The sequence below is a fragment of the Pezoporus flaviventris genome, unplaced genomic scaffold, assembly GCF_033815535.1.
Source record: "Pezoporus flaviventris isolate CSIRO_AGI_PZ_B2104156 unplaced genomic scaffold, CSIRO_AGI_Pfla_v1 ptg000015l, whole genome shotgun sequence".
Classification (NCBI taxonomy): Eukaryota; Metazoa; Chordata; class Aves; order Psittaciformes; family Psittacidae; genus Pezoporus; species Pezoporus flaviventris.
In genome coordinates, this window is record NW_026892563.1 from 39,037,350 (window position 1) to 39,094,446 (window position 57,097).

A 57,097-nucleotide genomic window follows, 5' to 3' on the forward strand; every position below is an offset into this window, starting at 1 on the left:
TTTATAGCTTCAGTGTTACTCATTTGTTTTGGTTCTGTAGGAACCAAAAGGACATGGAGCTGTTGGAGAAGTCCAGAGGACACCACAAAAATGATCAGGAACTGGAGCACCTCCCATGTGAAGACAGGCTGAGAAAGTTGGGGCTGTTCAGTTTGGAGAACAGAAGCTGTGTGGAGACCTCAGAGCAGCTTCCAGTGTCCAAATGGGGTTACAATGATGCTGGAGGGGGACTCTTCATCACAGACTGCAGCAATAGGACAAGGGATGATGCATTCAAGCTAAACGGAGGAGATTTAGGTTAGATATACAGAAGGGGCTCTTTACAGTGAGGGTGGTGAGGCGCTGGCACAGGTTGCCCAGAGAAGTGGTGCTCCATCCCTGGCAGTGTTCAAGGCCAGGCTGGACAGAGCCTTGGGCCACATGGTCTAGTGTGAGGTGTCCCTGCCTATGGCAGGAGGGTTGGAACTGGATGATCTTAAGGTCCTTTCCAACCCGAACCATTCTGTGATTCTATGATGCACCTGAAGCTGCGTGAGCACAAAGACTGGATCTGGGGACATGCCATGTCAGGGGTGGAAGATGAAGAGAGCTGCTCTTGGTATTCGGGGCAAAGCAGGGTAGATTCAAAGAGGAGATTTCAGGGTTTTCTGTGGGTACTGACTTTAGCTAGTTTGCTGATTAAAGACGAGTGAGGCCCGCAGAGGTGGGCATCTCCACACAAGGCCCAGCCTGCAGATCTCTTGGTGAAAACGCTGCCTTGGGCACACTTTGGATGCCCGAGGGGAGCACGGGTCGGTGAGATCTCGGAGGTTATACAGGGTCGGAAGGGACAAACTGCTGCCAAGGGCAGTGTCAAGGGCAATGAGGCAGGTCCCGTAAGGAGACATGCGAGACATACCACGACCAACACACAGCCCCACTCCCGCTCGCCCCTGCAACGACCAAGCCTGCGCTAACCACCCTCCGCGGCGCTTAGCCGCCACCCGACCGCTCAGCCTTCCGCTGCCGGCATTGCGCATGCGCACTCGCATCCCAGCCCGCGGCGCGCCCGCTGAGTAGCGCATGCGCGGAGCCTTCCGGGCTCCTGCACTGTTTTCTTCCCCCCCACCCACCCCCAACACCCTTCCCGCCTTTGCCATGGCGACACCGAGTGGCCTGATCCGGGCCCTGCACCGCGGGACCCTCGGCCAGGTAACCGGCCTAGGGCACCGGGCACGTCCCGTGGGATCCCTTCCCGGACTCCCCGGCTTCGGCTGAGCCCTGCGCTCCAGCCCCGCCCGGCCCTACCAGCAACCCGGCCCCCGTGCAGCGGGCTGGCTCCGCGCATGCGCGGTGAGGAGGTCGGGGCAGTGGCGGCGCGGGGTCGGACAAGGCGGAGGGGGCTGCTCTTCTCTCCGCTTTCACACTGGCCTTCATTTGGCCCCGTCCTTTCTGCATTCCAGACGGTTGTCTCTGGCGCTGCTCAGCCGTATGGGCTGCTGCTCTGCAGGGCACACGGAGCTTGGGTCGTGGGAATGAAGGAGGGAGGGAGGGAGAGAGGCCTGAGCCAGTGAGTGAGGTGTGGGGGCTCGCTGTGCCCGTGCCCTCGCGGTAGTTAGGCGCTGAGGTACCGCGGGACGTTATTTGAGGTTCAGAGTTGGTCCGTACTTTTTTTCTTAGAGCATCATTTTCCGGCTTTAAATGTACCTACAGCCCGCAACCACCCGTCTTCTCCAGCAGCATGGGTGTCTGAACATTAGAGCGTGTGTGTCAACCCTACACCTTGCTACTTGCACAGCTTTGATGGGGTGTAGTAGTAGTTAAACTTGATTAATGCGTATGGGATTTGCATTGTAAGGAGCAGGAGCTTGCCTGTCTTCCCCTGTTCCACGACAAATTTGAAGTAGAGGAGCAAATGTTTGCATTGGTCATATTTGGCATGATATTTATGTATGGGGAGATACCCTGAGTTTGCCGGTTTGGGTAGGAATATGTTCAGTGAGTGTGTGTTTATAGGCAGCCTTCTTCATAGAAACTTTTCTACCTGTGAATGATCTGCCTTACCAGTCTGAGTTTTTATGTAGCTTGTAGTCTTGCTTTTAAAACTAGTCAAAGAATTATTAAGCTGATGACAATAATACAATATGTTGAGTCATTTTAGTGAATGTTTGTTTCTCTTAGCTGGACAATTCTTTGTTATTAACGTTGTGCTTACATTCATGTATCATCCAGATCCTGAATGGTATACTATGTTTCTGTAATGGAATGCTGTCTAGAATGAGGGTCAGGATAGATGTGTGTGGTGTTGCCTGTAAGGGAAAACAGAATAAGGAGAACAAAAGTGGCTTTTGGTTTCTTGCTGTAATCCCTGCTAAGTGTAACCTTGCAGCAACTGAGTTCTGTTAACCAGGGGGCTGTTACTCTGAGAATTTCAAGCTAAAGCACAGCACTCATACACAAAAGGTTGTTGTGTATAGTGGTGAGTAAACTACAAGTTCCAGAAATGCTTGAGTTATTTTAGAGCTAGGATTTTTAAGGTTAAACATAAAAAATTAAGGCATATTTCAGTTACTTCTCAAGACAGCTAACAGCATGCAAATGACCTTGATCCTGCTCTTTCTATTGAGGAGGTGGAGTGAGAGGAAAAGAGGAAGAACCTGTTATCCCATATGAAACTTTCCTAACCAGTCTTTTACTTAGTAACTGTATGCTTCCTGCTAGATGTTACTATGAGGCAGAGGTAAGGTTTCCACTTATATTTTTTTGCTTCAGAGTTCAGTTGTAAGACCGCTTTGAATTTTAACTATATAGAAGGCCTAAACAGTCTTACTATGGCAAACTGAGTCAGGTTTTGGGTGTTCCCATTCTTTTAGGTGTTTTGATTTCATTTAACCTAAATCTTACTAGGTTCTTAACACTTAGCATTTGAACAGTTACATTGTCCTATATTTTGTTTGCCACATCAAACAAAATGTAGCTGTTGCAAAGATGCCTCAAACAAGTCTTCAGTTTTAGACAAGAACTACAAAATGCCTTGAAAAATATTGAAAGGGCTTGTGTATGCTTATCTTTCCAGTTACTCATGGTGGCTCTTTGAGATCCATTCAGTATCCTAGCAGGTGGCCTCCCCTGCCTTCATTCTTTTAGCAAAGGATTCCAGTTTATCTTACATAATAGAAAAATCTGCTCTGAGTGAACTTGATTCTGTTACAACTTAATGTTTGCTCTGGTATGAACTTCTTTGTCACCTCTGAGTCGCCCATCAGATCAAGATCACTTCTCAGGTGCTTTGTCAGTCAACCTGTTTATTGTTCCCTGATGTCCTTTAGATGTGATAGGTCTGAGAATGGGCTTGCTTCCTGCTATTCTTCAAATGTTTTCATTTAAAACCCAAGAAGCACGAAGTTAGTGTTGGTGATGTGACTTCATACTGCCTGCCCCCAGATAACGGCAGTGATCTGAGTTGCTTCTCTGTAAATTTGCAAGTCCAGTATGCTGTGGGCTTTTGTCGCTTTTCTCTCTCACTTTAAGTGCCGCCTTATGTCTGGAAAGAACTGCACTGGAATTGAAGTGGTACTTCAGTGCTTCTTCAAAAGAATTGAAAAAAAAAAAAAAAGGCTTCCTGATTTATGCTGTTTCTGTTGCCAGACTGGACTTCAGAGTATTTTTACTATTATGGCAGACAGTTTGGAACAGATCATGTATTTGCTGTGTGCTAATGAGGAATATTTAGATTTCAAGCTGGAAATACATTTGTCTTCAAGCTTCAGCAGTATATAGCTACTGGCACCCTTATAGTTCTAATGTTTAAGGTTTTGCTAATGCAGACATAGCTATTTTAAGGAGTAATTTCTGTGGTTTCAGCTTTGTTTCATTGTAGTGCACAGTTCATCCTTATGCTGGCTTTATCATGCTGTGGAAAAGTTCCTCTATACTTTTTGTTGTATGTATTTCTAGTACACAACTAGAATACGTAGGCGTAATATATGTGGTTAAGAAAGAAGTGACATTTTGTTGGAGAGATTAATTATATTATGGGCATCTTGACTTTTAAGAGCTTATTTTAAACTCTTTGATTTACTCTTCTTAAGTGGTCTCTAAACTAGGGTTATATGAAGTCATTTTGTCGAGTCTTTTTCTTTGATAAGACACTCTTAAAATCCCAACTAACAGGTACTCCAGGAAATTACTGATAACATGCTGAGAAATCCAACTATGGCATAACCTGTCAGTAGGAAAATTTAATCCAAGGTGATTCAGTTGGTGCGTAACCTGATAAAATAGGAATTAGGTTTAGTCCTGTCAACAAAGCTCTAGAATTTGCTGCTCAGTTAAATCTTACTAAATCAGGCCTCACGTTGTGTCAGCCAGTGAATTACATCAGTATCTTCAACTGATAATCTCTCTGGAGTCTTACTGTTGCAAAGCCAAATAATTTAAGATCAGAAGTGGCCAGTAGTCAAATCCTAGCCTATGTAGGCTTTCTTTTCTCCAGTTCAGACTTTGATTACTAGCTATCACATCTGCTGATGTTAACAGCAAAATCGTAAGTTAATGAAGTAAAGATAGGGACTGTTTGTGCTTAGGTGGTTACAGAAGAAAAACTTACCTGTCAGCAGTAGTACCAATGCCAGTGACTAAACTGTGGAGTATTTCTGTACTGTTGTGAACTCAAGCTTTGGACAGGGTATCCCTTTTTCTCCTCTCTACCCCATAACGGACTTCTGATTTGTTCAGAGAGAAGCCTAGTCAGCATTGCACATACCCCTTCAGACTCTCTGATCTGTGTAGTTCCTGCTACACAGCATGCTTGAGACATAGCAGAAGGTAGTTTACTACCTTCACTGTTACCCTTGTGAAGTAGAAGAATGATGAATTCTTGGTTTTGATTATAGAGTCTCATGCATCACTAGATGGCTTTCCAGGCTTCCTTCAAGGAAAAGTCAGGAGGTTTTGGCACCATTTTTTTTTCCTAGTAGCAAAGTAGTTATCAGTATTACAGTTATCGTAAGAATATTCTAATACCTATATTGCTTTTCTTCCTGCAAACATCTTTTAAAATAAAACCATTTTGCTGGCTTTTCTCCTACCCTGATCTCTGCTCTTTGATAGGTAAGGCCCTCCCTGACCTTCACACATGGCTCTATTGTTGTTGCTAACCTATATGTTTTGCTGCCCTACAAGCTTCATCCTTTATCACCTTTCACAGGAGTGATGCATCTGGATGTGGACTCTCTTGCAGCTTCATGTAATGCAGAACTGCATCTTCCAGCCATGAGACTTGGTGTTTTTTAAACACAAAATACTTTCCTCTTTGGTGCTAGAATTTGGTGGGTTTTTTTCTGGCATTCAAAGTTGGATTTGGTTTAATGAAACTCAGGACAGTAACTCTAGAAGGCACCATTCAGGTCATCCAAAGAGAAGACTGGTTTGAGTCCCACAGTCCCAAGGATGCTGCTTCTACCTGTTGGTCAGTGTGGCACAGAAAACAGCTCTGGTGAATGTTTAGTCACGACCACTTTGAGCACAAGATTTTCAAATCCAAGGAATCTTAGCCAACATTGTAATCTGACAGTAATCTGATGGTAATCTTATCAGTTTGTTTAGGAATGTTCCTGTTTCATTACCTGAGTTATTACCTGGAAAACTGCCTCAGAACAGATCCCTGTATGTAGTTTCTCTAGCTTGCTTTATGGTTTGTGACCCAAGATAGTGCTAGCATCAAGATGTGTTTACTACTTCTTCCTCTCCTGTGACAGCCTAATGGATCTCAAGGCCAAATTTAGACTAATCTGGCATCTTTTGCTCTTAACAACTCCATGTTTGCTGGTTTTTTTCTCTAGTTATCTTCTAGGGAATTGCAGAAGATGATTTTTGTTCAGAGAATTGATGCTAAGCAGACTACCACCCTTCTGCTTCTCTTTTCCTGTGTTTTTGGAGACAGGAATGGCATTTGCCCTTTTTTGGTTTTCTGATCCTTTTCTGGGCCTCTGTGAACCTCCCTGATCCTGGTCAGTATTGTCAGCACTTGAAGAAGAGATCTTCAGATGAAATTTGGTTCATTTTTTGTATAAATCTTGTTCTTTCTGTATTCAAGCACCTAGTCACTCCCATTGTTATTGTGCTGCTTATATTAATGACTGGGCATGTTTCATACATTTTAATGAAGCTGACTGTGAGAAAGGCAAAAGGGTTGTTTTAGAGTAGACTATTAAAGTGGTTTTTTTTGCCCAGAATGCAAATTTAGTCTTGATAATTTTGAGCTATAGTTACTGTATGAGTTCTGGAGAAAGGAAAAAACCTGAAATTACCAGGCCCTAATCCTTATCTACAATTTCAAAGATTGTAGGTAAAACTCCAGTGGGAGGGAGAGCTCAGTTTTTATCATCATTCAGATGTGTTATGAATGAAATGCAAACAATTTAAAAGTGTTCCCATCTTGTACTTGTTGGTGTCACTTTCGTTACCCAGTAATGAAATGCATCTCCAGAAGCCTGTAACAAGCTTGCACACATATACTGGTTACTGCAGCAGGTCCAGGCTATTGTCTACTGAGATTGACGAATGAGCAGACAGGTTTTGCAGTGCCTACCTTGGGTTTGGGTTTGTGACTGTCCCCATTGTAGCATATCTTTTTTATTTTTTTTTTTTCTAGTCAACATAAAGTTTGGAAGTAGTAAAGTGCTTTTGACTGAGGGAAAAAAAGCTGGAAATGCAAATAATCTGTTAGATGACTGTTTCCTGGTGCACAGTATGAGGTGGGTCACCATGCTGTAAACCACGGGACCTTTAGGAAGATCTGAGTGACTTGAGAAGTGCTTTCCAAATACAAGTGGCCTCTGTTGTGGATTCATGTGTAAAAATTGGTGGCTTTTTTAGATTTTTATTTCCTGTTTTCCTGAATTATAACTTTTTTTGCTACTGTTGTGGTTGGGCACAAATATTAAAAGTTATTTAGTTATCCAACTTCTCTCAGAACCAGCTGCAGTTAGAAAAAGTTCCAGCCTTTGGATTAAAGCTCTTGTGTCTCATATCCAGGTTGGAATGCAAGTCTATGATTCTCTGATTCTTTCCTAACCAGTCATTTGTTATTATTTTAATCACTAATTGTTTTATGTTTAATCCTCTAGGGAAACTAGATCTGATCTTTCAGTAAAGCATTCAAAAGTTCTCTAGGCCAGAATGAACCTGTTAGTTGTGTATAATTTTCAGAGCTAAAGGGAAGTTAGTATGCACTTTGAATACGTTTCTTGGGTCTTCACTGGGTTTGATAGAAATCAGCTTTCCACGCAGATTTATTAGACCTTCAACTGGTAGAGAAACTGCTCATCTGCCTTGCTTAATGCCTTGTCTCTGGTGGATTCTGGACACTGCTGTAGCTGCACAGGAGAGAGCACCCACTGTAGACAGAAATGAAGGATCTTCGAGGTGTGAAGGGGTCCTATTCATTTCCTTAATGGACTTCTAACAATAAAGTCTGCCAAACGTAGATTGTTTTAGCAGGAAACAGCCCTTTCTTCTGGCATCTTGGCAGGGCTTGGGTAGAGTCCCACCATTCTTTCCGCCTCTGGCCCTTGCTTTCAGTCTCTTGGCTGAGCCTGTTTTTTCTCTTGAGAGACTTCTGTTTTTATTAAGTTGTTTTTGTACAGTGAGTTTAGTGAAAGATGCAACTCTGGCAGTTCTGAATGTTGAAGGTCTGTGTAAATCTCTCCAGTATATATGTTGGGCAAACGTATTGTGAATTACACAGTCTGTAGTGGATCACCTCTGTCTCTGCACTGCAGACTGAGGGTCTTGTTTCACGCTGTTTCATTGGCAGCTAGAATTTCCATTTACCAATACAGCAAGTGCTATTCTAGACATTAACAGTTCCTTTTTCCATGACACAAGTTGTGGTTTTCATGGGACTCTAGGTTAGATGAACACTTTGTGGAGTTGACTCAAATTACAGGAGGATCAGAAGCTGAAGTGAAGAAACCCCCTTACCCCAGTTAACCCCCCAGTTAAGTCATAGATTAGAGAACAGATCTTTTTTGAGCTCTACTGAGATTGTAAGCAGTGAATTGAAATTGTTTTCCTTTTGGTTATTTGAGCCGTGTCTATAACAACGGCATTCTTGGAGTCCCCAGCTCAAACAACTCACAGAGAAGATTTGATGCTTTCTGTTGTACCAGGGAAATCTGTGTATCCACTGGGCAGGTTAAACACATTTTTGCTCATGGAGATAGCCACCTTGAAAGCAGGCTGAAGTTCTCACCACCAGGGAAAGGGAATAGATACATGTTTGTACCTATGTAGACATACAAATGAACAATGAAGTATATATTCTTTCCATTTCCTTCATTCTTCTGCTGAAATGGGATGACTGCTACCAGAAATGAAATGTCTGCTTTTACTGTTAACTTGGAGTTCTTTGAATTACACTTCTTGGAGCTGGCAGAAGTCATGGTAAGGTGAAGATTACCCCATTGCTTTGGTAATATCTGCATGGTATCTGACTGAAGGATGAGTGTTGCATGGAGGGAGCACTACTAGGGGTTTTCTCAGTTTTCATGGTGTTGCACATAGGTCAAGCACTGCGTACGCTTCTGGTGTCCTCTATGTAAGAAGGACGTGGAGCTGTTGGAGCAAGTCCAGAGGAGGCCACAAGGATGATCAGCGGACTGGAGCACTTTCCATACGGAGACAGGCTGAGAAAGCTGGGGCCGTTCAGCCTGCAGAAGAGAAGCTGTGTGGAGACCTCAGAGCAGCCTTCCAGTATCTGAAGGGGGCTACAAGGATGCTGGAGATGGATTCTTCATCAGGGACTGTAGTGACAGGAGAAGGGATGATGGGTTTAACCTTAAACAGTGGAAGTTCAGATTAGATACAAGGAAGAAGTTCTTTACTGTGAGGGTGGTGAGGTGCTGGTGCAGGTTGCCCAAAGAAGTGGTGAATGCTCCATCCCTGGTGGTGCTCAAGGCCAGGCTGGACAGAGCCTTGGGCGACATGGTCTAGTGTGAGGCATTTCTGCCCATGGCAGTGATGTTGGAACTGGATGATCTTAAGGTCCTTTCCAACCCAAAGCACTCTATGAATCTATGTTATGAACTATTAACAGGATGCTGATGTTCATAAACAGGCAAATAAACCCCTACTATACTTCATTTGTATTTAGATGGCACTTTCAGAACTGTATAGACTAGGAACTTTTAAGTTAACTTTTTTATAAATAAGGGGTTTGCAGCCTTAATGTGCACATTACAACATGGATTACGTGCTGCTTGTTGATATTCGAAGTGGGGTAAGCCTGTCTAGTTCACCTGCTTAGGTGGGTGTCACTATTTATGATCTCAGGGTTGGGTAATGCTGAGTTTCCATTTTTGAGGCTCAGAGCTCCTGTATAACTTCTAATTCCCAGAAGTATTCAGAAGTGGAAGTGATAGGAAATTGTATATGTACTTCCACTCTGACAGGTAGAGTATCACAGAATCATAGAATAGTTAGGGTTGGAAAGGACCTTAAGATCATCTAGTTCCAGCCCCCCTGCCATGGGCAGGGACACCTCACACTAAACCATCTCACCCAAGGCTTTGTCCAAGCTGGCCTTGAACACTGCCAGGGATGGAGCATTCACATATCCTTGGGCAGCTCATTCCAGTGCCTCACCACCCTTACAGTAAAGAGCTTCCTCCTAATAGCTAATCTAAACTTCCCCTGTTTAAGTTTTAACCCATTATCCCTTGTCCTATCACTACAGTCCCTAACAAATAGTCCCTCCCCAGCATCCCTATTGCCCTCCTTCAGATACTGGAAGGCTGCTATGAGGTCTCCACGCAGCCTTCTGTTCTCCAGGCTGAGCAGCCCCAACTTTCTCAGCCTGTTTTCATATGGGAGGTGCTCCAGTCCCCTAGTCATCCTTGTGGCCCTTCTCTGGACTTGTTCCAACAGTTCCATGTCTTTTTTATGTTGAGGACACCAGAACTGCACACAGTACTCCAGGGGAGGTCTCACAAGAGCAGAGTAGAGGGGCAGGATCACCTCCTTTGACCTGCTGGTCACACTCCTTTTGATGCAGCCCAGGATACGGTTGCCTTTCTGGGCTGCAAGTGCACACTTCTGGCTCATGTTAACTTTCTCATCAACGAACACCCCCAAGTCCTTCTCCACAGGGCTGCTCTGAATCTCTTCTTTGCCCAATCTGTAGCTGTGCCTGGGATTGCTCCAACCCAGGTGTACGACCTTGCACTTGTCATGGTTGAACTTCATGAGGTTGGCATCAGCCCACCTCACAAGCATGTCAGGGTCCCTCTGGATGGCATTCCTTCCCTCCAGCATATCAGCTGAACCACACAGCTTGGCGTCATCAGCAAACTTGCTGAGGGCGCACTCAATCCCACTGTCCATGTCACCAGCAAAGATGCTGAACAAGACCGGTCCCAACACCGATCCCTGAGAGACACCACTCGTTACTGGTCTCCAGCCGGACATTGAGCCATTGACCCCAACTCTTTGTGTGTGGCCATCCAGCCAGTTCTTTATCCACCGAGTGGTCCATCCATCACATTGATGTCTCTCCAATTTAGAGACAAGAATGTCTTGTGGGACAGTGTCAAACGCTTTGCACAAGTCCAGGTCAATGATGTCAGCTGCCCTACCCCTGTCCATCAGTTCCGTAGCCCCACCATAGAAGGCCACCAAATCGGTCAGGCAGGACTACCCCTCAGTGAAGCCATGCTGGCTGTCACCAAGCACCTTGTTGTTTTTCACGTGCCTTAGCATGCCTTCCAGGAGAATCTGCTCCAAGATTTTGCCAGGCACAGAGGTGAGACTGATTGGTCTGTAATTCCCTGGGTCATCCGTTTTCCCCTTCTTGAAAATGAGGGTTATATTTCCCTTTTTCCAGTCGTCGGGAACTTCACCTGACTGCCCTGATTTTTCAAATAGATGGCCAGTGGCTTAGCAACTTCATTCACCAGCTCCTTCAGGACTCACGGATGGATTTCATCAGGTCCCATGGACTTGTGCATATTCAGGTTCTCAAGGTGGTCTCGAACCAGATCCTTTCCTACAGTGGGCCTAGGGTATTCATTCTCACAGTCCCTGCAGCTACCTTCCAAGACTTGGGTGGTTTGGTCAGAGTCTTTGCCAGTGAAGACCGAGGCAAAGAAGTCATTCAGAACCTCAACCTTCTCCAAATCCAGGGAAGTAGCTTCCCTGATAGCTTCTGAAGAGGGCCCACATTGTCCCTAATGTGTCTTTCATTTGCAGTGTAACTATAGAATCCTTTCCTGTTATCTTTCACATTCCTAGCCAAGGTGAATTCTAACTGGGCCTTACCTTTCCTAACCTGGTCCCTAGCTTCCTGGACAACATCCCTGTATTCTTCCCAGGCTGCCTGTCCTCACTTCCACCTTTTATAAGCCTCTTTTTTCCTTTGAAGTTTTCCTCAGCAGCTCCTTATCCATCCATGGAGGTCTCCTGACCCTCCTGCTGCACTTCCTTCTAGTTGGGATGCAACAGTCCTGAGCTTGTAGCAGGTGATCCTTCAATACCAACCAACAGTCTTGGGCCCCCCTGCCCTCTAGGGCTATATCCCATGGAACCTTACTAAGCAGGTTCCTGGAGAAGCCAAAGTCTGCTCTCTTGAGGTCCAGGGCAGTGAGCTTGCTGCACGCTTTTCTCACTGTCCTGAGGGTCTCTAATTTGACAATCTCATGATTGCTACAACCGAGGCTGCCCTGGTGCATCGCATTTCCAACGAGCTCTTCCCTGTTGGTGCGCACGAGGTCAAGCATGGCACCTCTCCTTGTCGGCTCCTCTATTACTTGCAGAAGGAAGTTGTCTTCTACACAGTCGAGGAACCTCCTGGATTGCTTGTGCCGGGCCATACTGTCCTTTTGACAGATACCAGGGTGGTTGAAGTCCCCCATGAGGACAAGGGCCTGTGAGCGTGAGGCTGTTCCTATCTGTCTATAGAACACTTCATCCACAGAGTCCTCTTGATCAGGTGGTCTGTAACAAGATCCCCCCAATAATGTCCCCCATAGCTGTTTTCCCTTTAATCCTGACCCGCAAACTCTCTGTTAACTGATCACCTGTCCCCAGACAGAGTTCCATACTCTCCAGCCTATCCCTAACATAAATAGCAACTCCCCCTCCCCGCCTGCTGGGCCTGTCTTTTCTAAAAGAGCCTGTAACCTTCCACTCCAGTCATAGGAGCCATCCCACCATGTTTCTGTGTTACACGTTGTATCATATCCCTGTAGATGTGCACACATCTCTAATTCCTCTTGTTTGTTCCCCATACTACAGGTGTTTGTATAGAGGCATCTGAGCCGAGCTCGAAATGAAGCCAGCTCATTGGCTGGAGAGACTGAAATATCTCTACATTGCTCAGAGCATTTATTATAGGTGCTGGCAACTGACTGGGAGTGTTGGGATGGAATGATGCCCCCCTCCCTCAACACATCTAGTTTAAAGCTTTCTTGACCAGCCTGGCAAGCCTCCTGCCAAAACCCCACAGACCAGCTCCACCAGCCTCTAGTAGACCTGGCCTTCCAGATCTAGTCCCATGTTCTAAATACCCAACCCTCTGACTATGACGCCACTGTTCTAACCATTTATTAACCTGGCAGATCTGCCTAGCCTTTTTTAAGGTCTTCCCCTTTATCCTGGAGAATTGACAAAAAGACTCTCTGAGCTCCAGAGCCCCTAACCACGTCTCCCAGGGCTCTGTAGTCCTTCTTAATGTTTTCCAGACTACTGCTATCTATATCACTAGCACCCCCATGGACCACTAGAAGTGGGTAGTAGTCAGTGGGACTTACTAGACCAGGCAGCCTCTCTGCAACATCCCTGATCTGAGCCCCTGGTAGGCAACCCACCTCCCTTGAGACTGGGTCAGGCCAACAGATGGGTGCCTCTGTGCCTTACAGTCCCCTACTACTATGACCCCCCACTTTTTCCTGGCAGCACCAGTAGTGAGTGATCTTCTTTACAAGTGCATCAGCCAGTTGTTCATGTATAGGTGGCTTTGAATCCCACCACTGTCGTTTCTGGTCACATAGACTCGGTGACAATCAAATACTGTACCTTGGTCTTCATAGTGTCCTCATCACAATCTGGATGCTGAAATGTTAATCTCAGTTGGAAGGTCATTGGCCAGCATTCAAAAGCATTGTTGCCAATTTCTTCACAGCGCCCTAGGCTCACTATCTTCTTTCCTTCACCAGGTGCATGGCTCTGACTGGAATCCACCACATTAGCTGTGCTTTGGAAAAGACAGAGCAACATTTCTATGTCAATAAAAGACTCCAAGCTTCCTGATGCCAAAGATTCACGTGGCAACTACTGTCACTTTCTTTCACACTTGAAGATGCTCTAAGAATCCTGTCCTTTAGCAGTGAGATTGCTAAATGGCATGTTTTAAGCTTATCCAACAGCAAGAGCAGGTCTTAGGAATTCTGCCTTAATCCTAGGTCTCATAGGCATTCACTTCCCTGCTCACCAGCATTGCTTTTTTACATTAACAGCCACAAAGAAATATGGGGAGGTACAAATTTTTGATGACAGAACCACTTTCTGCTATCATTCCTAGAGAGATACAGCCGCATTCTTACAGCCACATCAAAGTTTCTTTCAAAGGTGGTCTTTGACTTCTACTTGAATTGAGTTATCCATTTGCAAATATTTTTCTTGAAATCGCATACTTGCCAAGATGTGGGAAGACTTTACCTAATAGGAATCCATAGGGTGCTTTCCGTTTGCATGGAAGAACAAAACCATGTCAAGCATTTCAAAGTCTCTTTGTTGCTTATATAAGGGGAAGGAAGGGTCCAGCACCCTGAATTCCTGATTGAATCTCATTTTGCATCTCTGCTGGCAACAGATTAGCATGTGCAGTTTCTGTCAGCAGGAATGAGTGCACATTCTGCTCTTCATACATTTCCACTAAGGTTTTGGGGGTTGTGTTTTGGGTTGTTTGTTTTGGTTTGTTTTTTTTTGTTTCATTTTGTTCTGGTTTGTTGTTTTGGGGTTTTTCTTTTCTGTAAGATGTCCACATTTAAGATCATTGCAGAATGGAAGTAATGTTAGAACTTTGCATGTTCATCAAGCATTAAGCCAGGTCAGAACAGCCAAAGGTTCAGTCACTCCCTTCAGAGGGACATTGTTACAGCTGGCCATGCAACACTGATTGTAAGTCTCAAGTAGAATACTCACCAGTACTCAGAGGATTACACATCTCTGGGATACCTGCAGCTTCTTTTACACTGACATACTCCAAAGGGTGCATCCAAACTGGGAGTTAGTCATTTGCCTGGTTTGCTGTGGGCCAGTCTGAGTAATACAGGTAAGTTAGCAAGAGAGATCTCATCTTTATAAGAGAGCAGCAAGCCTCACACACCAACTAGGGAGGTTTCATTTGCCGTTTCTGGACTCAAGGTGTATAAGAAGCAGTTGCTGTGACTTGGCTGGCATGTGCTGTGCCCATTCTAATATTGCAGGTAATATGCTATAAACTTCTACATGATTTAGGTCTCAAACATGATAAGCATTAACTGTACTGCTATAAATCCTCCCCTGTACTGCTTTTTGCTTTACATTCCTTAGACATTAGTGACCGAGGGACAGGCTTGTTTAAGCAGAGGTTTATTGTACTAGTGCCTGAAGATGCACATTAGATATCAGTCCTACAAGAACTTCCTCTTATATAAGCAAAGAATCTGCTCTGTATATAGAAAACTTCATCAGTTACAAATTCAGTCTGCTTGTTCAATGGCAATACAGACACTATACTGATCCTGGTTTTAACTAAACCTCAGATTAAATTCCTTAGGGAGAGAATATAGCTAGTATTGACTTTTGGGGGTCAGTGCTTTTATCTAAACTAGGGCATCCAGATGAGCTTCTGTGCTCCTGGACACAGGAACATGCCTTGGCCTCATTCTCTTTGAGGGCAGGACGTGAGCAGAAATGAATACGTCTGTGCCCTTCATCTATTCTTCAGCTGTTGTTTGTCCTTTGTGTGGAAATAGCACAATCTGGTGATTTCAGAACCAACCTACACTGATAAAACCAGTTTAAATGTAGTCTGTGAGGACTGTCTGCCTTGAGAAAACATTTGTAATATTCTCTAGAAGTCCCTGATACAAGTATGATTCTTAGGTCTAAAAATATTTAAATTGCTTGAGTGTGCTGTCAGCAAGTTTGCAGATGACACCAAGCTGAGTGGTGCAGTTCACACTGCTGAGGGACAGGATTCCATCCAGAGGGACTTGTATAGGCTTGAGAGGGGGGCTCATGAGAACCTTATGAGGTTCAACTGGGCCAAGTGCAGGGTCCTGCACATGGGTCAGGGCAACCCCTGGTATCAATGCAGGCTAGGGGATGAAGGGATTGAGAGCAGCCCTGAGGAGAAGGGCTTGGGCGTACTGGTGAATGAAGAGCTGGACATGAGCTTGCACTGTACACTTCCAGCCCAGTATATCCTGGGCTGCATCCAGAGGAACATGGCCAGCAGGTCAAGGGAGGTGATTCTGCCCCTCTACTCTGGTGACAGCCCACTTGTAGCACTGTGTCCAGCTCAGGGGTCCTTTGTCCAGGAAAGACATGGACCTGTTGGAGAGGGTCCAGAGGAAGCCACAAAAGTGACCAGAGGCTGGAGTAACTCTCCTGTGAGAGTCCTGTGAGAACTTGTCAGATCTTAAAAGGGTGAGAAGTAAGAAAGATGGGGAGAGACTTTTTAGTAGGGCCTGTTGTGACAGGATATGGGGTGATGGTTTTAAACTAAATGAGGGGAGATTCAGGCTGGATGTGAGGAAAAAAAATATTTACAATGAGGTTGTTAAAACACTGGCACAGGTTGCCCAAAGAGGTGGTGGATGCACCATCCCTGCAGACATTCAAGGCCAGGCTGGATGTGGTTCTGGGTAAGCTGATCTAGTTGAAGATGTCCCTGCTCATTGTAGGGGGGTTGGACTAGATGACCTTCAAAGGTCTCTTTTATCCCAAACTATTATATGATTCTATGATAGAATTCTCTTCAACATAGACAAAGAGGACCAGCTGTAGCATTGTCCTTGTGAATGTGTGCACCAGTAGGGAACTTATTGCCACATCCTCAGACCTGTCAACAGCCATCAGGTGGTTTATGACTTGACTTTTCACCTGAGATGAATTCCAGGCAGTGACCACAGGGTGAAGGTTTTTGAACAACTATGTTCATTTTGGCCCCATGTGAAATGAAGCCAACTTTCTCCTTGCTACAGGAAATTGCCAAATAAAATAATGGAGAGGAAGTCAACTATTCTTTGAGTTTCTAGGACAATATTCTGAAGAAATGTAGAAATTCCAAACAAACAAAAAAAAAGCTTTAAAGCACATCCTTCTCACTGTAAGTTGATAGTCTTTGTATCCCATAGGGCAATCCTGATAGCAGGCAGACTCCTCATTTGAATAAAGCCATGAAAAAATACAGTAAACTCCCTTTCAGCTAGAGGTCAGAGGTCAGAGAAGGAGCAAGAGCAAGGAGATGTTCTTAAGAGATCTGGGTACTACTGGGATCAAAACCATAAAACTTCTCTGATTTCTCTGGAAGTGTTTAGTTATGGGGGCATTCTTTAGCTTTTGTTTTGCTTTAGGATTGTGATGGTTTTGCTACTTAAAATGGTTTCTTCTACTAATCTAAAATCACATCAACATTTCATATCTGAAATTACTTATCATTTAGAAACACAGTATTCTTTTCTGTACATTTTGACAGTGACACCTGTACCTTGTGGCAAAATGCTAATTCTTCACATGTTTTTGTTCTACTGAAGCAGTGTATATTTCTAAATGTGGGTATGTCCCAGTTTACCAGTATTAAATGTTAACCTGTATTTTACATCTCTCAACAACATGGAATGTCAGTGTTCAGCTGTTAAAAGGCCTCAACTATGAAATTCAGTTAAATGCAGGTAGAAAAGCTTGAATCTTGGCATTAGATGTAGCCTATCTAAATAAAATTCTGACTTCTCTTCCATCCTCTTTGGTCATCTCACTTTGAGCATATGATCACAGGCTCATGGACTAGAAGAGACCCAGGTGGAGGTGACCTGGTGCTTTCCCTGGCCCTAAGTAAAAATGAAATGCCCCTACATCTTTATCACATCTCGTGTGTGTGTGTATATATATATATATATATATGCATATATATGTATTTAACAAAAGCCTCTCTAAGCACTCTTCTGAAATGTTTCTCTTACTGTTGGAAACTTTTCTTTACCTCTGATCTGAATCTTTCTTACTGCAGCTTAAACTCGTTGTTTCTTACTCTGTTAACCATGATCCCCAAAGCCCTATGTGGAAGACTATGTATTTAAGGCGTGTTAAAAACCTTGTTTCTCCCCAGTGTGCTGTCCACTGGACTAAACCTCAGTTCTTTCAAGCTTTCCCCTGGAGTTGTATCTCTGAGGCCTCTCATTGAACTTGACTGTACTTCTATGGCCTCTTTCTAGCACTGTTTTGAATTGCAGCCCCTAAAATCTGTCCTAGTTGAGGCCATCCTCATCCTTGAGGCCATCCTCATACTAAGATGAGCAAACTGGTTTGTGTCTTCTGGATTTTAATGCTATTCTTATATTCCTTTTCTTTTTTGCTGTAATTTATAAATGTGGTGGGTTTGCAGCAACATCGTCTTGATTTGTGCCCACCTTCTAAAATGTTACAAAGCCCAGATCCTCTTGTGCAGTTGTTGCCTGGACAGCTCTATTCTTTACTGTGTTTGTGCACTTGAGTTGTCCTTTCTGTATAGATCCATGTAATTTTTGCCTGGCAAATAGCATCCTGTTTTCTCAGACCATTTCTTTGCTTTGTCAAGATCATTTTGAGGCCTTATCATACTTCCATCTTTGTGGAATCAGCTGCAGATTTAATGAATGCTCTTTATTTCATTATCCAGTTTACTAATGCAGATATTAAAATATCAAATAATACTGGACCCAGGACAGAACCCTGCAAATTGTATATTTTGCCACAGTCACTGTAAGCCATCAGTAAGTTCTGGTTTGGTTTGGGGTTTTTCTCTCCGGTTGCACCTCCAGCATATAATACCATGTTCTAAGTGCTATTTCTCTATCTTGGTGGAAATAGATAATATTGGAACTTAATGAAAATCAGGATAGAACCTTTAGTACTACTTCTCCTTGTGCTATAGAAGGGCATCACAGTGATCTGGTATCACTAGTTCTTGAGAAATACATCTGGCTGCTGTTAAGAGCTCTAATTCCTTCAAAGCTCAGTGTATTTTCCCAGGAGTTAGAGTTGAGCTAACTGGTACAGAATAACTCCACATAGGTGAGTTCCCTCAGGAGTGTCTGTGCTCCATCCCTTGCCCTGCTGCTGCTGTGCCAGGACTGCGGCTGGATCAGCGGTCGTTGGACCTGGAGAGAGCTGTTTCCAGAAGGCACTTGTGCCCTCAGGTTTGAAATGTTTGCTTGCTGCTTCCTCTTTGCTTGTGCCGCCTTCTCCACGCAATGCCTACAGTACTGTAACTATCAAATACTCTCTTTCAAGCACTGTGTGCATCATCTAATGGACTTGGAGGCAGCACGTACTGAACTGGCCTGACCTTCATGCCTTGCCTGGCTGTGCAGGATGTTCCTGCTGATAGTTCAGTACGCTTAGCTCCTGCTGCAACCTCCTGTCAGTGAGGCACTGATTTAGTTTATCTCTTCACACCTTACTTGTGTGGTAGCTGCGAGAACATAGTGTTATTAAATCCTTTGCCCTTTCACTGGGTGAAATGGGCTGCTAAGGCCTGCACTCAGTGGCAGTGCTTAGGTAGTTTGATTGGAGAAGCTTTATTGCCTTAGCTTAAGAAATACCAGTGAATGGTTTGAGAATAATTAATGCAAGGTTAAGGCTAATAGGCTGCTGCCTGTCTTGGACCACCTGAGACCATTAATTGCAGCTCTATGTATGTCTTTGAAACTCAGGAGGTGCGGAAGTAATGCATGTGTCAGCATGCACTGGACCTGCTCTATAACTGAGCCTCTGTGGAATGACTGAGCTCTGAACAAGAGCCATCACATGCTGGCCTTCCAGTTGATACGAAGAAGTGTAGGGAGCCCAGCACAAAGAGAGAGAGCCTGACAGGTTGTGTCCTTGATAAGAAAGATATTGTGGTGTAGAATAAGATTGGTGACAGCTGCTGGGCTGCACACAGACCCGGTGCTTGATTCCTTCACCATCCCTACACAGACCTGGCCCGCTTGTCAAATGTTATCATCACTTCTTGTCCTGGGACCTCTGCAGAGTGATTGAGCCAGCTCTTATGTTCTGTAGACTGCTGACTGCTTCAGAGTCCTTTAGCCGGGGTTTGTATAACCCATTTCACACGGCGGGGAGGGAAGGGTCTGCACTTGCCTTGGGTCCAGAGGTACCTTGTCTTGCGTGGCGGTGTGAACTGCTGCTGCTGATCGTTGTGTCTGTCAGTACAGCTGTCACTGCCACACTGAATGGTGCGTGGAGCTCATAAAGGCAAATGAGAGAATCCATTTGTGGGACGCAGCATACCACATTAAAGGTTCGATTTGCTTAGTCATCTTTAACAAGGCAGCATGAGAGGGCAGCCTAACCCGAATACAGTTATAGAGTGTTCTTTTGCTAGCCCTAGAGGGCAGAGTTAAATTTATAAGGTGGGGTTAGTATGCACTGTAAATGTTCCTCCTTTAAATGTGTTTCTCATTTTAAATATAAATATTAAAATCCTACATTGGTTTAAATATAAACGCATTTGACATTCAAGAAAGGGGCACCAGGCACCGCTGTTTGAATCTTAATTTAGTTCAGTTTCTGGGCAATGAGTTAATCCTTTCTCAGAAGTTGTGTGAAAAACCTGCTGTGGTCTAAATATGTTTCTTTCTAATTTAATTTAAGATCTTTAATCCCTAATTTTAAGAATTAAGCCTGATGAAATAGCACTTGTACAAGCTGAATTTGATGTATTGAATTACCAGATAAAGGTAAACATGTTTTAAAGGTTTCTACAGCAAGTTTGTCAACAAGAAATTACTTAAAAAGCAGTAACTGAAGCAAAGTCTGTAGTACGTAGACTGCTTCTGAGTTTCCCTTTTATTTGTTTTTTTCTATCTCTAATAACATTAACACTTAAATTGCCCAAATTAGGCTTAAAAATTTATGCTTTAGCTAGTAAAATCAGACTCCTCTGTTCTCTCTTCACTTTGCTGTTTAATAACTGTCTTAAGACAGGTTTTGCTAAGCCAGTGTTAGCAGACGAGCGTATCATTTTGGCAACAAGAGCTTTGAAGTTGCAAAGTATTAATGAGGGAAATAAAAAGCCTTGTAGACAGATGGCAAAGATGCAGTAGTTGGGGACTTTTGTCAGCCAAAGACGTTCTTTTGTCTCTGAGGTTGAGGCACAGGTGTAGGGTTTAGTTGGGTTTTCCCTTTTTGATTCCTGTTGGGAGGATCTTCACATTTCAAATGTCAGCTTTTCTCATTTGTGCTTTACTCATCTCTGTGTTTGCTTAGTGCTGCTCTTTCTTCCCTTTCACTTTGCCATTCGCTTTTCCTCTGGCAAATCTGACCTCGCTTCAGTTTGGAACAACTGGGACGAAATGAACCGCCACGGATAAAAGTCTGACAAGAGCAACAGAGTCTGTGAATGATCCTTTGCTGTTTCCTGAGTCGTTCCAGTGTCATTAATCAGCACTGGTGCTGTGGAGGCTGGGTGGTGTGGTATGTCGCCAGCACAGCAGCTTCTCCGTCCCTTTCCCCCACCCCCTGCGTGCCTACACAGTGGGGAAAACTAGAGAGGGAAGCCATCAATCTTCCTTGTCCTGGATGTCAGCAGTGATTCTCCCGTCGACTTCCTGCTCTCTCCATCGTGCCCACCACCTGTGTTTAGAATTAGCTCTGATGCTGCTGGATCTCACTTGGCTTTTCACCTGTTCTGCCCCAACTAAATAGCTGTTAATGTAAAGCAGAGAGGCTAAATGTTATAACATGTGAAGAGTAACCACCACTGGGGGGGGGGGGGGGGGGGGGTGCAGGCAGGGGTGTCCTGGTGCAGCTGCTCTTGTAACACTGTCATAATGTTCACTAACAGTGTGCAGTTTGATATCTCCTGCTTGTGTTTCAGCCCAAAGGTGAGCTTCTGAGCAAGTCTCTTTGTTTTAATTCAAAGATGAAGAAGTTTATTAGATATGTTATAGCTAGAGGCATAACCCTGTCTCCCAACAGTTTGCTTGCTGGGATAGATTTATGAACAAAGTCCAAAGAAATTAATTAGTCTGAAGTTCTGTCCTTCCCTTCAGTTATTCACAGGGTACAATTGGCAAAAGACTCTTTGGGATTTGATTTTTCTATCTGTATGTCTCGCTAGTTGTTGTCTTGAAAACAGAAGACTCCATCTCGTCCATCACTTGAATAGTTTGGGAAGCTGAGAGGTAGTGCCTCTGTACTTCTAGGGCAGGATTAATGTCATCACCCTGTGGTCTGTTGTGTTAAATAGTAGGTCTAACCTGGACTCTGACCAGCCAAATTTTGATGTATACTTTTATGTAATTGTGTAAATGTTTTCCTATACCAAACTAAAAGGAGAAAGCAATCCTGAGAATTGTCACATTCAGCTTTGTCGTACCTCCTTGAACGGGCGCTAGCTTTTTCTGGGTTTAAAACCCACAAAGTGATAAAAGTGTAGGCAGAAGGTTTCTTTATAGCTGTGGGTTGCCTGCTGTCATTAAGTGTAGGATGGCAATATTTCTGCAGAGTTACAAAGAAGAGAGGCTTTGAAAACAGATCCTGTGAATGCTTTCACTTGATTTTTTTTAACTCCTTTGTGAAGTGGAAAAACTATTATGACTGATCTTACTACAAATTTGAGAAGCAGTTTTCTGTTGAAATTCAAGGCAAATATGTGTATTCAACAGGTAAATCCTTGTAGTCAGTCCTCACAGAATTCATAAAGCTAAACATGAAAGGTATAGTCAGGATACTAAGAATTGACAAGTGACATGAAATGATATGCATGGATCTTTTCCTTAACTCTAGCACGTTTGATGTGCTCTCCAGTTCCGACACATTTGTCTCATGAGCAGGGAATGCATGTGGCTTTGACTGCTGAATTGAAGACTTAACAGTTACAGGTCTCCTTACTACAAGCATGACATACTGAGAAGAGTTCTGCTTTGGTCCAAGAGAGCAGCATTGGATTTTGGAAGCTCTGGGTTTTTTCTAGTATACTGTTTTGCATTGAAAATGAATGTGCCCATACTTCAGCTTATCTTTAGTCATCCTACTCTGGGACAAGAATGTAATGCTTATTCCTCATCATTTGAGAGCATTTGGGTATTGACAGTTTTTCATTATAAAGAGCAGAAGTTTATCTCATCATGAAAAAGGAGTTTAGGGAAGAGAACACCTGAATCTTAATGGGGTTTGGGCCAAGCTTCATTTAAAAATGCTGAGGTGAAATGCACTGTGGTGTCTGGAATTGCCTTGCAGAAGTCTCATTGAGAGGAAAATAATAGATGTCAAAACATCTGTCAGATACTATGCTCTTACCAGGAGTGAAGATTAACATGCAGCACTACTGGTGTAGGTGCGCACACCACACAGAGTTAAACACACAAACAACAGGCTCACACTGTGCTTACTACAGATGTCTGAATGAGTGAGTGCCTGTGGGCTGGAGCTGCATGTCTTGTGGCTTTCACTCTGCTCCACTGGGAAGCCTTCACTCCTTTTGTTTTTATCCTTTTCCAACTCTAGTATTTGAGAGCACACAGCTCCCATCCCCTGACCGAAGAGCTCCACTGAAGTGCATTCCAGCCCCATGATTTCATGGTACCAGCAAAACTCCCCTGCCATGCTGCTATGCCACCCGCTGCTTCTCACGGAGTGAACAAACAGGGAACATAAACTCTCTCCAAAGGAGCAATGTTCTCTGTATATTTTTAGTGCTAGAAGTCCAAAATTCATTTAAGGGTTGTTGTTTTTTTTTTGTGGGGGCTCTTTTTAATATAGACTTCTGCTAACACAATGGAATATTTCATACCACCCCATTTGCTGTCACATCTCGTGCTTTATGTTGTTAAATGGAATCAAAGGAGTTAAAGATGAAAGACTTGTAGTCAACTGGTCGGTCCCCCAGATGGGAGCCAGTGAGGGTTTGTTCTTTGTAACTTATTTGCTATGCTTTATCCAGGTCCAGCCTAGCTCAGTTTTCGTTATTGGATTTGCTTGTTTCTGCAAATTCCAGACTTCAGGTTAAGTAATTGCTGAGTTTAGACTCAGTATAATACTGCTACTGTTTGCTGCTCATGTTTGACTTGTTACTTATTACCCATATACTGAACAAATCTTTTCGAAGTAATTATTTACCAGTTGAACATACAAGCACGTTAAAGATGCCATGGTTGCTTTCAGAGGTATTCTCCTTACTGGATAGACAGGGAACTTTGTTCTCTCTTTATATGAAACTGTCCATTTTACGTTGTGCTTGGGTGTTTTCTTTCCAACATGTAGTGTGGCACCAGATGCTTACGTAGTACTACAATGAACCTATCTTTAATCTGTTTAATCTGCTTATTGTTACCCTTCATATCTTTGGAGTTAGTACAGAATTTGAATGTACAGTTTATGTTGAAATTCTGATGTCTTGTGTTTTCTTGGTGAAAAACATTCTCAAACTGCCTATTTAAATGTCCTTATTGTATCTGTACCAATATTTGAGTATATTATACTCAAATTAGGGAACATAATTTTGCCAGTACATCCAGTTTGTTCATAGTGACATAATCTCCAAACTGGGCAGTGATCTGAGCAGGGGAAAAGGCAGAGAAGGAACATGGCATAGGAAGTATATGAAGCAGGGAGTGTGGCTGCAAGGGAATGGAGTCTTTGTGACTTGAGGACTGACAAGGTTTGTGGAGTCCACAGGCTCAGGGTGCCAGCTCTTTTTGGGTCAGGGTGTTGGCACATGAGCTGATCTGTGCTGACTGCACAGAGGGTTATAACGCGCATTTATCCCAGGGGGTAGAGCTGCTTCTGCACTGAAGTACCATTAGCTTCAGTGTCCCAGGGAAAAGAAGCAATAACATCAGAAGATATTTCAGGTGATGCTGTCCTTGTCTAGGTTTGTCTAGGTAGTTGAAAGATGTACAAGTTTCTTCACTATACTTTTAACATAGTCATCTCAACACACTTTATTTAATGCACATCCATAGTGGATTACTAGAAGATTAGGAAGTTTCTAAGCTGTTCTAACAGTGCAGGTAGGAAACATTTTGCATAAAGTCACTGGAGTAATGGTAGCAATAGCTTCCTTACCATATGGCATTCTCTGTGCCTCCTTACTGTCTTGATATTCCATGCAAGAGTTCTTCTGGGAAGCAGGGGGTGAAAAGCGCAAGTGCAGGAAGGAAAGAATACATGAACACAGGAGGGATGAAACTGATAAGAAAATGGAGATTAATGATGTAAGAATTTACAGCCTGTGTGGCAGAGTGTGATTAGACATCTAAATGGGTGCTACATAGTAGGCAGCACTGGGGAGAATTAGAATTGTGTGAAGGAATATCACGATTTGAACTGAGTGCTAGAAGACGGATGAGATGAGGAAATGTGCTCTGACAACTAACCAGCTGTTCTGGGATCCCTGTAGGGCAGAACACCATCGTAGTCATCATCTGTTTATAGCCTTGGTTTCTTCTTGGGTTCTTATTCTCTTGGTGAAGAGCAGGAACATAGGAAGCAAAAGACAAATGTTATGCCTGTAAAGTTGCGTTGCCTAGCAAGTGATTGCATTGCCTAACAAGTGATCATGCCCTTAGTAACATACGTACAGCTCTGAAGCTCCATGCATCCAAAGTTCTCTGAGTTTCTAGAAGATTTATGGACGTTGAGACCCTTCTCAGTGCCAACAAGAAGCTGGTTGCAGCCCTTGGGCCAGGTAGTAGCCTAGCGGGAGGTGAGTGGGTTCCGCAAGTGGTTACAAATGCTCTGCTGTAGTTTCCTACGAAAACAGGTGATCAAATGGCAAAAAAAAAGGAGTAGCATAATTCCATGTTTGTGTAATGCAGAAAAAAGGCACGGATGTTTAAGGACTGGAGCACAACCACTTGAAGTTAGAATTGCTGTTGGAGGAAATCGTGTGCTTTTCATTGCAGTGACTAGTTTGCAGCTCCCGTGCTGGAGGTTCTAGAAGAGATCTTAGAAAATGACTCAAGAATATACTAGAAGTCAAGAAGATACTTAGGATGAGGTGAGGGGGGTTACCGCCTGCACTGAAAAGTGTAGGTATTTATGTGAGCAGGAAAAGTCAGCATCGCTGCTAGCCCAGACCTGCTCTTACCTGTCAGCACAAACACTTCAACATTGGATAAGAAAATTGGCTTAGCTGAAAACCAGGCTTACTTTGAAAGCAATGAGAATTATCCAGCACATTTTGAAGGAAATGGCTGAACTGTAGATCATGTTTAAAAATACAAAGTCTTATCTACTTGGAAATTCTTATTTGTTTTTTTCTGGAGTCTGAGTCAAAATTAAGTCAATTTGAAGTTTGGGGGTTTTATTTTTTTTTTTAATAGTTAAAGATAATGCTACTTGGCCTTGACTCCTGCTGCCATTTTTTGTGGGTTTTTAGTAGTATGTAGGAGGTTCACAGCAATGAAAACAGACTACATTAATCGCTCTACTTTGATATCAGTGTGGCTTATAAAATATAGCAGGAAAATGATCATGTAACCAGAGGCATAATGAAGTTGATGTTCCTGCTGTACAAGAGACTGAGGGTTTGTATTGAGCAGCTTTGTGACTAGAGCTCCGTGCTGAGGTTGGTGGGACCCTCATTTGTAAGTCTTACATGTTCTTACAGCTTGGCATGTAGCAAGCATTTTCACATGGAACATTGCTGAGTTACTTCTGGATATAGTGGAATTCTTTGGGAAGGTCGGGGAGGTAATCGATCATGTGCTGACAGCTTGGGGCTCTGAGAAAATGGTCAAATGGAAGGCTGGGATGCAGGAAAACAAACTTTCCAAGATGGTAACTGTTACTTAGCCAAGCTGTACATTTTTCAAGTTTTTAAATCTTTATTCCCAACCTTAGCTTCTTCGTGACGTTTTTTGCTGCTTCTCTGTGAAATCTCATCAGATGTTGACATATTACTGGTACTGGTGCATCTACAGTATTCCAGGTGTGACCTTGAGCTATAGCAGTATTTCTTTGTAAAGCCCTTTCAGAAACTGTACTGCTGCCAAGATGGGTAGTTTCAGAATTTTGATAATCTCTTCATTATTCTTTGACCTCTGGGACAAGGACTCGGTTTCTTTCAGGAACTGCTCAAAATGGTCTTTGCAGTTAGACAAATAAGACTTGAGTGTTGGTGGGAGTTAAGCTGGCAGCCTACTGGGATACTGCATATGTTTACCACAAAAATGTTTCCATTTCTCTAGGCTGTGATCCCGAGTTTCTGTATCAGAGTGGATAATGTTCTAAAGAGAAACATACAGCTTCGGTTCCAAATCATAGAATCATAGAAGGATGAAAGATGAGGATCAAAAAGATCAAAAAAGGATGAAAGAATCTATGACTTGTCTTCTGAGATCTAGTTTTCACTGACCTTATTTACAGCTATGTCAGTTTGTATATGCAGTCTGACTGCTTAAAATCAACACTGGTTGTCAGTCTCTCTGAGTATTAGGAGTATTAGGATTGACACTGCAGTTACTTTTAGTTAATCCTGAGGTAATTTATAAATGAATACACTGATAGGAGTAGAGACAGGTGTAAGTGAGGCTTTATTAATGACTATCAAATGTAAAAGAGTCTGTCCCTAAAATTCACTTGTTAATTTTATGAATTGTTTGCTAACAGAATATGATCGTGGATCGGATTTTCTCTGGTATCCAGCCAACTGGGACACCTCATCTGGGTAACTACCTTGGAGCCATTCAGAACTGGGTGAATCTGCAGGAAGAGTGCAGCTCAGTGCTGTATAGCATTATGGACATGCACTCTCTCACCATGCCCAAGGAACCAGCTGTCCTGCGCCAGAACATACTGGACACCACTGCTGCCATCCTTGCCTGTGGTATTGACCCGAAGAAGTGTTTCCTGTTCCGACAGTCACTGGTTAGTGCTCCTGTTATATTAGGTTTGTTTCTCAATAAGAGGCTTTCCACACATGTTAATGACTGAGTATAGCATTGATCACCTTTGTGTCAGTGTAGAAAATGATAGCAATGTTGCATTGCGAACTTAGGCCTTGCTGCTGTTTCGAAGTGGCTGAAACCATGTTTGAGAAGTCAATTTAGGGATAAGTATGCTTGAAATTTCCCAGGCAGAGCTAGGAGTTAATGCAGGTTATGAGTAAAACACTGAAAAAGCCTGTTAGGAGACTGTTAATTTAGCTCTGTAAGACCCACTTTAGTCACAAAAAGTTAAATCATAAATGCATAAATGTAGTCTGTGCAACCATAAAGCCAGTAAAGGCAAGTAAAACACATTTCTGTGATTTCATACCAGCACTTAGCAATTAGTCTGCCAGCTGCACAGTTATCTCCAGCAGGTAGCTGGCATGGTAAGTTTTGTGTAGGTTCCATCACCAGGGAGTTAATGTCTTCTCTGGGATTTTTTTTTTCCCTTTGTTGTAACCTGCTTTACATATGTACCTTTTTCCACCTGATCTGGTAATTCATATGTGAGACATTTGCTTCTGCTCTTGACCACCCCAAGGGGTACTGGGCTTACTTTCCTACTTGGCATATGTCAGCTTAGTCTATCACATGCTGCATTTTCCTGGAACACAATTTAGTTTCTTGCTTCATTAACTTTCTGTTATTGACTCTAAACTGGCAAACTTACATGATTTCTGACAGACGCAGATGTGTCATAGCTTCTGCTCTTCTGAAGACATCTTTAACGGATGTCTGACTTGCAACATCTGCGAAGTTGATATGCATGGAGCCTGAATTGTATCAGTGCAAGATGAAATTGTGATATTAAATTCCTCCTTTGAACATGGTTCTTTACAGGCAGAGTTTCCTGTGGTTGTCAAACTGCAAATGACAATCATAGCTCCATATCCCTGGTGGATATTGAAATGATGAAGACAGATACACTTCCCGCTTCATTTTTCCTCTGTATTAAAAAAAATAAATAGATTAGCTCAGAATTCTAATGGAGAAATGTTTAAATTCATTTATGCTTTGTTCAAGTCTGTTTATTCTTTTTAGGAAGTTACCAGCTTGGGTTTTATTTTGTCTCTACTCTGACTTAAATTCATTCATATTGAGGCTACATATACTGGAAAGCCAATGATGCAGTAAAAAACAACCTGGAGTTTTGTTTTTAATTCCTTTCAAGCAGTTGAATGATTCAGCTAGTTACAACACGGACTAGATACACAGGCAGGACTCTTCAGCCTAGGAGATGAAGAAGGTTGTGGTTAGAGAAGAATAAAGTAAAGGTTTATAAAACAGAAAGTAAAATGGAGAAAATAGATAGAGAATGTGTGGTTTATCCATTGAAGAACATGAATCAAAATCAAGTGTCAAAATAAATTAGTACCTGGTAGATTCAACATGAACTGAATTTAATGAAATCCACAATTAGGCTACAAGACTCCTTGGCAGAAGATACAGTGCATGCTGAAACGTGTATGAATTCAGGAAAGGACTTGCTGTATTCATCTGAAATATCTGCTGGGGACTGTTCTATACATGAGGTACCACTTCTGCAGGTAGTGCTGCAACAACAATTGGGATGCTGTTTTGTACTTAGGCTCTTTTCTGATGATTGCTCTTGGAGATGAATATTTGGGCTGTTCCAGTGTTGCTTTTCTTACATTCTTACATGTCCAAAAGCTAAACTACAGCTGTTCCAGGTCTTGCTAAAGCCAGCACAGAGACTTCCCTTGAAGCCAGCAGATTATCACTGAGGCTCTTACATTACAGTTATTAGAATCTGAGACTAGTTTAGGTTGAAAGGGACCTTAAAGCTCATCCAGCTCCAACCACCTGCCACAGACCAGGTTGCTCCAAGCCCCATCCAACCTGGCCTTGAGCACTGCCAAGGATGGGGCAGCCACAGCTTCTTTGGGCAACGTGAGCCAGTGCCTCACCACCCTTGCAGGGAAGAACTTCTTCCTTCTGTCCAGTCTCAGTCTTCCCTCTGGCAGGTTAAAGCCATTCCCCCCTGTCCTGTCCCTACAGGACCTTGTAAAGCCTCCCTCAGCAGCTCTTTTGTAGACACCTTTAAGGTATTGAAAGGCCTCAATAAGGTCTCCCCAGAGCCTTCCTTTTTGCAGGCTGAGCAACCACAGAAAGTATGCTGTATCTTTCAGAATATAGTAATGCAGAGACTGAGTCTTTGAGTCCCTAAAGAGAAAGTATCAGACTCGGAAATGATGGGAGGACAGAACTGTAACTGATGCTTCTACAGAGCCAGTGCAGTCAACAGCCAGTGAAACTTTAGCTAGCTAGGCTTGAAAAATGTTCAGCTTTAGCAAACAAGAGTTTCCAACACCAAAAATTAATCTGATTTCTGTTATAGTGGTTAGGCTGGCCTCTGTTAAAGAGACTAACAGAGAAAAAAAAGTAAAGTTGGCTATTATTGTTCCTAATAGCCAACCTAAACTTCCCCTGGCACAGCTTGAGGCTGTTTCTTCTTGTTCTGTTTCTTGTTACTTGGGAGAAAAGACTGATCCCACCTCACTACAACCTCCTGTCAGGTAGTTGTAGAGCATCATAAGATCCCCCTTGAGCCTTCTCTTCTCCAGACTAAACCCCACCAGGTCCCTCAGTCGTTCCTCATCAGATTTGTGGCTCCAGATGCTTCACCAGCTCCATTGCCCTTCTCTGGACCTGAAAGTCCTTTTTCTAGTATCAAAGAAGGTCTTTTACAATTGTTTGTGAATTCAGACTGTTTCTGAAGTGGTTCAGGCTGAAGTGGTGTGTTGCCTACCCCAGTCAAGTGTACTGGTCAAGTATACCCAGAGATGCACTATGGTCTGTTACAACGGCATTGGCAGGACCAGATGTTTCTCTGGAAGCAATTAAAAGGAATATCTGTGTGTAGTGCTTGATGTGAGGAAAGGAGACAGGAACCCTGCTAATGTGATTATTGTTTTAGTATGATAATGAAATAGTATAGTATGGAATGTCATAATATCAAGATGATTGTTCCTAAAAACAAGGGTGTGAAATGGATTGCAGCTATTGCTAATCAGGAAAGTTTATGGCTTGATTTTTGGCTTGGTAACTGCTCCGTTTTCCAAAGAAGGAGCTGACCTCCCCTTTCCAGCCACTGCAGCACTCTCCAAGGGTGGTCTGAAACCCCACTATTTTGTTTACAAACATCTGGCTGAGGTGTAAAGCAAAGTGACAAAACCCATTTGTATCCTGAAATAGGCTGTATTTCCAGAGGTCCACTGGAAAACAGTGAAAATCCAGCTGCAAATAAAGAACTGCTTTAGGTACTTGCTTACAGGCAAAGTAAATGTCTCTCTTCAATACCAGATCAAACTCATAAATGAGAGATTTCTCAGTAGATTAACTCTACAATTATTAGTGTATTTTGAGTTCTATCTTGAGAATTAGGAGAACTGTAGCTCACAGAAGTGCTACTGCAGTTTCTTCTGATTAGTTTCTTCCAACTAATGGCTGGTAGTACCCTGATTCTGGAACAGTAACAGCAGAATTCATTACCTGCGCTGCAAAAGGATGCTGGTAATGGTAAGTCCCATGAAGGAAATTGCTCAGTCAGTCATTGTAGATGCTTCTGTGGCCTCTTAACTTTCTCTGGATTAACCTGGGCAAGAATGGTCTACAGTTACTGAAGAGGGGGATGTGTTGGTTTGTTTGGCTTACTCTTTCTGTACTTTCTTTCTGTTGGCACTTCTGTTGCTTCTCTGGAATGTTTGTAATATGTGAAAAAGAATATTGATCTCTTTTTTTCCCAAAAGGCTTGTGCATTTGGTAAGGGTTTCACTGCCAGTAGGCTGTTATTTACAACAGGGTTTGTGCAGATTGGATCTGTAATCCAGAGCTCCAGACTTTTCCCACATTTTACCATCATTTCCAATACAATCAAGAGATGAAAGGCTGTTTCTGATGTATCAGGTGTACAGCTAAATTACCCTTAAAGTGCTAGTTTTATGAAAATTAGTTCTGTATGCTTCAGAATCTACCATTTATAAACTACAGGGTTTTATAATATATATAAACAGGAAGTTAATAGCTGGCTGCATATTTCATGTCCATACATAGCAGTCCACCAAATGCCTCCCACACTTACGTTAACATGTACAGACTTGAACTCCAGCTTAGGGGAGTATTTGCTACAAAGAACAAGTGATGATACCTTCAAAATATTTAGAAGCAAGAAGGATGATGCTGAATATTTAGGGGAGTGTTTGGACCTGCATTGTCTGCGAAGGGTTACAAACAAGCACATTTTATTAGAGTATCTAGGAAAACCCAGTTGTGGAACACGTTGGACACTGGAGTGGCCTCCAGTGAGAGCAGCTCTTCTGTTACAGCTTGTTCAATCCTATCTTCTGAAGTAGGAAGACAGGTCAACTTGTGAGACAAGTCATAGAAGAGGGACAATTTCTAAAACAATACAAATAAATGCAGATTTCAAGATGATGCCTTTTTCTTTGGAGCACAGCTGCAAGATGTGCAAACCCCAATTTGATCTTAGAGAAAATAACATCAAGATACACTTTAACTGCCTGCCTTTGCTTATCAGGCATAAAAGAGAAGCAACAGAATAATGACATATCCAATATATCCTGAAAATCCTAGAAGAAAGAGCAAATATATTCTTTAAGTTGTACCATAACTGATAAAAGCTGTACCAGTTGTCTTTCATAAAACTTAGACTATTTTATGAAAACCAAAAAGGACTACAGGGCAGAAATAAGGAAGACAGTAAGCAATCTGCGCACGTGGGAAGCTTATACGGTATAACCCATTTTCTCTGATTCCTGGTGGGTACAATACACATTTCAGTTCTTACCCATAACCATCTCGTATCTCATCTGCTTCACAGTCAAAACAACGGCAGAAACTGCAGTTGCTTTTATGTGATCTCAGGCGGTTCTTCCTGTCCACCTACCTGTTGTAGTAGACATATGCAGAATGTCCGAAGAGAAACTAAAATTCCCTCGAAGTTGATTTAGCAGCAGTGCCTGTTCTGCTCTACTCACACTTCTGTGAGGAGCACTGTGAGTTTCTGGACAACATAACATTCTGTTTCTGGGTAGAAAATTGCAGTTTTCAGCCTTCTGGAGGGGGTGATTTATTTCCCGAATATAATCAGCTGCAGTATCCTTGCAGCGTGCAAGCAAATTGAAGAAGTAACTCTGGGAGGTGGGAATTTGCCAATTTGTCTTAGCCTTGAAAAGCCAAACTACGATAATTTCTATGTTCACACTCTTTCCCTGCTATTATTTTCCAGAAGTATCCAGCTGCTTTGTTTTGTGGGCAGAGTTGGAATACATTCATGCTACTTCTTGTCCAATTTTCAGAGGGGCTGAAAAGCTTCCATTGCATCATAGCTTATAAATTCATTAAAGTCCGTAATTTAGCATAGTCCATTGAAAACTTCCTGTCAGAAGAGGAAGTATGTAACTGTTTAATTTAGAAAATGATTCTGCTTCTCTCATCCCTCTGTTTTCTCCCCCACAGGACTGGGCTAGAGGTAATTGGAGCTTAGTGGGAAGAAAAGTCATGGTTCTTTTTTTCCCTTCCTTCTTCATTAATTTACCTAGTTTATCTCATGCTGTTATGTAGCTGTTGGGTGTTCCTCTCCCCAACAGTCTTCTGGCCACACCAAACTACTTCCTCAAACAGTATTGTCAGACTAGGAGCTTGTTTCTGCAAATAATTTAATTTCAGAATGAATAAAGGGAGGGAAAAGGGTTCCTTGGCCAAAATACTGTGTTCCATCTGGGTTTATAACCAAGTCACCTGATTCCAGTAGGGATATTCTTGGTCAGGGTCTTATTCTATAAGTTTTAACTAAATATACATGAAGATAAGTTGTGAACATGTTCAAAGGTAACAGTGAAAGGTGTAAATACTGATAGACAGCCACCCCCCCAATTCAGCACATTGCTTAATGTGTTCTGTAAAATCAGATGTTGCCTTTGTAACCATGAACTTATTCCACCTACACCTGAGTTATTTCTTTGAACAGGAATTTGGGATACCACGTCAAATTTTCTGTCATGAAAGTGTCTTACTGGGTGTTCAGTTGCTGTGTGCATTTGATTCAAGAGCAGTCTATTTTGTTTTGTTTATGGCCTTCTTATTCTCTCTAGCTGTATGATACAGAGATGCATTACCAAGTGTCCTGGACATACTGCTTGCAGCCTTAGCCATTAATAAAATCCTACTTCTTATTCAAGAAAAATAAATGTGAGCAGCACCTTCTTCTACAAGGCCTTTTGGGAGCACTAACTGGTACTTCTGGAAGAGACAAAAATCCTAACGAATAACGTTTCATTTTCTTTCTTTCTTTAGGACACTTTCCTTCCTCTGGTCAGATTTCTTTTCATACACAACTATCCAAATTACTTCTTCAGACCTGTTTGTCCTCTACACTGTCAAAATCAAGTCTTTGACATTTATTGCCCATTTAAAATGTAGCCCTTCATGAGGTTACACTGCTGAGGGGAAGCTGGCTCCACGTAACAGATACGCAGCAAATTTGCAGTCTTTTACAGAGAAGGGCTGTAGGTTGCAACTTAGGGAAGTCCATCTTGAAAATGGAACACTGCATCTCTTCTTGCAGGTTGATTGCCACTTCAGCTGCTGACACGCAACTATGTATATAAACCTCAGAAAGCTAAGTTCCAATGTTGCTGGTTTGCCAGCTTTCAGATCTGCTCAAAGTATCCATGTTCTTGAACCGCATTGCTTGCTGTCCTCCTGAGCTGTATGTCTCAGCATGGAAAGTCAGCTAGAACTAGTTGCGCTAAAAGTAGCTGTTGCTTATCCATGTATATCATCAGCTTTGGCTGTGGCCAGGGAGTAGCAGCAGTAACTTGGTATGGAATAGCTAAGATCAAGGACAAAATAATGGATCTGCAAGGAGAAGCCCTGAGGTTGTACTTCAGCATATAACATCTCAGAGGTGATCGAAGTGTAACTTGTGATCTGAGTTTAATAATGTCAAATGGCCACAGGAGTGAACAACTGAGAAGCTCTTTGTCTGTAAAAAGGGAGGGCAGGGCATTCATCCAGCTGAAGAAGCAGAAATGGTTGTGCCTTCTAGACAACTGCTCATTGTCACTTGGAAGTGGCCACCTCTGCTAAATAAGTGTGCTTTAAAAACAAAAGGAATCTGACTGGGCAGCCTTGGTTTTGTTGGGCCACAAGAAATGGATGTAAGTAGTTTGTTCTGGAAGTAACTCTTTGATTAGTGTTTAGTAAGCCAGGTTGTGGGGGACGCTTAATGCAATGGAAATCAAGGAGGAAATGTGGTACTGGGAATAGCAGAGAGATGACCATCTCTACCCTTTGAGGAATATTGATGGGTTTTACAGACTTGGAACAAATTAGGAAAGAAAACTGTTAGAGTGGGCAAGAGCACAGGAGAAGAAAAAGTTAATGATTTGATGTATTCACTCAGCAAAGGGTATGATTTGGGGTTACTATATGGATCTGGTTAAACTTGTTTGTGAAAACTGTTAATGGGAAGTAGTTGGCTTTGTATGGGAAACAATAAACACAGGACTTACAAGACTGTTAGTCCTCCAGAGATTTTCAGCCAAACTACAAGAAATATTTCTTGAGAAAATAATGTTTTTATTGAAAATAAGCTATTATATTCTTTCAGAACACAGAAGTAGCTGGAATTGACACAAAGCATTTAATGGATTAGATAGCTGGTTTTCAGAATTAGAAGTGATTGTGGCAATCTTGGAGGTTGGTTGGACATACAGTTCAGGAACTGTCACTAGCTGTGAGTTCTCTTTGTTGGACATAGAATTAAGGTTTTCTAAGTTTTGTAGGATTTTTATCCTGGGGGATTTGGGGGAGAGGACACTGCTGAGAAACTGCTGCTTCCATTGGAAAAGAGCTAAGCTGCTTATTAGCTGTCCTCTTTCAGAAAGCTGGGGCATTCCTGAAGTACATCATAGCTCCAGAGGGTACTACTCTTGTCAGATGCAAACTAAATTCTTTACTGGTTCAAGTATACACTGAATAAACTGAATGGATTGGAACTCTGTATATTTTATTTCCTAGATAACATGGTTAGATTCTGAGTGAAATCCTTTAAAAATGAAAAGGCAGAAGACCTCCTACTTTTTTAAATGAAAACTGCGTAGAGACTTTGACAAAGGTCTTCCTTGTGGTGGCACAATAAATGCAACCTAACGGAATAGGAAGCAACTGCAAATCAGTTGACGGATTGATACAAAGATGAGTTGTCTTTTCTGTTTCATTTCTATTTCCTAGAGGGATTGCCTCTCTCTGTAGTACTGTGGGAAAATAAAAGTCCTTGTGGGATTGAATCAAAGAGAAAATGTGCTAGTGGGATTGTTATTGACCCACACATCAAGACAATAATAGTAATCAAGTGATGTTAAGTGAGATGGTGCCTTAACGCTAAATAAAACTACATCAAGCATTTGATTCTTCTGGTTAAAAAAGGCATCTTTTGGGAAAGAGGCCTTTTCCAATTAAATATATTTCCTATTGGAATCCAAAAGATTCAAAGATTAATATTTAGTTCAATAAAATGCATGAGGAAGGGCAGGCTAAGACGTAGATGAATTAAGCACAGTAGTTTGTGTCCTTTTTGAGGATATTCTTACAAATGGAGGAAAAAAAAGTCTAAATAAAAGTGGTCACACTGATTTCAAATAATTTCAGTCCTGAAAGAATTCTCTAGTATTCTTGAATGGAATCTTCTTTTGAAAGTCTTCAAAATCAGGTTTTGAATAGGAAAGTCGTAGAATCATAGAATAGTTTGGGTTGGAAAGGACCTAAGGATCAGCTAGTTCCAAACCCCCGCCATCAGCAGGGACACCTCGCACTAGACCATGTCGCCCAAGGCTCTTCCAACCTGGCCTTGAGCACTGCCAGAAGAGGAGCATTTACCACTCCTCTGGGCAGCCTGTTCCATTGCCTCACCACCCTCACAGTAAAGAGGGTGAGGTTCCTTATATCTAACCTAAATCTTCCCTGTTTCACTTTGAATCCATTGCCACTTGTCCTACCACTGTGGTTCCTGATGAAGATTCCCTGTCTGGCATCCTTGTAGGCCCCCTTCAGATGCTGAAAAGTCTGTTCTGAGGACAGAACGCAATGGTTCATTACACCAGTTCATAGTAACATGTAGCACACATACATGCCACAAAGGAAGTGTAGAATAGGCCTTTCTTTTCCTGGTATCGTATACATCTTCACTTCTTCCAGTTTATTTGTATCTGAAGATATGCAATCAAAGTGATGGAGTACTGTAGCTTAATGAGTAACCACATTTGAGCTGATGCATGGTGACCAACCAGATGCAGCAATTACCTGTCCCTCTTGCCAAGTAAAACACAGTAGCTTAAACCGTGATTAAGTCTGATAAATGATTTGTAGTTTCAGCCTAGTACCTCCTGATTCACATGCTAACATAGTCAGTTACTGCAATTTGGGAGATGAATGTTAACTCGTTAGGCTCCAGTTCTGATTTTTTTCCTCAACTGAAACATCTGCTCTTCTGTGTATTTTCTCCCCCTTTTTTCTTCCTGATATTCAGCAGTCTAGCAAAGGACTGTGTGTGTTTGAGACTTAAAAGTGAATGTAACTTGCTAGAACTGCAGATTCAAGTCTACAAATGCTGTTCAGATAATTTGGTGGTTTGGTAACTGATGTAATGTGAAAGCCCCTGATGCAATGAAACACACATGCAGTCCGGGCTGTGGAAGCAATGTCTGACGTAGCTGGATGAGTGAGTGCGTAGCTTTTTAAGGGAGTCCTTGTCAACACAAGTGCAACAGAGCACCATCTCCTCTGTCCGTGACTGATAGAAAGGAATGAGGAGCCACTTTGAACCAGATGGTGATGTCTTCTAAATGAAATGGGGTCTTGAGCTTAGTATTTTCTATAGAGTTCAGTTTACTGTTTGAGTCTTGCAGAAGGTACATTTGGTGCATCTTGTTGCACTTTGTCTTGTGACAGAGAAAATCAGCATGAGAAAATTAAAAGCAAAAAAGACTGCAGGAAAGGCAGAAAGAAGGGAAAGAGAATCAACCTGGAATATTTCTTATCTTTAACCACTGAGCTGCTGCCTTGAAGTCAGATACCCCTATACGACATTGACAACAGAAATAGTCTGATGTCTGTTAGCTAGGAAATTACTACACTTAAAATCTGACAACAAAGGAATTGCCATTAACAGTGCTACTAATTCTTACTTGTTTTTAAACACTTTCTACTGCTTTCCATCTGGGTTGCTATATATTGTTGCAAGCATGAAGTTTTGAACATCTTGGAGATGTTTTTTTAAGATGCTCTTAAATACCCAAACCTGCCAATACTGAGAAGAATGAATCAAACATGTAAGCAAAGAGCAGAGCATGAGTCATCATATGTATAGCTAACTAACAATAGAAAAAATGACACAGATGAAATGAAAGAACTGCATATGCGTCAGCAATGCTTGCCTCTTTTACTAGTCCTAAAATGAGTATTTGAAATGCCAAAGCTGAAGAGTGTCTATCAAGAAGCTAATGGGTATATGGACATCCAGTCCTTCTCTTTCACCTGCAGATCAGTATTAGTTTTGATAGGATTGCAGAACTGAGGGGCAAATGGACAAATTAAGCCACAGTTCAGGCTGTAGTATAGTTTGGCTTCAGCTATTCCTCTTTTGCAGACAGGTCAGGGTCATTCAGACCTATTGGTGCACCCAAAGCCCTGACAAGCTTCACCCAGACCCTCCACTCAGGCACCTTCTACCCAGTGCCCCCAGTGCTCCACTTAGACTCTTATCCCCTGTATTCATCTGAGCTACCTCAGCATGTGCCTGTGCACAGCCCTGTTCTTGCTGCTCCAATTTGCTCACTGGGCTTCCTGGGTTGACTTTGCTATGTCCAATGATCACCAGACTCTCACTGTCACCAACCCTGTCCTGATTAAATACTGCAGGACATTGTCCTGCTCAGGGAGGTCACTGGTTTTGCCTGGCTTGGGGCTGTCTGCAGCCAGAGCCTTGTGGAGCAGCCCAGCTCTTCTTGTCCCCTGACCCATTAGCTTAGGCTTCTGTGAAGGACCTGCAATTATTATACCACCAGACATCTTGTGGTGCAATGGAGCTCAGGCAAGGATTAGGAGAAGTCTGGCCTGACCTTAAATGGGTCTTGGGGCTCCTGGGGTCTTGGGCAGAGAATATGAGTGGAGGGCTCAGGTGAAGCTGGTAGGGACAATTAAGGGAAATGAGTGCATTCAGGGCCCCGATGCAGAAGAAATAGAAGCTTGGGTAACTTATTGGCACTGGAAATGAGAAAGGCAAAGAGGTTTTGTAACTATTCATGTGTTATCTCAAAGTGTGGGGATATCTCAAAGTTGCATAGTGGCCAGCAGTTGGCTAGTTTACATGTGTGTTCAAGTCTGTTGTTACTAAAGCATTTTCTTTTCTTTTTTAGAAAAAGAGTGGATAGGATCAAGAGCCTTTGTATGCTGTTTGACTGTAGTGCATTCAATCCATGCAGTGTCCCGAACTTTCCATTAGCCTATCACTTCACCTTACTGAAAAAATAAGACAAAAATAAATTGTTTTCTGATCTCTAATACTATTTCTCTCTATTGATTTTGAGAAAATAGACATATAAATGCAGAAGACTAAAATTGATCCTGACTTTGTACTTCCAGGTTCCTGAGCATGCAGAACTTGCCTGGATTCTTGGGTGCTTAACTAATGTGCCACGTCTGCTACGCTTGCCCCAGTGGAAGGTATGGGCATTTTCCTTAGTTCAGTGGAATTACATGGGAATTCAGTAGAACTGCTGTCCTTAAAATACTTCTTATCTGTGAAATATCAACTGTATCTTGGTTACCCTTGCTTTAGGTTTAAGTCATATGGCAGAAAAAGGAAAATCTGTCTTTCCAGGTCTGTTGCTATCAGTAAACGTTTTCCTGCTGGAAGTTACAACATAACATTTTTTGCAGAGACTTGCAGAAACTGTAATAAATAGGAGGTTTGTTCAGTCTAGTTAAAGTGATTTTGCTAGATCCTTGGAGTTATTTCAGTGCTTTTTTAATAATGCAAAACAACCACAAGATATTACAGTGGAAATCGTGAGCCTTGCTGATGAAGGAGTTCCGTAAACAGCTTTTCTTTTCCTACCATGAAGAGTGGTGGCTCTGTACTTCTTATGGGAGAGGGGGCAAAAGAAACATATGTTGGAAGAGGAGTATAGAAATCATAAACATTAAAAACGTGCTGAGTGATAAAGTTAATGCACCTTAAATGTTTGCATTTCCAAATTTAAAATGTTCATCTTTTTAATCTTAGGAGATCATCAGCAGGAGTACATCAGTGGAGTACTTGCATTTAATTTCCTTGTATTTTATTTTGGCATTTTTTAAGTAGAAGAACCAAAAGGCAGGAGAGAGAAGTATCAAAAAAGGAAAAAAAAGAAAAACTATATTAAGAGCAGTTTGGCTTGCAGACTTCAGAGAAGTCTTAAATACCTCCAGATGTTTGCTTTCTTACTGTTTTTCTTCTTAATTAAATAAAAACAGTAAAACTTAAATACAGCAACCAGTGTTAATGCAGGGCATAGATTAAAGCCAACCTTTTCAAACCTGAGGTTCTAAAGTTAAGCTTTTAAATCCAGCTTTGACTGGATTGACTTTCCAAGCCCACAGATAGGTGTTACAGGTGCTAGGCTTTGCAAATTAGGTCCCCTGAACCTTAGGCACTTAACTATGTGGGCAGAAGACAGAGGGTGAGAAAAACCTAAAGATATTTGAATAGTAATGATGAAATAATGAAGATTTTAAGGGGCTTAGTATATTTAACTGTTATTTCTTAAAAGCAAAAAGTAGATACGCCATTACTAGAACAGAATTAGAAACAGTAGCCTGACTACCTTGAATTAAATGATACATATCCTAAAGCAATGTAGATTTGAATTAATTTCTATATCCTAAAATGATATGGATATGAATTAATTAAATAAATGAATATGAATTAATTAAAATCACAGCCTGTGATACCCTAGCCAAAAGCATGATTTTGCTCTGTTTTTCTTTTGCAAACAGATGAAGTGTGCCAGCCAGAATAATGAAGGAACTGTTGGGTTGTTGACCTACCCTGTGCTTCAAGCAGCAGATATTTTGCTGTACAAGTAAGAGGCAGAATGTGAGCCCATGGGCAATGTCTGTTGAGCTGCATTGGAATGAATGTCTGTCAGGTCAACGTGCTAACTTCTGAAGTGGGGGAGCTGGGTGTGATTAGATCAGAAGATTGGAAATGGATGACAGCTTTTTACCTCTCAAGTGGCTGGTTCAAATCTAGCCTGGTTTGAAAGCAAATGACAGCACTGTAAGGAGAAAAAGCTGATTGCTTCAGAATAATTGTTAGGGAATTATAACCCATTGATGCTTAATTATATGTATTACATGCTCACACACATACATATACTTTTTTTAAGTAGTTATGCCTTATGCAGTATACTGCAGAGATACTTAAACTGGCTGTATATAGCATACCCATATTAGTGTGTCATTCTATGTAGGCCTGTTGATACTGTTGAATAATTTACTGCATCCTGTGGTACCTGAGCTAGTTCAATTTCTTTTGTGGTGTCCCATGTGGATGGAAGTACACCCTGGTTAGGGACGGGTGACTCAGCATGCCAAAGTTTGTAGCCTAGCTGATAGAACTTTTAGTGCATTATTTTAAATTGCCTCAGTAAGTAAATGTTAGAAACAATGCACTATGTATTAATGATTTTTATGTTCCAAGCATATATACTTTCTGAAATTGTTCTGAAGTTGTGAATATTTGTGGAGACAGAGAAGTCATACAGAACTACAAAGACTTTAGGGACTTTAGGAGGACAGAGTAACCAAGATTAGCCAGTTGTTAACCCAGAAAAATGTAGCTAGAGAAATTTAATCTGAAGTGATCATTAGCAGGGAAAAACAGTAATGTCAGAAGACCAGTAGATGGTATTTCTAATTCACTTGATTTTTAATTAAAACTAGTGGGAAGCAAGCAAAAGTCAGAATGAATTTGAACACTAAAATTCTTTTCGAAGCAGTGACTCCTATTTGATTGTCAAGCAGTATTTAAGAATGAAATTTAGACAACTTTATCAGAAATCACCTTGCTTTCATTGAGGTCAACCACCTATGTTATCTCTAATAAGATCGTGTGATTCCTTAGTGAAGCCTGTGATTTGTTTGCTGCCACCTGTATTAACAGCAGGCTGCCCAGCCATAGCAAAAAACAAGGAAGTGAAAGAGAAACAGTATCTCTTTGAAGAAATTTGCATAATATCTCTAATAGTAAATGTTTTAATGTGAAAACATAATATAGGGAACAAGAATCAGGAAGAAATGGAAACACAGGAGGAGCATGGCAGTCATGAAGAAGAGTTAAGAACTGGAGGGTGGGCAAAACAGTACTGATTCAGATGAACCAAGAATTAAAGAGACAGGAAAATGGACAGAAGGTAAATATATGACAGAAAGGAATAAAAATACCCCTAAGACAGGAATATATATATGTGTATATATATATATAAAAGCAGCAAGGAAAAAGGCAAAGAGTCATGCAGAAGCATTTATAAAGATAATATGTTTTCTGTTTAGTGGCCAACTTTGTGAATATGGAACCATTTTGGCATATGGAAACATTTCTTTTGACCTGCTTAAAGTATATTGATAATGGTCACTGATTTTCTTTCTGTTAGTTGTAGGCCACTGGGATTTCCTATTGGCTACTGTAACTGTTTTTAGGTTGCCTTGCTGATTGTTTGGTGGGGGATAAAGGTGGACAAATTGATTCCTGGATGTCAGCCCAGTAATTCAGGATCGGAAGGAAGGAGTACTGTGTTCAACTGAAATTTTCTGGGAATTTAAAAGATGTATAGTGAACTTTCTTACACTGGAACAGATCCAGGATTCAGAGCTTAATACCCCACAAGCCTTAGGAAAAAATCAGCTGGGGAAGGGAGAGTAATCAGAAGCTGGCATGACTTCAAGTCTGCTTCATCTCAAAGAAACAGACATTTTTAGTGAGCATGATTAACTGTGGGAAAGAATCACCAGGGGAAGTAATGGATTCTTCACCTCCTGATGTCCTCTGATGCAGATTGTGTTTTCCTCCAGACCTGCATTCAAGCTACTGAGTTCAATGCAGAAGATCAATTGATCCTTTGATCCTAACAGTTCTCATCTATGAATGATAACATTTGTGGCAATAGAGGCACTGGTCCACATGATACTTATGCAGTGGTGACCCATGAAGAAGAACTGTTCTATTCTTTTTCCTTCCCTTGATAAATCTACAGTACTAACTTCTCAACCTGAGAGAACAAGGCAAGGTGCTTGTGCTTTATGCTTTGCAGATCTTTCTTTGTTTGCAGGCTGTAACACATGCTCTTTGATCTCTAAGGAGACAGCAGGAGATAATACAAAAATCTTTCTTTGAGCTGAATTTAATTATTTGCTCTTCTTGCTGTCTTCACTATATATGTTTTCACAAAAGGCTATTTTTGCCCTTGGAGATGTGATTCTGTTCAACGCAAAAAGCAGGCTCATCCTGGGATACAGTCAGTTTGGGATCTTGTTGCCACATCACCTATACCTGACTTGGACTGCATGGCTCAGTCTGGCCCTCAGTCATGGCAGAAGCTGTGACAGTCTTGAGTGACGTTTCAGCAGAACCAGAAAGCTTTGCTGAGTTTCCTGTATCTGTCTTTTATTAAAAGGTCGACACATGTTCCCGTTGGAGAAGATCAAGTCCTGCACCTGGAACTAGCCCAAGATATAGCACAACATTTCAACAAGAAATATGGAGAATTCTTTCCTGTGCCCAAAGCCATTTTAAGTGAGCTGGTCTTGGTTATTTTTTTTTTTTCCTTCCCCCTTAACAGAACTTCAGGGTTGAAGATGGATTTAAATATGTAGAAGTAGTTTCAGGGACCAAGAAGAGGGAGCAAACTGATGCTAAGAGAGTGGAAAATTAAAAACTGACAACAAGACACCAGAGGCTGTGAAACTAAACTCCCAGGATAGACATAAGGCATTGCAAATCCCCAGTAGAGGAATGTGTGTGACGTTTGGTATTCTAGTCCGGGGGGGGGGCAGATGCACTCTGCTGCTGCCTATCAGCCTTACTCTTCAAGTATTGAACCTTTTAAGAGTAGGGTCTCTGCTCCATGTTGCTAGTTCAGCAGACATGTAAGCAACAAGGCGAAACCTCTAGCAAGCAGAATTCTTCAAGGTCTGAGTGGTAGATGTTTACAGTAAGCATGCTAAACAGCTCAGAGGTACTAAAATTCTCTGAAGTATTTAATGTATACTTTCATATTTCAGTAAGGGTCTCTTACAGAGCTTAGACTTTTGGGTTTTGATCTTAGACTCAGGGAGACTTACAAGGAAAATCTTCTCAGCCATTAGGTCATAGGCCTGGGGGTGAGGAGGAGTCAGATGGCACAAATGGCATGTTTGTTAAGAAATGTGAAGAGCTGGGCAAGGAAGAAGCATTGCATCTTTGTTGTAAGTAATGTAGAGGAATGCACAGCAGAGACCTTCGCCCCAAAAGGGCAAGGAGCTCTCACCTTAGAAAAGACAGGCAGTAATAAACCTTTCTCACTTTTCAAGCCTCAATGACAAAAATGGTGTTAGACTCAGAATGGAGCTCAGAGAATACTCGGTATTGCAAGCTCTGCAGTTTCTAATAAGCAATTCAATACTAAGCACTGTAGTGAGGAGCTGAGTGTAGCTTATGGTGCAGGTGAGGCTGTTTCCCAGGAAATAAAAAGCTCAATTTGAAGAAAAAGATTTTTAAAAAAGAACTTTTCACTTTCCCTGTGAAAAGCATACCTGCATAGGTTCACAAGTGTATGCAAAGCAACGAAAATCATGATGAGTGAAGTTAGGGACCTATTCAGACTCACTAGTTGCAGGCAGTTAGATTACATGGACTCCTTCAAATTTACAGAAAAGAGACAGCCTCTTCCAAAAGGTGATTCAGAACAGAGCACTTCCTAGGGCAGTCTGAGTTGGACCCTGGAAGAGCGCTTACTCTTTCGCTGAGTACATAAGGCTGTCTATGAGGAGTGAGTAATTTAGTTGGCTATATTAGGTGTCTTTTAAAAAACAACTGGTGTGAGTACTTTCTAGATGAGTGATACTTCATGTACTCCATGAGTTGTTTCTTGGTAAAAGACTGAAACAGTTTGGTTTGATCCTCATAAAGTACTTTGCAATATTCCCTTAATACTGCTATTTCATGTACACACATACATCTCAATAGATTGTACAATACCCACACCTTTCTAAGCTGAACAGAGTTTTCCTTCTAACAGAGCTGATTAGTGTTTAGTTAGGGAACTTTTAATAACTGTCTTTATTAATATTTAGGAGAATTACCAAGAGATTTTGGGTGAAAGAGCTTCCTCAAGTAAGGAGATTAACTGTTCTGGGATTCTTTTTTATCACTGGATTTAACCTGTTTCTCCACTGTTAGAGAGCCCTTCAATAATGTGCAGTCCATGCTGTCTAGGTAGCTTGTGCCCAGTGCCAGAAATACAAGGGAGGGGAGAGTTTTTGAGGAAAATCACTATGTAGCCGCAGAAAATACTAGGAGCTGTCCCAGCAGATGTTTCTGCTTACCAGGAGGGGAGAAATGCATCTAGGTTTACATTTTGTTTATGGGAGAGGAGAAAGGTAGCTTAGGAGGACAGAGAGGGCATATGGACTAAATAGGAATATATGTGATTGTGCTCACAACTCATTTTTAAGCCCATGGGGTGCTGGTCAGGCATTGGAACATGCTGCCCAGGGCAGTGCTGGGGTCACCATCCCTGGAAGTGTTCACAAACTGTGTAGATGAGGCCCTCGGTGACATGGGTTAGTAGTGGCCTTGGCAGTGCTGAGGAACAGGTGGACTTGATGATCTTAAGGTCTTTGCCAACGCAGTTGATTCTGTGGTCATGCTGCTGCAAAGTGTTCTTCTAGCAATTGTCATAGGAAAACACTGTCTCAGTGTGTTCAGAATTGTTCATAATTATTCCCTTTTCTTTTTTCTTAAGGTACAACAAAGAAAATAAAATCCCTCAGAGACCCAGCAGTGAAGATGTCCAAGTCAGACCCGCAGAAGTTGGCCACTGTGAACATAGCAGACAGCCCTGATGACATAGTGCTGAAATTCCGCAAAGCCGTGACTGACTTCACCTCAGAGGTGACCTACGATCCAGCCACTCGCCCTGGTGTCTCCAACCTGGTGTCCATCCATGCTGCAGTGACAGGGCTTAGCATTGAAGAGGTACTGCACCAATCTGTTGGTCTGGACACTGCTCACTACAAAATGGTGGTAGCAGAGTCAGTGATTCAAAAATTTGCACCTATCAGGAATGAAATCAAGAAACTCCAAGAAGACAAATCCCATCTGATGAAGATTTTAGAGGATGGAGCAGTGAAAGCCAAAGAACTGGCTGCCCCCATCTATCAAGAAATAAGAAGACTGGTGGGATTTCAGTAGACTCTGATGAGTAATCACGAGGACTTTTGTTTCCTGGGACACACATTTTGATATTTGTATCTTCTTAATCATTTTGGTTTGAAACTAAAGCTTTTTTTCCCTGGGAAATCCAAGTAGAACATTGAAGGTGTTTGCATTAAAAAATGTGCGCAAAACCATATTTCCAATGGGACCATCATTAAGCTTGTCTGGATAGTCAAAGAGGGAGGGCAGAAGGAATCAGAGTTCATGGAGAAATCATGCAAAACCAGAATATAAGGTTGCCCAAATAGGGTTTTGGTTTTTCTGTTGACCACTGCAAGAAGCTGAAGTACAGGTGAGGAGCTCAGAATCTAGCAGAAAGATCTGTCATCTTCTGAAAAAACATCCTTACCTGTGCATGTGAGCTCATTACAAACACAGAACTCTTCCCATTGGTAGTTATTCAGCTTTGATATGGTGGTTGAATATGTTCTCGGATAACCAGAATAAAAGCCCAGGTGATGAAGAGAGAACTTAGTGCTTCTCCCTGTTTTTGTCTTCAAACTCAGTGTGATTTTGTATCTGCATCTAGATGGTGTGAAGTGTGTTATACAGATTTCCATGCTCTAAACCTCACTGTAACTACTGTGCTAGATGGTCCCTTTGATAGTTACTCCAAAGAATGCAGAGAGTGGACTTGAATTTCACTTCTGCCACCTGTGCCATCCTGCTGATCAGGTCTAAGGTACTTCAGTGGGAAAGTACACGTTCTTCAGCTGCTGCTATTTCACCTGGTGTTCAGTTTAGCAGGGAGCTTCAGGATTTGCAGTTCAGCATCCTTTAGAAAAGGTACAGGGGGAAAGTATGTAATTCTGTGTGAAAGAAATCTTTATTTGAGAAGTCAGAGAACTTTCTGTAAAATGTATAAAACTACTTGTTTAGAAAATTGTGGCGTCAGAGCCAGAATGGGACTAAATATGTTTTTAGGAACTCTCACTACTGAGCCTCAAGAAAGTTCAGTGATAGGAGAATGGTGTTAGACTGCGCTGATCTTAAGCCTCACAAGAGGTAAGACCAGGACCCACAGACCGTGGCATTTTTTGGGGAATATGTGGCAAAGGGAAATTGTCAAAAGGAGACAGCCTCTTCCAAAGAGAGGGTAGTAGTACATCTTAAAAGGTAACTAAAGTCCTACTGGTCCTGTGCCAGCGTATTTAAGTGTATCATTGTTCTTAATGGTTCTGTGTTTGAAATTGCTGTACTGTAGTGTAAATTGAGTTAATCCTGTACTCTGGCATCTCATAACCATTACATGCCTATGACATTTGTCATGAAGGATTTCAGTCTTCTACGACTCAGTAAAACTGGGAGTGGGAGGATGTGTCTGTGTAATGCAGTTGTTTGCTTAAAAAACACATAAGCTATGTAGTTTTAAAATTTAGTCACTTATCATGGTGAGGTGATTCAGACAGAATTACTTAATGTTGCAAAACAAGAAGTTGTGGCCTGAGTGTCTGCAGATCTGTACTGAGACCCTGTATTTGTTTGTTAGTTCTCTCTGAAGGAGAGAACTGCCATGCAAGAACTTGCTGATGACACAGTTTCTAAAGTTAAAGACTAGAGGAGCAGAATGGATGGAAACAGAATGATGGGAAACCAAACTCAGTATAGGCAAGCCCAAAGTAATATCCTTTAGAAAGAATAAGTATATTCAAGAACAGGCCCTGGTTTCATGTTAACTGCAGCAGATTAAGAAAGGACACAGTTGTAACTGCGTATTTAGGTAGTTTTACAACACTTTTGTCAGTGTTTTAACAGCTGTAATAGTCTGCATGGAAACTAGAACAAAAACTTCAGGCACATGGTTACTGCTGCTTACTGACTTGGCATAAAGGATTTGCTGTGACACTCTTTCTTTAACATGGGTTCATTTCTGCATAGGTCCCACAACAGGTTCCTTAAGAGAAGTTAACACGGTGCTCATGGAAATACTGCAAATCTTTAACATTAGTGTATCCAATTTCTACCTGTTCTTCTTCGTTAGTGAAAAAGATAGGAGCATATATTCAAAAGACAAAATCATAGTTTCAAGGTGTCTTTACACTTATGATACTCCCACCTAATGCACAGGGTTGGTGTCCAACACCTTTGCAGTAAAAATGGAATAGGAGTATTTGTGTGTCTTCAATACAATATATTTGTTTTATAAAGGGGAGGAGGGGAGGATGACATCAACAGGCATTTCTGGCTCGTTACCCAAACTGTTCTGAGCAGACTTTTCAAAACTGTTAGATTTTTCCAGGGAATCATGTAGGTGAAACAGGAAGAAAAACTTCCAAAAAGCCCTTTCTTTAAGGTAGGGGTTTAATACATTACATATTGAGCAGTGTTTCAGTCAAATTTACTACTTTATCTCTTTTAAATTCAATAATACATTAGGGGTTTCCCTTTCCCCTGTCAGTCAAACAGCTCTTACTTGCCTGACCTGTTTCCTTCAAGTAAGGAAACATTCCTTGTTTTCCTTCCTCAAGACAGTTAAACTTGTGAAAAATGAATATATTCACTTACTGACTGTTGACATAGCTTTTTATTTTAGTAGCTCTTGCAGAGGAATTCTCAAAATGAAAGCTGCATCTGCCCAGTGAAATACTCCTATTCTGCTAACAACCATGATCATTAGAGAACAGTTGTTGAGAAGGCTTGGTGCTGTGTATCTCGGAAGGATTTGTTTCACACTAATTCTAGTCAAGTGTGCCAATGATTTACAGTTTATTTACATTTGGAGTGAAGTAGGTGCACTTCTGAAATGCATGTTCATGTTCCATTGCTGAATGATGCAACGTGTGAGGCCTGCTGAAATGCAGTTAGTGGAGACAGTGGGAAGTTTCTGCAAAAGCACACTCCTGATCTCAGTGGCAGTGCTAGTGCAGACATGCCCTGTGGCACTGTGGAAGTCATTGTAAAGTGTTCTTGAAGGACTGGGTGGGAAACAGATCCAATCACATCTTTCTGAGTTGAAGAAAGAAGCATTGGAAGCTGGGAAGGTAACCTTACCCCTTGATGTGTTGCTCTCTGTCTCAGGTTCCTTTTCTTCAGTGATACTTTTCCTTGAATATGTGCAGTAATTTGTCTTAGTCTTGAAATCTCCTCCTTTTCCCATTCCTGTATGTTTCATGTGTCTGAAGTACATATACAGTCACTGGGATCTGCAGTATCAGATCTAGCATCTCCAGGTAACTGAAGAGATCCGCTTACCTCTAAACATCAACTCTGCAATGAATCACTTTCTAAGATCTCACTAGAACATGTATACACTTGAGACATTTATCTTAGTGGCTCATGGTTTGTAGGAAGTCGTCACTTATCAGAAGATGGTGATAGTGAGTCTCAGTTCTGTGCTTCCTCTTTAGAGTACAGAATTTACTGTGAATTTTAGACGCAGGAACAATATTTTCTTCAGCAGAGATGATAACTGACATTATAAATTAACTCTGGCACTGCTCCAGCATACACCCCTGCCTCAAGTAACTGGAGTGTATGTTGTACATTATAATGGAATTTGTAACTTTGAAAGGTGTGGTTTAAGTATCCTTAGTTTTCAAACACCATGATCTGGGCTCTTAGAGCCCCCAGAAGGCTTTGTGCATACTCCTGATTCAGTGTGTATTTATCTACACAGAGTTTAAGCAAAACTCCTGAGCAGGATTATGGTTATCTCCAAGGTTGAGGGAGTTCATATGGGTGAGCTGAAAATTGAAGGAAGGACAGTGAAATGGAACCCTTGGGGACTGTCTGAAATGGGACTACAGGTTATCAGAGCAAATATTTTCTTATTCTGGGTGGGGGTCCTCATGATCCTGACAACAGTACAGCAGTAAATACTGCTTGCAAAAGCCTTTATGTCCGCTTCTGTAGGAACTCTGTATCTGATTTGTTGATGACAACCATATCCTAGATTGCATCAAAAGAAGCATGACCAGCAGGTCAAAGGAGGTTATCCTACCCATCTGCGCTGCTCTCATGGGACCCCCACACTTGCAGCCCTGTGTGCAGTTCTGGTGTCCTCAACGTAAGAAGAACATGGAGCTGTTGGAGCAAGTCCATAGAGGCAACGAGGCTGATCAGGGGCTGGAGCACCTCCTGTATGGAGACAGGATGAGAAAGTTGGGGCTGTTCAGCCTGGAGAAGAGAAGCTGCGTGGAGACCTCAGAGCAGCTTCCAGTGTCTGAAGGGGGTCTACAAGGATGCTGGAGAGGGACTCTTCATCATAGAATCATAGAATCATACAATAGTTAGGGTTGGAAAGGACCTTAAGATCATCTAGTTCCAACCCCCCTGCCGTGGGCAGGGACACCTCACACTAAACCACATCACCCAAGGCCTCATCCAACCTGGCCTTGAACATTGCCAGGGATGGAGCATTCACAGCCTCCCTGGGCAACCCATTCCAGTGCCTCACCACCCTAACACGAAAGAATTTCCTCCTTATATCCAATCTAAACTTCCCCTGTTTAAGTTTTAACCCATTACCTCTTGTCCTATCACTACAGTCCCTAATGAAGAGTCCCTCCCCAGCATCCCTATAGGCCCCCTTCAGATACTGGAAGGCTGCTATGAGGTCTCCACGCAGCCTTCTCTTCTCCAGGCTGAACAGCCCCAACTTTCTCAGCCTGCCTTCATACAGGAGGTGCTCCAGTCCCCTGATCATCCTCGTGGCTTCCTCTGGACTTGTTCCAACAGTTCCATGTCCTTTTGATGTTGAGGACGCCAGAACTGCGCACAATACTCCAGGGGAGGTCTCACAAGAGCAGAGTATAGGGGCAGGATCACCTCCTTCGACCTGCTGGTCATGCTCCTTTTGATGCAGCCCAGGATACGGTTGCCTTTCTGGGCTGCAAGCGCCCACTGCCGGCTCATGTTCATTTTCTCATCAATCAACACGCCCAAGTCCTTCTCCGCAGGGCTGCTCTGAATCTCTTTTCTGCCCAACCTGTAGCTGTGCCTGGGACTGCTCCGACCCAGGTGTAGGACCTTGCACTTGGCATGGTTAAACCTCATGAGGTTGGCATCAGCCCACCTCACAAGTGTGTTGAGGTCCCTCAGGGTTTTTATTTGCTATGTACTTGTAGAATCCCTTCCTGTTACCTTTAATACCTCTAGCTAAGTTTAATTCTAACTGGGCCTGAGAAAGGGACTGTTGTGATTGTAAAAGGGGTGAGGGTTCAAACTTAAGCAGGGGAAGTTCAGATTAGATGTAAGAAAGAAGTTCTTGACTGTGAGGGCGGTGAGGTGCTGGCACTGGTTGCCCAGAGAAGTGGTGAATGCTCCATCCCTGGCAGTGTTCAAGCCAGCTTGGACAAAGCCTTGGGCGACGTGGTCTAGTGTGAGATATCCCTGCCCATGGCAGGGGGTTGGAACTGGATGATCTTAAGGTCTTTTCCAATCCAAAACATTCTATGATTCTATGACTGTACTAAAACAGGAGTCTAACTTTTCTGGTCTCCACAGTTTGCTAGGTGTTTGTGTCAGCAGAAATCTATCTAAAAACCATTAGCCAAAGCCTTTGTGTGTTTTTCCAAAATGGGCATTTCCCAAACCACCAAAAATACTTACCAAAATAAGGCTACTCTCTGGCATTACCCAGCGTTTCTGGTGTAGGTGCTTTCTGGCTTCAATCACCTTCATGTTTCCTTCCCTAAACCACATCCCTCTCTGAGTAAAGTAAAATCTTAGACTCATAGAATGGTTTGGGTTGGAAGGGACCTTAAAGCTCATCCAGTTTCAACCCCCTGCCATGGGCAGGGACGCCTTCCACTAGAGCAGGTTGCTCCAAGCCCCATCCAGCCTGGCCTTGAACACTGCCAGGGATGGGGCAGCCACAGCTTCTCTGGGCAACCTGTGCCAGCGCCTCACCACCCTTGCAGGGAAGAACTTCTTCCTTATATCCAATCTACACCTCCCCTCTGGCAGGTTAAAGCCATTCCCCCTTGTCCTGTCCCTACAGGCTCTTGTAAAAAGTCCCTCAGTAGCTCTCCTGTAGACAACCTTAAGGTTTTGAAAGGCCTCAATAAGGTCTCCCCAGAGCCTTCTCTTCTACAGGCTGAACTCTCAGCCTGAGTCCAGAGCAGAGCTACTCCAGACCTCTCCTATGAAGCATCTTCATGGCCTCCTCTGGACTTGCTCCAACAGGTCCATGGTGTTTGCTGAATGAATAACAAATATCTCGCTAAGTGCCTCTTGAGTGCTCAAGCCAAGAAAGATGTTTCTGAGTGGCCTGGGTCTTGCTCTGCCCACACATATTCCCTCACTGCCTGCCTGGCAGATGTTCCTACAGCAAGAAGGGGGGGGGAAGGAGCAATTTTGGCTTTTGGGCCAAATGTAAATGATGAGTGGCAGTATGTAATCCATTCTTTTTAGGCAACCTTCATCAACTTTCTGTTACTGACATAAGTGCTTGCAAACCCCCAAATTGAATTTGTGCGGATATCTGAGGCCGGAGGGCGGGGGGGGAAGGTGGGTATTTACCTTATAGTAGCTGTGGTTCTTCAAGACTTGTTATCCATATGTGCTGTGTGTCCTGCCTTCCATCTGTTCTGATCAGGAAGTTACTCCTGAGATTCTTGCTCTTAAATATAGGTTATACTTTTTTCTTGAAACAGGAAGGAAGGTATGCAAAAGTTAATGCTGAGCTTCAATGGCTTTGTCTCTTCAAAGAATCCAGTCATACATTCCTGGGGCATATGTGGAATCCACGTGGACAAGGCATCTCAAAGGGCCATGGTTTAACTCTAGTTTTGATGCACAGAAAGCTCCTCCCCATCATACCAAGAACACTTCTCAAGAAGCTCAGGAGTTACTGTCTATGTATGCACTGGATGTGAACAACTAAACCCATCTCTCTCGGACTTAGTGCATTCCTGCATGTTGGCATGCAAGGCAGAAGGGCTCTGGGAAAACGTTGGTTGGGAAAGGATTACTGCTGCTGTTGAGACAACCGATCCAAGCTGTGGCACTCCTGGCTTGTGTTCAGCAACATGAACCCTGCTAGAAGGAAACTGTGAAGTGGATGAATTTACTGTATGGGCTGCATGAAGGCTGCAGGTTGCATAGTATTGGTGTTGGGAAAGCATCATTTTGGTGTTTAATAACTCTTGCAGAAGTGGCTCAGGGATGTGCTGGGATTCTGAAGATCTTGGATGCAGGTGTGTTGCTGACTTCTGTGTGGGAGCCAGTTGTTCTGGCTCCACTAAAGGTGATATATGCTTTTGCAGGGGCTTATTTCTATGGGACTTAATTCCTACAAAGAAACAGCGTTGTTAAACTAGACTTCAGAGTTAAAATATATGTTTATAGAGTAACAACACAATTGACGTGGTGAGCATCACCATTGGTTTAATGATTTTGCTTACCAGCATCACATGCTGGCAGGAAGAGAAACTGCTTTTTGACTTCTTTAAACCGGCAAAATCCTGACTCGGAGGGCTTCACTCTACTCTCTGCTTGCATTTGGGGGAGATGGATTAGCTGAAGTGTGAATGTCATCTTTGTGGTTTATGAGGACGTTGCAGTAGATGATGAGTGGGTTGTCAAGGGAGATCTCTGGGTGGCTTGGGAACGTTTAATGGATGCTGGAAGTTTAGGGGGTAGAAGGTGTTTTAGTTCTCTTTAGTTAAAAAAAAATAAAAATCAAGTGTAATGTGTCTGCAGCTGAGAATTAAAACAAATAGAGAGGATTTGCTATTTCCTGGACTATTTTGCTACAGCTTCATAGAAAACAACAAAATATGCATCAGCAAGGCCATTTTGGTCCATTTTTCATCTGGTTTGAGTCATTACTGTCTGTTCCTTTGGTATTGTTTCTGCAGGAAGAGTTTTGCTCACTGGTTAATCAAAGGAAATCTGAAAACATTTTTTACTTTCTATTTCTTTGATGCCTTTCAGCAAGTTGCAGAACTCTGCTTTGCCTCAGTTTCCTTTGCTATGAAACAAGACATAGGAGACTACATTACACACGTGTTGGGAGGCTAAACTAATATTTGCTATGCATTTTGAGCCTTCAAATTGAAGAGACCCTCACTCGGTGCTGAGTTACAGTATTTCTTCCTGAGATGCTCTATTAGTGGTGCTTGTGGCATAAATAAACAGAGTGAAATGTGCTTGAGGGCAGATGGTTCAATCCAGAGTAATAAATAATGGATCCAGTGAAAGCATCAAAGCTGCCTGCTCCGCAGAAACCTGTGGGCTATTGCTTATTAACTCAATACTTTTTGTTCTGCTGAAAAAAAAGAAATGCCTGAAAGTGTCCCAAAACAAACTGCTGCGGTCCTACTGCAGCTCCTGAATCTTTGCCTCCTCCCTGCAACTTAAAGGCAAGGGTCTGATGTCAAAAGAAGGGCAATGCCACTACAGTGAGGGGGGAAATACTCAGTTTCCTGGATAGCAAGCGGTTTGGTTTGGTTTGGTTTGGTTTGGTTTGGTTTGGTTTGGTTTGGTTTGGTTTGGTTTGGTTTGGTTTGGTTTGGTTTGGTTAGGTTAGGTTAGGTTAGGTTTGGTGGGGCTTTATAAGGAGCTGGTCCCTCTTCTCTTCCTGGCCCTCTCTCTGCCGGCGGAGGTCCCTAGGGTGGATGCCCCTCTCCCCCCTCACCACGTCGCACCCAGCACCCAGCGGAGCACCCAGGTTTGACGCGAAGCTCAAGGGAGCTCAGCAGCAGTGGCGAACGCGGCTCATGCTCCCCGAAGGGGAAGGCGCTTGTCCGCCGATGAGGGGAGCCGCGGCCCGGAGGGCGGGGAGCGCAGTGTGCGGCCGTGGGCGCCAGGGGGCAGCCGCGGGCTCTGGGTGGGGGGGGGTTCTGCTTCGTGTGTACCGCTGTTTGGGGGAGCTCCGTGAGCCCCGGGCACACGGAGAACCCCCACGGGGAGGGAGCCCGGCTCGGCCCCTCTTTGCGGGGTCCATACAGGAGGTCTCCCGTCAGCTCTGCGGTGGGCTGTGTTCCCGTGACCACTAGGCACGCACCGAGCCCTCCCAGACGCCAAAACCAAACGGGAGGCGCCTTGACAATTCGCCTCTCCGTCCTTCCCTTCTTTCCCTGTGACGATGCTTGCTCACTGCATGGAGCAGAGCCCCAGCACTCAAAGCCATCCCCAGAGCTCGGCATCCTGAAGGGCTCTTTTCTCGCCTTCCCGTAAACTTCATAGCAGAAAACGGAGCAGACCCTGCCCCACCTTCGGGGTACTGAAGCTCTGCGGGGGAAACGAGGGTGATTCTCGGCCTTTCCCTCTCCCGACGATTATCCCCCAGCGCTTTCCTTAAAGTGAGCCTGAGGCTGGGGATGATTTCAGTGGCTTGAAAGCATACGGGAGGGCAGCGATCAGATCTGTTTATAGCGAGTTGCTAAGCCCTCCCCGCTTCCCTAAACATGAAAAATACGAGGCGAGCCAAAGACTGGCCCCAAGCCGTCTCCTCTGTAACGTGGGAAAAGAGGGAGAAGCGTGCTACTTTGTTTTCGAGACCGGGCAGGACTAAATACACCTGATCCTGCTAATGCAGCGAGGACAGGATGAATTCATCATCAGATAAAGACGCCCGTTTTCTGTAGTTGCAGAACGAGCTCCAAGACACGACCTTTTTATTTTTCTCCTCTTGGCTTTATTCTTTTCCCGCTGCTTCTTGCTGAGGTTTAGCTAAATAGCCCTTCGAAACAAAAGCAGAGACTCAGGGTTTGGAAAGGCAAGTCCGACCCTGGCCATGTGTCCCAACCCTGAGCCTCTTTCAGACGTGCAAGAGGCACATGTGGCCCTGCACCTACTTCCTCGCCTCCACAGGGTCGGAGAGTTGCAAGTCTCCGAGCCCAGCAGAAGCGACGGGTAAGAGGGGCTTGGTGCGGAGCCCTTAGCCTCGGCCGCCTTCTCGGGCCCCGCACTCGGGTGCGCAGAACTAAGCGCTCCTGCTTCCCCATCCAGGCGCTTTCGGGGGAGGCTTAGAGTAAGGCAATGATTGCCCCCGCCCGATTTCGGCTAAAGCGAGCGTGTTGTGCTGAGTCAGGGAATAAATCTCGGAGCTGTCGAGCACTCCGTCATGTCACATTCCCCGCAGTTTTGCGCTCTTTCGGATGAGCGAGAGGTTAAACTACAGGTTCACATGAAAATAGCCCGGAGACGCCGTGCGGGGGTCAGGAAAGGATTGCAGTGCTCTTTCTTCTCAAACATCTCGGGGAAAATTGCAGCAACTTCCCTATGACGAAAACCAATTTAGGAAAGAAAACAGAAAACAATTAGTGAGATGGTACATTTCGAGAAATGAAGCCTTGGGCGGCCGGCATCGTTCAGCGCGGGGTGCAGCCTTAGCTAAACCCCGCTGATCGTTTCCACTCTTCTCTCGGCAAAGCCAGGCTGGTACCGGCGATCTTCCCGTGCTTTCAGCGGAGGATACGGGTGGTGAAGCCGCAGAGCATCACATCACTCGGAGCAGCCGTTATCTTCCGTCTTGTCCCCCCCACAGCCGGTGCTCACTCCGAGCGGGAGGTTCCAGCTCTCAGCTTCTCCCGGGACTGCGGGGGTCAGCCCCGCCGACTGTCTTTTCTACCTCTTTTATTTCAGGAGACTGAGGTGCCTGCACCAGCTATTTGCGTTGTGCCTCGCTAACCTTCACAGAGCCTGGCTGTGTCCGAAATGTTTTAAACAGCATTTGATTCTCAAATACAACTATAACCTTCCCGGACTTTCTTTTTAATGACTTCCATTGAATCAATGCTGCAAAGCTCTTTATCTTATAGTGCAATACTGGATGTGGCGTTATACACATATGGTTTAGTTTTTTTCCCCCTTTAATTCTTGTGAGCTGGGCAGCTTTGAGCCAGGAAAGGCATATTTATACATATTTGTCTCCTTTCACATTCTAAGGCGCTGCAGTGGTATAGGATGGTTTGGGCAGAGAGACTAAACTAAGGCTGTGCCGGATGCACTTAAAAGTGAATTCTGAGGAACCGGCTCAAACCTTAAGACAGAGCTAAAAATGCTCTGGAAAAATGGTTATTGCTGTTGCTGAAAATATGCTGAGCAAATTATCATAGCAAATAGATCGAGAATGGGAAAAAAGTAAGAGAGACCGACGGAAGGTCCGTGTGAAGCCCCGTACAGAAGAGGGTTTGTGCGAAGCCGGGGGCGCTGCGGGGAATGGGTGCAGGCAGGGCCGATAACGCGGCGGGGTGAAGGCAGGAGCAAGCGGGGGAAAGGTGTCGGGCCGCCAGCCCCTGGCCGCGCTCAGGTACGGCCACACCGGAGCCGTCAGTCCGGTCCCCACTGCCTTTCCTGATAGAACCGGGGGCTTCTCGCCGGGGCAACCCGGCAACAGCCACAAAATCACGCCGGGAGAGCAGGAGGGCTACCGAAACTCATCCTAGCTCGGAGCTTGCACCCAGGGGCTCGCCTGCCTCTCAGC

General features: G+C 43.1%; 1 protein-coding gene across 2 annotated transcripts; it reads left to right on the forward strand.

Moving 5' to 3' along the window:
* Window positions 1-1,093: 1,093 nt before the first annotated feature.
* Window positions 1,094-46,193, forward strand: WARS2 (tryptophanyl tRNA synthetase 2, mitochondrial). Of its 2 annotated transcripts, none has more exons than XM_061454190.1 (6): window positions 1,094-1,191; window positions 26,845-27,102; window positions 38,850-38,930; window positions 40,245-40,330; window positions 42,923-43,041; window positions 45,251-46,193. In XM_061454190.1, the coding sequence occupies exons 1-6, from the start codon at window positions 1,138-1,140 to the stop codon at window positions 45,697-45,699; spliced, it is 1,047 nt and encodes a 348-aa protein (XP_061310174.1). In that variant the 5' UTR covers window positions 1,094-1,137; the 3' UTR covers window positions 45,700-46,193. The 2 variants fall into 2 exon arrangements, with proteins under 2 accessions (XP_061310174.1, XP_061310175.1); XM_061454191.1 differs by lacking the exon at window positions 1,094-1,191 and adding an exon at window positions 2,267-2,442.
* The last annotated feature ends 10,904 nt before the right edge of the window (window positions 46,194-57,097 follow it).

What these genes read in the sequence shown, in the direction of transcription:
- WARS2 (XM_061454190.1), top strand. Translation starts at nt 1,138, where the DNA reads ATGGCGACACCGAGTGGCCTGATCCGGGCCCTGCACCGCGGGACCCTC. An exon ending in ACCGCGGGACCCTCGGCCAG is followed by an intron (nt 1,192 to 26,844) that starts GTAACCGGCCTA and finishes GTTTGCTAACAG; the next exon opens with AATATGATCGTGGATCGGAT. An exon ending in TGTGCCCAAAGCCATTTTAA is followed by an intron (nt 43,042 to 45,250) that starts GTGAGCTGGTCT and finishes TTTTTTCTTAAG; the next exon opens with GTACAACAAAGAAAATAAAA.